Source organism: Lolium perenne, chromosome 3, assembly GCF_019359855.2.
Source record: "Lolium perenne isolate Kyuss_39 chromosome 3, Kyuss_2.0, whole genome shotgun sequence".
In the NCBI taxonomy this organism is placed as follows: domain Eukaryota; kingdom Viridiplantae; phylum Streptophyta; class Magnoliopsida; order Poales; family Poaceae; genus Lolium; species Lolium perenne.
In genome coordinates this window covers 301186602-301258690 of record NC_067246.2, presented here as the reverse complement: position 1 = coordinate 301258690, position 72089 = coordinate 301186602, and the positions used below count along the sequence as shown (strand labels likewise).

General features: G+C 48.7%; 1 protein-coding gene across 1 annotated transcript; it reads right to left on the bottom strand.

Moving 5' to 3' along the window:
• Nucleotides 1–21674: 21674 nt before the first annotated feature.
• LOC139838227 (uncharacterized) lies at nucleotides 21675–54428 on the bottom strand. Its single transcript, XM_071827610.1, has 5 exons — nucleotides 54408–54428; nucleotides 33765–33849; nucleotides 33633–33686; nucleotides 33233–33544; nucleotides 21675–21682 (listed from the first exon to the last, which is right to left on the bottom strand). Exons 1-5 carry the CDS (start codon nucleotides 54426–54428, stop codon nucleotides 21675–21677), a joined length of 480 nt encoding a protein of 159 aa, XP_071683711.1.
• Between the last annotated feature and the right edge of the window lie 17661 nt (nucleotides 54429–72089).

The following is a 72089-nucleotide window of genomic DNA, read 5'->3' as shown; positions in this document are numbered from 1 at the left end:
CTCGCCTCCGTCCTCCCGCCATTTTTTCACTATATATATGTAGGCTTGGCCTCCATTTACATATCACATCTAGACTCATATCTGCAAACCTCATCACTCTGTCCCATGGCTTCCATCGTATCTCTAACCCTCCGGGAGGCGGAGGCGCTTTGCGCGTCGAACTACCCCTGCCCGCCGGGCTACCGCGTCCCGACCGGCTGGTTGCTGAGCATCGGAGGCATACTGGTCCCTCCTGTCCCTCTAGGTGTGGCGCGCGAGATGGCCATCACGAACCACTACTACTTCGAGCTCACACCAGAGAAGCGGAGGAATCCCCAGTGGCATCTCGACAACAGCCCGACTTGGGAAAGCTTCTTCATCAATCGGCGTGAGAGGGCGCTTGCCAGGCACGAGGAGGGCGGCCCGCCTCCTTCGAACTTCAACGTGGCCGGCCGTCGGCTATGGTGGCGTGGCCGGACTCTGCAGGGCGTCATGGCCTACCGTGGCCCCCGCCTGCGCTACCCTCAGTCCCAGCCCACGCGTGCTCTCCCGCCGAGGTTCGACTACCGCGACCCCGATGCCAGCGACGATGATGACGGCGACTACGACGACTACAGTGGCAACTACTATAGGGCTAGGCATGAGTATGACTGATCAATGACTCGAACAATCGAATCTGGCCATGTATCTTAATTTTCAGTTGAGCTCTGTACTTTAATTCCAGTTCAATCGTAATAATTTTTTTATTCCGCCCATTGTTTCCCGCCCTTTTCCTCCCGTGCGCCGTCGTGGCGGGAAACTTTTCTCATCATTAGCGTTTGCCACAATGACGGCGGCGGGGCGAGGCACGTGGAAGAGGCGGCGACACGTGGCACGGGGAAGGGACACGTGGCACGGGGAAGGGACACGTGTGGCACGGCGGCGGCGGTGGCTAGTACATGGTGCTGGAGGTGGTGGCCAGTACACGGCGGTGGCGGTGGTGGCCAGTACATGGCGGTGGCGGTGGTGGCGGTGGCCAGTACATGGCAGTGGCGGCGGTGGCCAGTACGTGACGGTGGAGGTGGTGGCCAGTACACGGCGGTGGCGGCGGTGGCCAGTACATGGCACGGGGAAGGGACACATGGCATGGGGAAGGGACACGTGTGGCACGGCGGCGGCGGTGGCTAGTACATGGCGCTGGAGGCGGTGGCCAATACACGGCGGTTGCCAGTACATGGCGGTGGCGGCGGCGGTGGTGGCCATTACATGGCGGTGGTAGCGGTGGCCAGTACGTGACGGTGGAGGTGGTGGCTAGTACACGGCGGTTGCGGCGGTGGCCAGTACATGGCGGTGGCGGTGGCGGCGGTGGCCAGTACATGGTGGTGGCCAGTACGTGGCGGTGGCGGCGGCGGCGGTGGACACGTGTGGCACGGCGGTGGCCAGTACGTGGCCTTTTTTTGATTTGAAATAAGGCGGAAACGAAATTTTTTTAAAAAATTGGCCTTTGGTCCCGGTTTGTAATACAAACCGGGACCAAAGGCCAATTTTGCGCGCACAGCGAAAACCGCAGCAAAATAGGCCTTTAGTCCCGGTTTGTATTACAAACCGGGACCAAAGGGTCCGTGCCTATAACTGTTAACACTTCGTCTCCGCGGAGATCAATCCCGCGGAGACGAAGCGCACAGCGCCGCCAGGCTGCAGAAATCGTGCCGTCGCCGTGCGCCTCTGCCATCGCCGTCGCCACCGCCTCTGCCGCTGTCGGGCGCCACCGCCACCGCCTTCGCCTCCGCCACCGCGCCCGCCCACCGCGCCCTCCCACCGCGCTGCGCTTGCGCCCGCTTACCGCCATGGCGGGCCGCGCCGTCCGTCCGCCACCGCGCCCGCCACCGCACCTCCCTCATCGCGCGCGCCTCCTCGCCGTCCGCCGCGCCCCCGCCACCTGCCGGCTGCCGGCTGCCGCCACGCCCACCTCCGCCGGTAAGCGCCGCCGCCCCATCCCTTCTCCTCCTTTTTTTATTTTTTTATTCATTTGTTAGATTAGTTTGTTAGGTTAATTAGTTAGAAACAATAGTTAGAAAAAAAGTTACATAAATAGTTAGATAAATAGTTAGAAAAATTAGTTAAAACAATAGTTAGAAAATTAGTTAGTAAAATTAGAAACAATAGTTACATAAATAGTTAGATAAAAAGTTAGAAAAATTAGTTAGAAACAATAGTTAGAAAAATTAGTTAGTAAAAGTAGTGCCGGTAACCACTCGCTCGCGATGGTGCCCCCAAAATATGGTAGTGCCGACGCCCCTGCTGGCGCCCCCAAAATAGAGTATGTAGTGCCGGCGCCCCCCAAACGGTAGTACCGGCGCCGACTAACATAAAAGTAGTGAAGTTATTTTATTAGCATAATATTATGATCGATTTTTTATTTATGTTGGTACATATATATATGATTTGGTTTCGTAGCTACGATGCCGCGACAGCCGCCGCGCCGTGGTGTGACTATTCTAGAGGAGATGCAGCAGATGGGGGAGGTCCGGGACTGGGCTCCGCCGGGGTGGCACTGGGAGGTCTTAGCTTCCGGGGCGCGCACCTTGGTGCGGAATCCGGGTCCCGTCGTCGACCCGGATATTCCCTGGTGGAGGTCTTATGGGCCACGATCATTTCAGAGGGAGCCGGCCCCGCCGGAGGAGGTAGCTCAGCGCATTGCAGCGGAGGACGAGCACGTTCGCCGTTACATGTATGCATTAGACACCATGTATAGGATCGGATGGTCAGTTATGCAGGGATCCATGTTAGCTATGCTCCCGTGACTGTTCCGTGGCTTTGGGGGTTCACCCGGCGCGGCTCAGGACGCGGTCGGCGCATTATAGGACCCGGTCGGCGCGGTTGAGAGGTTGTAGTAGTGATTGATGTATTAGGGTTAAATAAACATGAACCCGATCTATGTAGCATGTAACTGCACTATCTGCTTTCAGCACTATATTATCGATCCTTAGTTAAGAACTACATATATATGTAACTCTATTTTCAGTTTTCTGCATTATCCTTAATTTGATCATATGATGGTTCCTATATATAACTTGCAAGTCGTTTTAGAAAGTATGGTGGGACACAGAGATGAAGCTTCAGAAAAATTCATGGCTGACCTCATAGCCAACGGTACTCTGGATGATCGCGATGACGACGTTATTCCAGATGATGGCGGTGACGATGTCACCGCAACTTTTTTGAATGACTCCGGTGAGGGAGCGGAGAATATTGAGCGAAGAGAAGATGGCTACGATGAGGAAGAAGATCCTAATGGCTCCGGTGAGCCAGAAGATCATCATAATGGCTCCGAAACCGTAGTTATCACCCAGGTATATAAATTAAGCCGCCGCTGATCGACTAGATGCATTAACTAATTAAATTGTACTGACTATGAATTATTTCCTTTTTAGCCCTCCGGATCGAGCACTTCTTCTGTAAAGTCGAAGAAGCGAGGCCCGGCCAAAAGGTTGGACGACGGTGTTAGGCACGACATCACCCATATCGCTAAGGATGGTAAACCGATTGCTCCCGAGAAAAATGCAAAGTCATTTATAGCTCAATGCGGAGTGCTTGTTAGGGACCACATCCCGATCACCGTTCGAAAATGGAACAAGCCGAAGGGACTAGTGCTGTCTGCAGAGGAAGAAGCTCAAGGTCTTTATATCGATGATGTAGCCAAAGAAAGCATTCTGACCAAGCTCATGGCACATTTCAACATAGTACCTCCAGAGGGGGATGCCGATGAAAAGGCAAAGATGGAGCAGGCCCTCCGCGACTTTGCCAAGAAGAAGATGGCCGAACTATTCAAGAACCACAAGAAAAGATTGTGCAGCTTTATCAAGAAAGACAAGACTACGGACAGTGAGCGCTAACAGAAGCAAAGCCATGGGCAGCGTTATACTCACGTAGGGTTAGGTTCAGCTCGCGCTGTGCCCGGATGATGTCCGCGCCGCCGGAGAGAAGCTTCTTGCGTGTTGTCTCCAACTCCGCTTGTGCCGCAGCAGGGTCGATGTTCTGCGCGATGGGCGTCGCCAGCACGTTCATCGCCGCTTGGAGAGGAGTCTCTGGTGGCGCTGCAGATGTACCCGCAACCACTTGGTCGCGCTCGGTCGGCAACTTGGCCGCGCGCGTGGACCTCGTCTGCCCCGCGCCTTCTGCCGCGACCTCCTTGCCGGCGTCAGCCGTGCCAACCACTAGCACCTCGACGCTGCCGGCGGCGTGGCCGCTGTGAACTGCAGATCTTGGCGGGTCCGGCGCCACCAGCACCGGCGAGAGGCACTGGCGCGCAGGGACGGTGCCGTAGTAGACGCGGAGGCTCCCGAACTCGATGACGCTGCCGTTCTTGGGGAACTTACCTCCATTGGCGAAGCAGCCCGTGTTGTCGTTGATGAAGTCCATGCCAAGGACGCGGTCGACGAGCGCGATGACGACACGCTCGCCGGCGATGGTGTGGAGGCCCGCCCGAATATGAATTCCAGCAAGCGCCGCTTCTTGCCCCACGGTGGGCGCCAACAGTCGTCGTGGTGAACAGACAGATGCCATAGGATGGTTTAAGTTGGGGCCGAATGGGCGCTAGAGGATTCGGGGGAGGGTTTTGGTTATATGGGATGGATTTCCGGATGGATCTCCATATGAACTAGGCCTTGGCCAGAGGTAGAAGAAGAAGAACACAAGAACTATTTCTCGTTCAGATCTTTCTATTCCTTGATCGAAAGAGATTACAGGTTTCTGGATACAAGCTAGCATATGGCCGCGATGGGGTGTGCCCCCTCTCCTTATATAGGGGAGAGGGTGGCTTATAGGAGAAGAAACCCTAGGAAACCCTAATGGCATCTTTGACTAGACAAACTACTTTACAAAGCCTCTTTGGCCACTGGTGACGCCGGTATCTCTTTAATCAGGAGGAGTGACGTCCTCCGGATGCTTTTGGCGTCATCTTCCTCTTTAGCGTCAGTGCTTCGTTTAAAGCTACTTTGCTTAGCTCATCCTTGTCCTCTAGCTCTTGAGAGAATCTTTGACCAGTCTTGCCGACGTGCTACAGTGTACCCTGTACCGGTAATTCGGTACCTTCTTAGCTCATTCCGGTATACCCCTCTGGGGATACCGGTATAGATTTACTTAGCCAAAAGCTTAGCTTCACAGCCCGGAATAAACTTTAAACCGGTATCTTGATAGCTCAAACCATCCGGTTTGGCATGCCTTTGGCATACCGGGGGTCATCCCCCAACATTAGTCCCCGAAGCTGGTATAGTCCGGTGGATCCTATCCGACGGACCATGCCAGGTTCACATCACTCAAGGTACCGGTTTAACCCTTCCGGCACCTGGTTCGAACCCTCCAGCATCTCTGCCGGATTTTCTTTTTCTTTCCGGATCCTTCCGGTATCTATGACATTAAAATCTTCCTCGGTGAAGTCGAGAATTTCTTGGGTACAGTGCCTGTCAGAGACATGCGCACTGTTTCTGACGCGTCAGTGCAAGGGGTCACTTCCCTTCGACTTCTGCGCCTGCATTTAATGTGCCGCAGCGGATCCCCACCACCGTTCCGGATCCGTGTGGCCTCCCTGTGGCTTTTTGATTTCTTGCATGTACTTCCGTGCCACGTGGCGACCCGCGAGACGAACCGTCGCGGCCCAGCGGTTGCCGGCCCACTACCTCTTCTCCCTATTTAAGGGCAAAGCGGTTCCTTCTCCACTTCTTCTTCGCATTCACAACCTCTCACGCGCTCCGAGCCCCTTGCTCGTTGCGCTCCGCCGTCGCCGTTCGCCGCCAGAGCACTGCGTCCGACGAACTTCCGTAGCAACTCCGTCGAGCTCCGCCGCGCAGTGAGTCCCTGCAGCGCCTCCGCTGTTGCTGCGTCGGGCGTCCCTCGGCAACCTCCGTTCCTCTTCTCCGTTGTTCGTCTTCACCGCCCGTAACTTTGTCGCATCTCCGGCGACCGTCGTCCTCAAAGTCTTCCGCTGCCTCAGGTTTGCTTCAATGCCTCTGAACCTTCTTCTTTTCGCCTTCCTGTTCTTGGGCCGGTAGGGGATTTACTTTCCCTTTTCTTTTTGTTTTTCTCTTACTCGTAAATCTTCTCGCGAGGCTAGATCTTGTGAAAACAGTTTGCGGGTAGATTTGGGCGCTCTTAGACTTGCATGTCCAGCGCAGAATATCTGTCCGAACCAGCCGGTAGCAGCCCTCACAGCGAGACCCCCTCCGTATCTTTTGGGGAACAGATCTCAATCGGCCAGATGGAATCTTCTTCAAATGCTCCAGAAGCCGCTACCGGAAGGGGCAAGGAGGCCAGCAGCTCCGGCCAAGGTTCCGGAGTGGACTTAGCTTCAATCACCCGCGGAGCCTGGAAGGGCTCGGATGTGACGCAACCAGAAATCGACTGGCTCTACCGCTCCCGAAGGATACCGGCACAGGTATCTTGCCGGATTCCACGCGACGAGGTGGAACCCGTGCCTGAACCCGGTGAGTCCGTAGTTTTCCTTGCTCACTTCGAGCGTGGCTTCGGCCTTCCGGCCCCCGACTTATTCTGCCAATTCCTCGATTTTTACCAACTCCAACCTCATCACCTTCCTGGCAATGCCATTTTCTATCTTTCTTGCTATGTCACTTTCATGGAGGCCTACATTGGTCTCCTCCCAACAAAAGAGGCTTTCGCTCGCTTCTTCTGCCTTCGGATCAATTAGGTCCAAGGCAAAAACATTCCTAAGCCCAAACCTCCCGTTCAATGCGAGTCTTGCATCATCGGCTGCCGCCAAGGGAGCCCTTTCTTTAAATTCTGCGGTCTCGAGTCATGCCGGGCATGGCAAGAGACCTTCTTTTATGTGAGGAACAAGGGCTCCACAGATTTTATCAATCTGCCGGCCTACAATCCGGGGACACCCACGAAGGCCAACTGGAGCTACAATCCGGGGATTAACCACATCGAAACCAACCGGATTGTTCGCTTCATGGAGCAGCTCATGAAGGTCACGAACATCTGCTCCGATGACATCATCCGCGCGTTCATCTCACGCCGGGTGCTCCCCCTCCAGCGTCGGGCTCACAAGATAAGCCAGATGTGCGGCCCCCGCGATCCCACCAAGATCACCGGCCTCACACTAAGCAAAGAGGATGTGGTCCTCAAGGCTAGGCAAATTTGCCAAACCGACATGCCGATGGACTGGGAGTGGGGCTTCCTTCCCCTCAGCTCCACCAATCCTCCTACTCCTGAAGTAAGAGCTTACGCAATCCAGATTGTTTCTCTGGTAGCTTTTTGATATGTAGCTAACTGTCTTTTTATTCTTTTTCAGGCCCGCGAGCGCTTTCCTCGTATTGCCGCGGAGGAACGAGGCCCTTGCCGCAAGCGGGACTTGGACGAGGTGGACCCGGATCCCTACGTGCACTGGACCCAACTCAAGATGGGCGGGACCCACGCTTCGCGCCCCGGTAACTTTTCACCCAACGACTCCGGTTCTGACGATGAGGTCACTGTTCTCGAGGTATTTTGTTCTTTCGCTTCCTCATACATTGTCTTTCTGTAGATGCTCCCTCAGCCAGCGCCAACCCACAGGTTGTGGAGCACGCTGCTCCGCTATAGGCTGAGGTTGGCCAGGAGTTCCTGGAGAAACTCACCTCCCAGGGCAAGAAGAACAAGGCTCCGGTGCCTGAAGCCGGCTCGAGCGTCGCTCCCCCTGCCAAGCGCACCCGACAGGAAATCGGTGGGAAGCTGGTCACCACGAAGCGTTACCGGAAGCGAGAGATGCCGGTTGCTTCCGGGTAAGCTTCCGTTTTCTCTTTCGTTTTGTTATATGAACTTTTTCCAACTGCTTTTTCCAACTCTTTCTTTTTCTCCGTTCAGGGTTGCGCTCAAGCTAACCAAGAGCGCCACCGGCATGAGGCCGGAAAGCTCCGAGGAGGCTGCCCAAGCCTCATATCCTCCTCAGGCAAGCTCGGCACCATCTGGTGCCGGCAAAACTCCTACCTCCCCTCTGGGGGGCAACACAAGTGCGGGGCGCGCGACCCCTGAACCTGCAGATCACCGCGCGGAGGAGGAAAACGTCTCCCCTCCGGAAGCCCAAGACATCGGCGCCAGCAACACCGGCGCCGACACAGAAGATGCCGGGAGGGTGGAACCTCTGGTTCCCCCCGTCCCCAAGAAGAAAAAGAAGAAGACAACTGCTTCCTCCCCCTCCAAGTCCGTGCCGGATCCTTCCGCGCCGGCAAGCTCCGCTCTGGCAAAGGACGCGCCTGCGCCACCCAAGACCACGCCAACGCCTCCTCCGGCAAGCTCAGCCGGAGAGCCCGCCACCATCAAGCCAACTCCACCAGAGGGCACCAAGCTCACCGCCCGGCAACTTGCTGCGGTGGTCACGACGGCAAGCTCCCCTTCCTCCGGCTCGCAGTCACTCGTACTGCACACCGGCCGCACCGCCGTTGCTGCTGGTGAGACAGCCTCAGCTCAGCTAGGCCGGATCACGGAGCTTGGCCGCGGGGGAGCTGATCTGGGCCATCTGCTTGATTACGCTAAGAAGTGGAATCAAGCGGATTTGTCCCCAGCAACGCTTGGCCTTGGCAAGGACAAGCTGCCGGTCGTGGACCCCGCGGGCCCTCGGAGCATCGGGCAGCACTTTGGCCGGCTTAGGCGCGTGGTCAAAGAGTTTGACACCGCGTGGCACGATGCCAACAACAACGTGGTGGTAAGTTGCACAAAACTTCAAAGCTCTTTTAAATTTATGCCGGTTTTCAATCTTCCAACCTTATGTATATATTCTCCCTGTCCCCGAGTTTCAGGGTGAGAACGCAGTTCTTAGCGCGAAACTTCCTTAGAAACACAAAAAACCGGCATAGCCAGTCCCCAAGTTTCGGGTTGAGAACATAGCTCTTAGCACGAAACTCCTTTATATGCCGGCATCTTCTTACCGCAAATCTTTACTTGAACAGAGCACGCTGGACGCCCGGAAGCGCCTCTTCGAGGAGCTTCTATGGGAGCACCGGGACCTTGCTGAGGCTCACAGCAAGTGCCAAGGTTAGTATCTGCGCCTTCGGCTTCTTTTTACCGGTTTTACTTTCCATTACTTATAAATCTTTGCACTCTAGCGCTTCCGGAAGCCACCTTCGAGGACCTCCATGGCCAGATCTCCACGCTTAAAGGTATGGATTTCTTTCCGGTTAACTTGCCTCTCTTTTCCTACCGGTTATCTTTCTGTTAACATTTGTTTTCTGGACTTCAGCTGAAAAGGAGCGGCTTGTCCTGGAGCACCGCAAAGCTCTGGACGCCCAGGAGACTATCTCCACTAAGCTGAAGGAGCAGATCGTGCAGGCTGAGCTCCGGCGTGACCGGGAGCTAAAGGAGGCCAAGGCCGCCGCCGAGGCCAAGTTGGATGAGTCCTTGAAGGAGTACACCAACAGCAGCGCGGTGCTGCGGGCGGAGCTGGAGGAGCATACCGGGGCGCGGAAAGCAGCGCAAGATCGGATCGCCACGCTCAGCACGGACCAGGCTGAGTATGACCGGTTGGTCATGCAAACCGATGCGCTGGCCCTCAGTAAGTCATTTTTCTTTCTGTCTTTTGCTTATAAGCTTATACCTTCCGGCAACATGTCCTTATTTTTTCTTCTCTCTTTTCTTATAGGGCTCTTCCCGGACTCACCGCCGCACGCGCACAAGAAGGTGATGGAGCGCAGAGTTGAGCAAGCCATGAGCAACCCGGAAGCACCCTGGGATGCTTATGATCACTTGGTCGCGCTTTCGGCCCGGATCCAGCATATGCGAGCTGTGGACCGGCATCTTGTCGATCTGCCCGATGTGGCAATACAGATCTTCAAGGTGCTGTGGCCTGGGGAGGAGGTGCCGGCCAACCTGAGTCTCACCTCCGAACGCCTGAAGGATGCCGGCCGGAGGATCCGCGAGTGGCAGTGCTCATCGGCCCGTGCCAGAGCAGACGCTGCGCTTTGCATCGCCTGCTCTTGGTACGAAGAGCTAGATCTGGAAGCCCTTCATAGCCATCGCAGGGATGCTCCCACCGACAAGGACCCAGTCCTCACCGCTAAGCGGAAGGACCGCACGTACCGGATAGCGGAGTACGCCCCGATCCGCACCTTCATCCCTCCTCCTCCCGATGTTAGGGACGCACTTACTGATGACGAAGAGGAAGAGGATGAGGAAGATGAGGATGCCGGAGAAGGCGATGCCCCTCCGGAAGCTGGCGATGCCCCTCCGGAAGCTCCTGAAGCCGGTGATGCTCCTCCAGAAGCTCCTGAAGCTGGTGCCCAGACCCCTGTTGCTTAGATGTTCTCATTCTGCCTCCGTTGTATCTGTTGGCTTATAAAACAATGTTTGTTAAATTCTACCCCGGTATGCCGGGGTCTTTGATGTAAGATAACACTTAGCATTTTTCTTGGTTGTGCTACAAATTATCATGCCGGTATGTTATACCGGTAACTTATCAAGTTATGTTGGTTTGCTATCTTAGCATTTTGCCTTTGTTGTTTGCTTTTATCTTGCACTGTGAAGATTCCGGAATTGTTTCCGCATCCAATCTGATGCACATTTGGTTCTTTTGTTTTGGCTCTGCCTACCTCTCTGGGAGTTTTGGCGTATGAGTCTCAAAGTTTTTTTTGCCAAGCGAACACTTTCTCGAACTTAGAAATAACTCGAATTTTTTCACAAAAAACCAGTATAACCGGGGTTAGTTAAAAAAAATTCGGATTGTTTGTTCCCACTCCCTCTTTTCGTGTTTCACGTGCTTGGTTCCTTCTGATTTATCTTGCTTGCCATGAAGCCGGGTTCCGGACAGCAGCAAAGTCGAAGACTCCAGAAGGTTTAGCACGTTACTAAACCGGAAAGAAAAAACGTTCGACAAGCAACCGGTAAACTGAAAAAATAAACATATTACATGCAATTTTGGTAGAGGCAGTCCCCGAGATTCATTCGAGGTGCCGGCGTCTTTTATTCATAGCAAATAAGGTACAAAAAAGGAACTTTTTACACCACAACTTCAGGATTAGAAAGGACGCAACAAAGCTATGTTCCACGGACGCTTGGTCTCATCTCCAGACCTGTCTGCCTTTCCTTCCTTCCATTCATGTGCATCGATTAAGTAGTAGGCATCATTGTGCAGAGCCTTGCTCACAATGAATGGTCCTTCCCATGGAGGTGAAAGTTTGTGGCGTCCCTCAGTGCGCTGCACTAGGCGTAACACCAGATCTCCTTCCCAGAACACCCTCGGGTTAACCTTCCGGCTATGGTAGCGCCCGAGGTTTTGCTGGTAAATGGCTGTTCTTGCCAAAGCCAGCTCTCTTGCTTCTTCTAGCAAGTCCACATCGTTTTCTCGGGCCTCTTTTACCTCTTCTTCGGTATAGAGCTGAACCCTTGGTGAATCATGGATGATATCAGTTGGGATCATGGCCTCTGCCCCATAAACCATGAAGAATGGAGTGTATCCGGTAGACCGGTTCGGAGTCGTTCTTATGCTCCACAACACTGATGGCAACTCATCGAGCCAACATCCCGGTGTCTTTTCGAGTGGTTCAATGAGCCTTGGTTTTATGCCGGAAAGCACCAGCGCATTTGTTCTTTCCACTTGGCCATTGCCTTGCGGGTGTGCCACTGAGCACAAATCCAACCGGATGTTGTTATCCTCACAGAATCGCTTGAATTCACCTTGGGCAAAGTTTGAGCCATTGTCAGTAATGATGCTATGCGGGTATCCATACCGCAAGATAACATCCTTCAGGAATTTCACCGCCGTATGCCCATCACACTTTGCGATAGGTTTTACCTCCAGCCACTTGGTGAACTTATCCACCATTACCAAGATGTGGGTCATGCTTCCCCTTGCAGTTTTGAATGGGCCAACCATGTCAAGGCACCAAACAGCGAATGGCCAAGTTAACGGTATAGTTTTTAAACCGGATGCTGGGGTATGGTTTTGCTTGGCGTACCTCTGGCACCCGTTGCATTTTCGTACCAAATCCTTAGCATTCTCCAGTGCAGTGGGCCAGTAAAACCCATGCCGGAATACTTTTGCCACCAGCGCCCTGGATGAGGCATGGTGCCCGCATTCTCCTTGGTGAATCTCCACAAGCATTTCTTTTCCCTCTTCCGGTTCCACACATCTTTGAAGGACCCCGGTAACACTTCTTTTGTACACTTCACCATTGATGATAGTGTATGCTTTGGACCTCCACTGGATCCTTCTCGATTCATTTTTGTCAACCGGCAAGGTGTCGTTGATCAGGAATTTCTTAATAGGTTTAACCCAAGATGGTGCTTCTCGAACCAGAAATACCGGTACGTCTATCTCCATATTATCCACTAGCATCGCTTCTTCCGGTATGGACACCGCAGTCCCCGAGTTTACCGGACCAGTCCCCGGGTTTCCTTCATCAATATCCATTGGCACAACATGCGATTCCGGTACGAAAATTGATTCCGATTCCGGACTTGGTTTGATCGATGGTATCCTTAAGTGAGTCAAGGCTATTCCGGGAGGAATTTCCTGCCTAGATGAGCCCAGCTTGGATAAAGCATCCGCGGCTTCATTTTCCGCTCGTGGTACATGGTGAAACTCACACCCTTCGAAGAAACCGGCAATCTTTTGCACGTGAAACCGGTATGAGGCCATGTTGGCATCTTTTGCTTCCCAATCTCCGGAACATTGTTGCACCACAAGATCTGAATCATCGTAACAAATTATCCGGTGTGCACCGATTTCTTTTGCAACCTTAAGTCCATGGATCAGAGCCTCATATTCAGTGACATTGTTTGATGCCCTGAAATGCACTTGCAAAACATACCGGAGATGATCTCCCTTAGGTGAGGTGAGTACTACACCAGCACCCAGACCTTCTTTGAGTTTGGATCCATCAAAGTGCATCTTCCAATACTCTATTTTCTGTTCCGGCGGCTTGTATTGCATTTCCGCCCAATCGACCAGGAAATCAGCCAAAGCTTGTGATTTTATGGCATCTCTTCTTTCGTATACCGGCACGTAAGGTGACAGCTGAATTTCCCATTTTGCAATCCTTCCGCTAGCATCTTTGTTCCACATGATGTCAGAAATGGGTGCCTCACTCACCACTTTCATGGGGTGCTCCTCAAAGTAATGCTTAAGCTTTGTGGCGGCCATGAACACGCCATAAGTCATTTTCTGGAAGTGAGGGTAGTTCTGTTTTGAGAGGGAAAGCACCTCGCTCAGGTAGTATACCGGCCTCTGCACGGTTTTTTCCTTCCTCTTCTCTTTACACTACAACCACAACACTTACGACCCGGTTGGTTGCTGCTATGTACAACAACATGGGCTCCCTTTCCAAAGGCGAAGCCGATACCGGTGCGGTGGCTAGCATTGTTTTTAGCTCTTTAAATGCTGCGTTTGCCTGAGGGGTCCAGACGAAGGTATCGGATTTTTTCATTAAAGCATAGAGTGGTAGAGCTTTTTCTCCCAGCCTACTTATGAACCGGCTCAGCGATGTCAAGCTTCCGGTAAACTTTTGCACATCTTTGAGATCTTATGGTATAGTCATTCTTTCAATTGCCCGGATTTTTACCGGATTAACCTCAATGCCCCGGCTTGATACAAGAAAGCCAAGCAGTTTTCCGGTAGGGATACCGAAGGTGCATTTTGCCGGATTGAGTTTCATCCGGAACCTTCTTAGGTTGTCAAATGTTTGTCTAAGATCATCGATCAAAGTTTCTTTTACCTTCGTTTTTATCACAACATCGTCCATATAGACTTGCACATTTTTCCGATCTGATCAAACAAGCATTTTTGCATACAGCGCTGGTACGTTGCACCAGCGTTGCGCAAACCGAAAGGCATAGTAACATAGCAATAAGCCCCGTGCGGGGTAATGAACGCAGTTTTTATTTGATCTTCCTTTTTCAGGGGAATCTGGTGGAAACCGGAATAAGCATCCAGGAAAGACAACAGCTCACAGCCAGCAGTGGAATCAATCACTTGATCGATCCGGGGTAAAGGGAAAGGATCTTTCGGGCAAGCTTTGTTCAGGTTGGTGTAGTCGATGCACATGCGCCACACCTTTGGAGCTTTGGGTTCCTCTTCTTTTTTTTCTCGACCAGCACCGGATTGGCTAGCCACTCAGTATGCAGTACTTCCACGATGAAACCGGCAACCAACAACTTTGTCACTTCTTCTCCAATGATTTTTCTCCTATCTTCAGCGAACCGGCGTAAGGGCTGTCGCACCGGATTAGCATCCTTCCCAAGGAAAAAAAATAGCGGGCTATTTGATTTAGCAGACACCTCATCCAGAAGCTATTGATGCTATAGCGGCGCTATAGCGGAAGCTAAACCATTTAGCGGTTTTCTCAATAAAAGCAATATATGTCATAGAAACAAACAAAATTTGCAGCATACATATCATGAAAAATAATATTTTTATTTGTCTTCATGATTATTGCATTGCTTATAATGTGCTACGGACCTAAACTAGATATGCCAATTCTATCTACAACCTTATTTCTAAAAAAATTACATCAGATGGAATGAAATGGAATTGAATAGGTAGGGAAGTATGTAACATGAAGGAAAGACGTAACAGTTCTAGTGTTTGAACAGACAATCAAGCTTCTATATACAAATTATTTTTGGCGATTATAGTGTCTGATAGCTGAAACAATTCACCGTGGAACAAAGAGTAAACGAAAAAGGTGCAGAAACAATCCAACCTGAGTTTCAGACGTGGTCGGTCGTCTCGATTCAGCCCGTGACTCCCAAGCCAAGGCGTCGTGTCCTAGGCGCAACAGCCCGATGAAAACATGCATTTAGCTTCAAATTCTAGTGGCATGGGACAATTATGTTTGCGGCGCTATAGCTCCTGTAGCGGGTACACTATTTAGCAGTAATTAGCGGCGTTTTAGCGGACGTAGCGTCTATAGCGTAAGAAATAGGCTTAGCATCGCGAAAGGATGTCTGAGAAGCTATAGCGGTGCTATAGCGAAGCTATAGCTAGCTATTTTTTCCTTGTCCTTCCGGACATTCAGAGAGTGCTCAGTCAGCTCCCTCGGAACACCTACCAAGTCATCAGTAGACCAGGCAAAGCTATTCCGATTCTCACGGAGGAAGCTAACGAGCGCGCTTTCCTATGCCTCATTCAGTCCGGCACCAATACGAACGGTACGCTCTGGGTAAGCTGGGTCCAGCACGATGTCTTTTGTCTCTTTTGTTGGCTTGAACGCCGTTGTGCCCAAGTTGCCACTCATTGCTGCTAAGCTCAACTGTGAGGACTGAGCCAGCGCAACTGCAGTTTGCATCCTTCTTTTTTTCTCTGCGATCACCAGCGATTCTGCCAGGTTCGATCCGGCGGAAGCGGTTTCCAGTGAGACTTTGTAGTTTCCCACCACAGTTAATGGTCCACGAGGTGCCGGCATCTTCATCTTGAGATACGCCGTATGAGTTGTGGCCATGAACGCTGCCAATGCCGGTCTCCCCAACAGTGCGTGGTAAGGACTGTCTAGGTCCACCACTTCGAACACAATGTTTTCGACCCGGCAATTGTCACGTCCTCCGAATGAGACATCCACCCGGACTTTTCCCATGGGCGAGCAGGACAGGCCCGGAACGATTCCGTGGAATGTTGTGTGAGTTGGCTGTAGCATGTTTTCTGTTATCCCCAGCGTATGCATCGTGTGCTGGTACATGATGTTTATGCTGCTTCCATTGTCTATCAGCACTTTGCTGAACTTGACTCGAGTCGTTGGCCCATGCATGATTGGGTCTACAACAAGAGCATAGCCACCCGGATTTGGCATTATCTTTGGGTGATCCTTGAATGACCAGGTAATTTCCTGATCTGACCACAGCATGTATTTTGGAACTGCCGGCATCACCGCGTTCACTTCCATGGAACGATGATGCAAGCTTTGCCTGTCAGTTGGCTCTGTAACGAACACAACGCAACACAAGTGCGGGTCCTTGTAAACGTTCCTGCCTAAAGGTGCCGGCGGTGGTGGTTGGTCATTGCCATCTTCCACCTGATGAACTTGCTGGTGCTGCTGCCGGTTTGGCTGAGCCTGTACCGGTAGAGCGTTGGCTCCGGTAAGCGGTGGTGGCGGTGGTAGTTGTTGCCGCAGCACGTCTTGCGATGGTGGTAGTATTGTAGTACAGCCTTGCGCTTGTGCATCTCTTACCGCACCTTTCAACATCAAGTACTTGGTCCAGGAACAATCTTTTGTCAGATGGTTTGCCGGCTTTGCCGGATTCGGAGTGTGCCACCGGCATGGTTGTTCCATTGCCGATTCCATGGTGTATCTTGCATGTTCTTGCCAATTCTTTTTCTCTCTCCACGGTTTCTTTTCAACCCATTGTTTTTTAGGACCCGCCCATGGCTGCGATCCGGTTTTTTGCCTCTGGCTTCCGCCGGGGCCGGAGTTATCCTGCACCGCGGCTACTTGCTGCGGACCATACCTTCGATCCAGAAAATCGTCCCTTCTTTTGTTGTGCCGGTTATCCCGGTACTGATCTTGGCGTGGTTGACTTGTTTGCGCCGGATCAGCTTGTACCGCCGGTTGCATTGGGTCTCCCAATGCGTAGCTATCTGCCACACGTATCATCTCCGCCAGAGTTACCGGCATGTTCCGCTGCAGCTTTTGCCACAACGACGAACCTCTCCGGCACCCATTGCAAAACCAAGCAATGGCTTGTGCCTCTATCACCCCTTCACAGGAGTTCCTTGTAGAATTCCACCGGGTTAGGTAATCCCGGTCTGTTTCATTTTGACGCTGCACGCACAAAGCTAGCTGTTGTGGCCTGTTTGGCCTCCGGTAGGTGCTGCTGAAATTACTCACAAACGCTTCCTCAAAGTCCAACCAGCCATTTGTGCTTCCTGCCGGCAAGTTGTTTAGCCAGATACGTGCCGGTCCTACCAGGAAAGATGGTACAATTCTCACGGCCCAGCGTCGGTTTCCTCCGCCAGTTACGGTTCCTCCGCCGCCAGCGACGTACACCGCGGTCACGTAATCCGCGAGCCAGTCTTCCGGCTTAGTGGTGCCATCATATGTTTTTGTGTCACGGGGCAACTGGAAGTTGCGAACCGGCGGTTCCTCTCTCATGATCCGTGGACCAAAGCATTTTGGGCCAGGAGGACCTTCTGCCTCGATCATCTCAGATAAATACACTCTGTCTAGCCGGTGCCTCGCATCCCGGTCTGTTAAGCATCTTTCTCCTACGCGCTCCCCCAAAGGGTTCCGGTAAGCTGTGATTCTTTCAGTTGTTGAATCAGCTTCATCGTAACGTTCCGGTGTCGCGGCCCTTGCCTGCCGGTACCTAGGTGGAGGAATTTCCTCTTCATCGTACGCCGCCCTTGCAGCTCGATAATTTTGCCCGGTTTCATATCTACCGGCATGATTGTTTCCGGCATAGCCTCTTCTGGCGTAGCCTCGATCTGCCTCTTAGCTTTTTCTACCGGCATCGTGTTGCCCGGCTTGTTGTTTTCCGGCAAGTACCGGATCATACACAGTCAATTGCTGCACATTCATTTCTTTTTCTTTTCTTCTGTCCGGATGGGGGGACGATGCCTGCCCATGGGACTTGCTTCCGGCATTCTTTGTTGAACGCACGGATTTTGATGTCGCAGCTTTGTTTGCTCTATCAAGCTCAGCATTTTGTTCCTGAATCATGTCAAGCAACTCCCTAACACGATCTTGCTGTTTTGCTAAAGCATCTCCAGTAAGCGACTCACATAGCTCTACAGCAGCCCTAACAGCTTTTATGGTCTTATCCGGGCTACTGTACTTAGGTTTCTCTACGATACTCAAAGATGCAGAGGTACTTTTGCCGGCAAGAACTTCCTTACGCAGATCCTGATCTAGATTGCAAGCTCTAAGCCGGTTTTCCGGCACCCTAGTAGCCTGAGCGCTAACAGAAGCAAAGCCATGGGCAGCGTTATACTCACGTAGGGTTAGGTTCAGCTCGCGCTGTGCCCGGATGATGTCCGCGCCGCCGGAGAGCAGCTTCTTGCGCGTTGCCTCCAGCTCCTCTTGTGCCGCAGCAGGGTCGATGTTCTGCGCGATGTGCGTCGCCAGCACGTTCATCGCCGCTTGGAGAGGAGTCTCTGGTGGCGCTGCAGATGTACCCGCAACCACTTGGTCGCGCTCGGTCGGCTGCTTGGCCGCGCGCGTGGACCTCGTCTGCCCCGCGCCTTCCGCCGCGACCTCCTTGCCGGCGTCAGCCGCGCCAACCACCAGCACCTCGACGCTGCCGGCGGCGTGGCCGCTGTGAACTGCAGATCTTGGCGGGTCCGGCGCCACCAGCACCGGCGAGAGGCACTGGCGCGCAGGGACGGTGCCGTAGTAGACGCGGAGGCTCCCGAACTCGATGACGCTGCCGTTCTTGGGGAACTTACCTCCATTGGCGAAGCAGCCTATGTTGTCGTTGATGAAGTCCATGCCGAGGACGCGGTCGACGAGCGCGGTGACGACACGCTCGCCGGCGATGGTGAGGAGGCCCGCCCGAATATGAACTCCAGCAAGCGCCGCTTCTTGCCCCACGGTGGGCGCCAACTGTCGTCGTGGTGAACAGACAGATGCCATAGGATGGCTTAAGTTGGGGCCGAATGGGCGCTAGAGGATTCGGGGGAGGGTTTTGGTTATATGGGATGGATTTCCGTATGGATCTCCAGATGAACTAGGCCTTGGCCAGAGGTAGAAGAAGAAGAACACAAGAACTATTTCTCGTTCAGATCTTTCTATTCCTTGATCGAAAGAGATTACAGGTTTCTGGATACAAGCTAGCATATACCCGCGATGGGGTGTGCCCCCCTCTCCTTATATAGGGGAGAGGGTGGCTTACAGGAGAAGAAACCCTAGGAAACCCTAATGGCATCTTTGACTAGACAAACTACTTTACAAAGCCTCTTTGGCCACCGGTGACGCCGGTATCTCTTTAATCAGGAGGAGTGACGTCCTCCGGATGCTTTTGGCGTCATCTTCCTCTTTAGCGTCAGGGCTTCGTTTAAAGCTACTTTGCTTAGCTCATCCTTGTCCTCTAGCTCTTGAGAGAATCTTTGACCAGTCTTGCCGACGTGCTACAGTGTACCCTGTACCGGTAATTTGGTACCTTCTTAGCTCATTCCGGTATACCCCTCTGGTGATACCGGTATAGATTTACTTAGCCAAAAGCTTAGCTTCACAGCCTGAAATAAACTTTAAACCGGTATCTTGATAGCTCAAACCATCCAGTTTGGCATGCCTTTGGCATACCGGGGGTCATCCCCCCAACACAAAGCTGTCATCAGTTGCTACTGCCTGTAAGTGATTTATTTATGTAATTAAGTCTGTAGCTCAGCTCATTCATTTGCACTAACAATTATCCTCACTATATTCTTTGTGTACGCTATATATTAATTATGCAGAATGAAGAAGCTCGAATGCAAAAGAGGCAAGCTCTACAAGCTGGGGTTCATTGACGCAGACACAGTTCATGAAGTTACGGTTCGAGACTTCCCCAAGGACACAGAGGACAACATGCTAATGTTTTTAGTGAAGCAAGCAGACAAAGAGGATATATTCTTTCCCTACAACTTCAAGTGAGTGTTATAACATACATTATGCTTGTGCAACTTCCACTTTATTCTCTTAATCATTGAGCTATGCTTGTGCATCTTCCACTTTATTCTCCTAATCATTGATCTTCACAAAGGAGACGTAAAAGTCATGGGCTCGAAACGTAAAGAACATGCGGAATGAGCGAACATGGCTGCCCTGCTCCAGAGGTAATTTCAATCAATTTCGTATCGGCATCTTCATCTGTTCTAATTCGATGATATCGTCAACTAATCAATAACTCATTTACTCATTTTTTCTTTGCCGGGCAGGGCTTGGAAACGGTTCATCAATACTGTTCCGGGTGAATGGAAACCGGAGCTTACATTTAACGATTACCCTGTAAGTAGTACTATATATATAGCTATGTCCGTGAAACTCTAGCTATGATATTTTCTTTCAATACGATGCTTGATTATTAGTTTGATCGAACTATTTTTTCGTAAAGTGTATGAGGCAGGAACCCGGGAATAACTTATGCGGATACTACGTCTGCGACTTCATTCGTCAGATGGCCGGTCACAGGGATGTGGATGATGCTATACACCACACTCGTGTACGTGAACAATATTTCACAATTGATCTTATTACCATCAATTGTATTGAGTTCCATTCATATATATTGATCTCCTTTTTTAATATAGATGATACGCCTGCGGCACACTCTCATAACGGAGGATCGCATACGAGCAATTCAAGAGGAAATCGCGGGATTCTCTCTTAACGAGGCCATTGCCCCAACTGGCGAGCACTATCAGAAGGTCGTAGCTATGTATTGAACAACTTCGTAAAGGTAAATAGATTTAGTAAAGAGATCCGACTTTATATTGTAAATATGCATGCATTACGTGTACTTTTGACGATGTCTATATATATTCACGACGATATTTTGTGGTTTCTTCAATGATATATGCATTGCTGAAACTCTGCCGCGGCAGAGAAACGCTGCTCCACCTTAAACCTGTTCCGCGGCAGAGAAACGACAATTTTCTGCCGCGGCAGAGACCCTCCAGTCCCGGTTCGTACCACGAACCGGGACCAAAGGTCCTCCACCACGAGCCCCCTGGCCGCACCACGTGGCGGGGCCTTTGATCCCGGTGCAACTTTAAACCGGGACCCTTTAGTCCCACCTCGTTGATCCCAGTTTAGAAACTAGGATTGAAGGGCCAAATAAACCGGACCTATAGCCCCGTTTTCCACTAGTGGGCGTTGGGTGCGCAACTTGGATGCCATGCAGAAAGCCGTTGCCTGCGTCCTCGTCAACAGCCCTGCAGCAGTATTTGCCATAATCCCCACGACGACTTTGTGGGGACTATGTTTCAACTATCTCCACGTCGTCAGCTGCCTCTGGTGGATATTGGCAGTGATGCTCGTCGTCTTCCTCTGGTGGTGCATCTCCATCGACAGGGCTATTTCAGCGAACTCACCGCCTCACCCCCAAGGCAAAACTGATGATGTGTTGGACAGATGGGCATGTGACTGTAGCGAGGTATAGCTAGTGTTATTTTTTATAGATGTTGCTCTCCCCGATTCAATTCAGGACTGTTTATTGTGCATATTAGATACCCATAAATTTTTTTTTATCATTGGCAGTGTCTAACCCAAGACAGATTTTGATTTTTCCTTACCTAATAATTTCAGTCCACACATTGCTTTATCTGTCCATTTTCAGAAGAACTATAACTCTGATATTAAGAACTGAAGACTAAAGTCACGATCTTACACTCATCGTGACTGGAGAAAAGATTACTGAAGTCACTAAACAAGATGACCGAGAAAATGACTGAACTATATTATATTTGTTGACAGGAACATCTTCACTTTATTCAAAACACAAATACATCGTTTGTCAAGAAAGAGGCATCAGGAACTCCCGTTGACACATGTAGCCAAAAATTGCTTAGAGCATCTTCAATAGGGAAACCACAAGTGTAGCTCGAGCTACATATAGCTCGTTTTTTGAAAAAAAATTGAAAACAACATTTTAAAGTTCAAAAAATTCTGAAATTAAATCTACATGTAGATAATACTGTGATCTACAAACGTGGAAAATTTCGACTGGAAAATACCTTATATTCGGAGTTGTACAAAAATGACAAATCCTGATATCAATATTAGTGAAGTGTCAGATTTCAAAATCTCAAAATCTGTCATATTTTGTCATTTTTCTGCAACCCAGAATATGAGGGGTATCTCGATTTAAAATTTTACAGATTGGTAGATCCCATCATTGTCTACACCTAGATTTTTTGTCAGAATTTTTTTGAAATTTTAAAATCCTATTTTCAAATTTTGCAAAAAAAGGAGCTACATGTAGCTCCGGCTACAAAAATTCACTCTCAATAGAGGATGTATAATAGCGCACTTAAAATAGTAGGTTTTGTTCGAAATAGTCGGGCTATAGCTCGGCTATAGCCTTTCGTGAGGCCTGAGGCTATAGCTAGAGACTTCAAAGGATAAAATCGAATTAGCCGCTAATATCCCGGCTAAGACTATTTAGTTTCAATTTTGCCCCATAGCGACTAACTTCGATTCAAAAGTTTTGGATCGAAAATTTCAGTGGGGCGGCCCATTTACTTGGCAAAGTACCCACCAAGCTGTTGGAGATATGCCCAAGAGGCAATAATAAAGTGGTTATTATATATATCTTTGTGTTTATGATAAATGTTTATATACCATGCTATAATTGTATTAACCGAAACATTGATACATGTGTGTTATGTAAACAACAAGGAGTCCCTAGTAAGCCTCTTGTATAACTAGCTTGTTGATTAATAGATGATCATAGTTTCGTGATCATGAACATTGGATGTTATTAATAACAAGGTTATGTCATTATGTGAATGATTTAATGGACACACCCAATTAGCGTAGCATAAGATCACGTCATTAAGTTCATTTGCTATAAAGCTTTCGATACATAGTTACCTAGTCCTTTCGACCATGAGATCATGTAAATCACTTATGCCGGAAGGGTACTTTGATTACATCAAACGCCACTGCGTAAATGGGTGGTTATAAAGGTGGGATTATGTATCCGGAAAGTATGAGTTGAGGCATAGTGGGATTTGTCCATCCCGATGACGGATAGATATACTCTGGGCCCTCTCGGTGGAATGTCGTCTAATTAGTTTGCAAACATATGAATGGTTCATAAGAGACTACATACCACGGTACGAGTAAAGAGTACTTGTCAGGAGACGAGGTTGAACGAGGTATAGAGATACTGATACGCGTAAAGCACACGCCCGTTGGGAACCCCAAGTGGAAGGTGTGATGCGTGTAGCAGCAAGTTTCCCTCAGTAAGAAACCAAGGTTTATCGAACCAGTAGGATTCAAGGATCACGCGAAGGTCGTTGGTGACGGAGTGTAGTGCGGCGCAACACCAGGGATTCCGGCGCCAACGTGGAACCTGCACAACACAATCAAAGTACTTTACCCCAACGTAATAATGAGGTTGTCAATCTCACCGGCTTGCTGTAAACAAAGGATTAGATGTATAGTGTGGATGATGATGTTTGTTTGCGAAGAACAGTAAAGAACAATTGCAGTAGATTGTATTTCAGATGTAAAGAATGGACCGGGGTCCACAGTTCACTAGTGGTGTCTCTGCCATAAGATAAATAGCATGTTGGGTGAACAAATTACAGTTGGGCAATTGACAAATAAAGAAGACATAACAATGCACATACATATATCATGATGAGTACTATGAGATTTAATCAGGGCATTACGACAAAGTACATAGACCGCTATCCAGCATGCATCTATGCCTAAAAAGTCCACTTTCAGGTTATCATCCGAACCCTTTCCGGTATTAAGTTGCAAGCAACAGACAATTGCATTAAGTATGGTGCGTAATGTAATCAACACAAATATCCTTAGACAAAGCATCGATGTTTTATCCCTAATGGCAACAACACATCCACAACCTTAGAACTTTCTGTCACTGTCCCAGATTCAATGGAGGCATGAACCCACTATCGAGCATAAATACTCCCTCTTGTAGTTACAAGTATCAACTTGGCCAGTGGCTCTACTAGCAACGGAGAGCATGCAAGAACATAAACAACATATATGATAGATTGATAATCAACTTGACATAGTATTCAATATTCATCGGATCCCAACAAACACAACATGTAGTATTACAAATAGATGATCTTGATCATGATAGGCAGCTCACAAGATCTAACATGATAGCACAGCGAGGAGAAGACAACCATCTAGTTACTGCTATGGACCCATAGTCCAGGGGTGAACTACTCACACATCGATCCGGAGGCGATCATGGCGATGAAGAGCCCTCCGGGAGATGATTCCCCTCTCCGGCAGGGTGCCGGAGGCGATCTCCTGAATCCCCCGAGATGGGATTGGCGGCGGCTGCGTCTCTGGAAGGTTTTCTGTATCGTGGCTCTCGGTTCAGAGGGTTTCGCGATGAAGGCTTTAAGTAGGCGGAAGGGCGGAGTCGGAGGAGTCACGGGGGCCTGACCCACAAGTATAGGGGATCGCAACAGTCTTCGAGGGAAGTAAAACCCAATTTATTGATTCGACACAAGGGGAGACAAACAACACTTGGAAGCCTTAGCAGCGGAGTTGTCAATTCAGCTGCACCTGGAAACAGACTTGCTCGCAAGAGTTTATCAGTAGTAACAGTTTTATAGCAGTAGCAGTAGTGAAATAACAGCAACAGAGTAACAGAGACAGCAGTAGTGATTTTAGTAAACAGCAGGATTAAAATACTGTAGGCACGGGGACGGATGTTGGGGGGATAACCCCCGGTATGCCAAAGGCATGCCAAACCGGAGGGTTTGAGCCATCAAGATACCGGTTTAATGTTCTTACCGGAAGCCTAGTAGGAATCCGGGAGAGCAAGGCTAAGCCGGTATCCCCAAAGGGGTATGCCGGAACCCGGTAAAGAAGATACCGGAAAGGAGAGCCTGTCGGCAGGTCTGGTCAAAGATTCTCTTCAGAGCAAGAAGACAAGGATGAGCCAAGCAAAGTAACTTTATTCAGAGCCCTGGCGCCAAAGAGAGAGGTGACGTCCAAAGAAGCCGGAGGACATCAGCAGCCCTGATAAAAGAAGGCCCCGGTGTCATCTATGATTAAAGTAGCTTTGTACAGTAGCCTGTTAAAGTAGCTTTGTACAGTAGCTCTGTAAAGTAGTTTGTCCAGTCAAAGATGCCATTAGGGTTTCTTGCAGTATAAGCCACCCTCTCCCCTATATAAGGAGAGGGGGCAGCCCTTCTCAAAAAAGAGCAAGTATGTACGCGTGTATGTAGGAAGGCAGAGCCTGTAACTTGTGTGAATCTATGAACATGGTGATCTAGAGGGAGTTCTTCCTTGTGTCTTTCTTCTTCAACTTCTGGCCTTGGCCAAGTTCTTGAGGAAACCATCCGGAATCTCTTCCCACCTGATCGCAAACCCTCCCCCGAATCCTCTTGCGTCCATTCGGCCCCAATCTAAGCCATTCTATGGCATCTGCTCGTTCACCACGACGACAGTTGGCGCCCACCGTGGGGCCTGAAGTGGCGCTTGATGGAGTTCACATTCGGGCGGGCGTCCTCGAGGTCTCCGGCGAGCGTACGGTGTCCGCGTTGGTGCAGAGCATCTACGCCATGGACTTCATCAACGACAACGCGGGCTGCTTCGCCAACGGCGGCGTCTTCCCCGAGAACGGCCGCATCATCGAGTTCGGCAGCCATCGCGTCTACTTCGGCACCGTCCCCGTGCGCCAGCGCCTCTCGCCGGTGCTGGTGGCACCGGACCCGCCAAGATGGCTCTGTGCTGGCCGCGCCGCCGGCAGCGTCGAGGTAATGATGACCGGTGTGGCTGGTGCAGGAAAGGAGGTTGCGGCTGAAGGTGCCGGTCGCGCGGTTTCGACCCGTGCGGCTAAGCCACCGCTGGAGCGTGGCGCAGGCGCAGCGGGAGCATCATCCGCGCCACCGGAGACACCGCTCCAGGCGGCGATGAACGTCCTCGCCACCCCCATCGCGCAGAACATCGACCCAGCAGCGGCTCAGGCGGAGCTGGAGGCGCAGCGCGTAAGATGCTAGAGAGCGGCAAGGACATCGTCAGGGCGCAGCGCGAGCTGAACCTAACCGTACGTGAGTATAACGCTGCCCATGGCTTTGCTTCTGTTAGCGCACATGCTGCTAGGATGCCGGAAAACCGGCTAAAAGCTCGCAACCTAGATCAAGATTTGCGCAAAGAGATTCTCACCGGCAAGAGCGCCTCTGCATCTGTTAGCATCGTGGAAAAGCCTAAGTATAGCAGCCCGGATAAAACTATAAAAGCTGCTAAGGCCGCTGTAGAGCTGTGCGAGTCGCTTTCCGGAGAGGCTTTGGTAAAGCAGCAAGAGCGTGTTAGAGAGCTGCTGAAACCATTGAGCAGCAAAATGCTGAGCGGTGGCTAAGCTGAACAAGGCAGCGGCCTCAAAATCCGCGTTCAACAAAGAATGCCGGTAGCAAATCCCATGGGCAGGCTTCGTCCCCCATCCGGATAGAAGGAGAGAAAGAAGTGAATGCGCAGCAGATGATCGTGTACGATCCGGTTCTTGCCGGAAAGCAACAAGCCGGGCAACACGATGCCGGTAGAAAAAGCCAAGGGGCAGAGCGAGGCTATGCCAGAGGCTATGCCGGAAACAATCATGCCGGTAGATATGAGACCGGGCAAAACTATCGAGCTGCAAGGGCAGCGTACGAGGAGGAGGGAGTAGATCCCCCAAGGTATCGGCAGGCAAGGGCCGCGGTACCGGAATGTCACGATGAAGCCGATTCAACGAGACCGGCAGCATACCGGAACCCATTGGGAGAACGCCTGGGAGAGAGATACTTACCGGAACGGGATGCGAGGCACCGTCTGGATAGAGTATACTTGTCAGAAATGATCGAGGAGGAAGGTCCTCCAGGTCCAAAGTGTTTTGGCCCAAGGATCATGAAAGAAAAACCACCAGTTCGCAACTTTATGCTGCCCCGTGACACAAAGACGTATGACGGCACCACGAAGCCGGAAGATTGGCTCGCGGATTACGTGACCGCGGTATACGTTGCAGGCGGTGGAGGAACCGTAGCAGGAGGAGGAAACCGGCGTTGGGCCGTGAGGATCATACCATCGTTTTTGGTTGGACCGGCAAGAATCTGGCTAAACAACTTGCCGGCAGGAAGCATAAATGGCTGGCTGGATTTTGAGGAGGCCTTTGTGAGCAATTTCAGCAGCACCTATCAGAGGCCAAACAGGCCGCAGCAACTTGCTCTGTGTGTGCAGCGTCCAAACGAAACAGACCGGGATTATCTGGCCCGGTGGAACACCACAAGGAACTCCTGTGAAGGGGTAATCGAGGCACAAGCCATTGCTTGGTTTAGCAGTGGATGCAGAAGAGGTTCACCGTTGTGGCAAAAGTTGCCAAGCAACATGCCGACAACGTTGGCAGAGATGATACGTGTGGCGGATAGCTATGCGTTGGGAGACCCAACGCAACCGGCAGTGCAACCGGAGCCGGAACAGCCGCGCCACGAACAACACCGGGACAACCGGAATAACAAAAGAAGAGAAGAGTTTCCGGATCGAAGGTACGGTCCGCAGCAAGTTGCTGCTGTGCAGGAAAACTTTGAGGCCAGCGACAGCCAGAGGCAAAAAACCGGATCGCAGCCATGGGCGGGTCCTAAGAAACAATGGGTGGAAAAGAAACCTTGGGTCCAGAAGAAGAACTGGCAAGAACCCGCAAAATACACCATGGAAGCTGCCATGGATCAACCTTGCCGGTGGCACACGCCGAATCCGGCACATCCGTCAAACCATCTGACAAAGGATTGTACCTGGACCAAGTACTTGATGCAAAAAGGAACAGTGAAAGATGCGCGGCCACCGCAAGACATGCCGCGGCAGCAACAACAGCTACCGCCACCACCACCACTTACCGGGGCAAACGCCTTACCGGTGCAGCCAAACCGGCAGCAGTATCAGCAAGTTAACCGGGTGGAGCAAAATGATAACCAGCCACCTCCACCGGCACCTTTAGGCCGGAATGTTTACGAAGATCCGCATCTGTGCTGTGTTGTCTTTGTCACTGAGCCAACAGACCGGCAAAGTGTACACCGGCGCTCCATGGAGGTCAATGCTGTGATGCCGGCAGTTCCCAAGTACATGATGTGGTCCAATCAGGAAATTACCTGGTCATCCAAGGATCACCCAAAGATCATGCCGAATCCGGGTGGATATGCTCTTGTTGTGGACCCGATCATGAAAGGGCCGCAAACTCGAGTGAAGTTCAGCAAGGTGCTGATAGACAATGGCAGTAGCATCAACATCATGTACAAGCACACCATGCAAACGCTGGGCATAACAGAAAACATGCTTCAGCCAACGCGCACAACGTTCCATGGGATCGTCCCTGGCTTGTCCTGTGCCCCGATAGGAAAAGTTCGTGGACGTGGCATTTGGAGGACGTGACAATTGCCGGGTGGAAAATCTGGAGTTTGAGGTGGTGGATCTGGACAGTCCCTACCATGCATTGCTGGGGAGACCGGCGTTGGCTGCTTTCATGGCCACCACTCATACGGCTTACCTCAAGATGAAGATGCCGGCACCTCGTGGGCCATTGACTGTGGTGGGAAACTATAAGATCTCACTGGAAACTGCATCTGCCGGATCAAACCTAGCAGAATCGCTGGTGATCGCGGAGGAAAAGAAAAGAATGCAGACAGCTGTTGCGCTGGCTCAATCCTCACAAATGAGTTTGGCGGCAATGAGTGAAAACATGGGCACACCGGCATTCAAGCCAACCAATGAAACAAAGAACATTGTGCTGGATCCGGCTTACCCAGAGCGCACCGTTCGTATCGGCGCCGGCCTTGATCAAGCATAGGAAAGCGCGCTCGTCAGCTTCCTCCGTGAGAATCGGAATATCTTTGCCTGGTCAACTGATGATTTGGTAGGTGTTCCGAGGGAGCTGGCTGAGCACTCTCTAAACGTCCGGAAAGATGCCAAGCCGGTGCGGCAACCACTGCGTCGGTTCGCTGAAGACGAGAAGAAAGATCATAGGAGAAGAAGTAACCAAGCTGCTTGTTGCCGGATTCATTGTGGAGGTCACGCACACAGAGTGGCTGGCCAATCCGGTAATGGTTGAAAAGAAGAAAGATGAGAACCTGGAGGCAAAAGCTCCGAAGGTGTGGCGCATGTGCATCGACTACACCAACCTGAACAAGGCTTGCCCAAGAGATCCTTTTCCTTTGCCACGAATCGATCAAGTGATTGATTCAACTGCTGGGTGTGAGTTGTTGTCCTTCCTGGATGCCTATTCCGGTTTCCACCAAATTCCCTTAAAAAAGGAAGATCAAATAAAAACTGCGTTCATTACCCCGCACGGGGCTTATTGCTATGTCACTATGCCTTTTGGGTTGCGCAACGCTGGTGCGACGTACCAGCGCTGTATGCAAAAATGCTTGTTTGATCAAATTGGAAAAAATGTGCAAGTCTATGTGGATGACATCGTGATAAAAACTAAGGTAAAAAACACTTTAATCGATGACATCCGGCAAACATTCGATAACCTAAGGCGGTTCCGGATGAAACTCAATCCGGCAAAATGTACCTTTGGTGTCCCCGCCGGCAAGCTGCTCGGTTTCCTGGTTTCAAGCCGGGGCATAGAGGTTAATCCGGTAAAGATCCGGGCGATAGAAAGAATGGCTATCCCTCGAGAGTTAAAAGATGTGCAAAAGTTTACCGGAAGCTTGGCATCGCTGAGCCGGTTTGTAAGCAGGTTGGGAGAAAAAGCTCGCCACTCTATGCTCTCATGAAGAAATCGACACGTTCGTCTGGACCCTCGAGTGCACGCAGCGTTTAAGGAGCTAAAAACGATGCTAGCCACAAGACCCGTATCGGCTTCACCTCTAGAAAGGGAGCCTATGCTGTTATACATAGCAGCAACAAACCGGGTTGTGAGTGTAGTGGTTGTGGTTGAAAGAGAAGAGGAAGAAAAAACCGTCCGTAGGCCGGTATACTACTTGAGCGAGGTGCTCCCTCTCAAAACAAAACTACCCTCACTTCCAGAAAATGACTTATGGCGTGTACATGGCCGCCGCAAAACTCAAGCACTACTTTGAGGAGCACCCCATGAAGGTGGTGAGTGAAGCACCAATTTCCGACATCATGTGCAACAAAGATGCCAGCGGCCGGATTGCAAAATGGGCGATCCAGATATCACCGTACGTGCCGGTATATGAAAGAAGAGATGCCATAAAATCACAGGCTTTGGCTGATTTCCTTGTTGATTGGGCGGAGATGCAATACAAACCGCCGATCGGAGGATAGAATCTTTGGAAGATGCACTTTGATGGATCTAAGCTCAAGGAAGGTCTAGGTGCCGGTGTGGTGCTTACTTCACCAAAAGGAGACCACCTCCGGTATGTTTTGCAAGTACATTTCAGGGCATCGAACAATGTCGCTGAATATGAAGCTTTGATCCATGGGCTTAAGGTCGCAAAAGAAATCGGTGCACACCGGATCATTTGCTATGGCGATTCAGACCTTGTGGTACAGCAGTTGCTCGGGAGATTGGGATGCAAAAGACGCCAACATGGCCTCGTACCGGTTTCACGTGCAAAAGATTGCCGGATTCTTCGAAGGATGTGAGTTTCACCATGTGCCGCGAGCAGAAAATGAAGCCGCGGATGCTCTGTCCAAGTTGGGCTCATCTAGGCAAGAAATTCCTCCCGGAATAGCTTTGGCTCACCTAAGAGTGCCATCGATCAAGCCGAGCCCGGAATCAGAATCAATTTTTGTACCAGAGTCACACGTAGTACCCATGGATATCGATGAAGGGAACCCGGGGACTGCTCCGGCAAGCTCGGGGACTGCTCCGGTAGGCTCGGGGACTGCTGTACCCATACCGGAAGAAACGATGCTGGTAGATAGCATGGAGATAGATGCACCGGTGTTTTTGGTTCGAGAAATACCATCATGGGTTAAACCTATTAAGGAATTCTTGATCAGCGGCACCTTGCCTACTGACGAAAATGAATCAAGGAGGATACAAAGAAGGTCCAAAGCTTACACATTCATCAATGGTGAGGTGTACAAGAGAAGCGTTACCGGTGTCCTTCAAAGATGTGTGGAACCGGAGGAAGGAAAAGAAATGCTTGAGGAAATTCACCAAGGAGAATGTGGGCATCATGCTTCATCAAGGGCTTTGGTAGCAAAAGTATTCCGGCATGGGTTCTATTGGCCCACTGCTTTGGAGGACGCTGAGGATTTGGTAAGAAAATGCAACGGCTGCCAGAGGTACGCCAAGCAAAACCATACCCCAGCATCCGGTTTAAAGACAATACCGCTAACATGGCCATTCGCTGTTTGGTGCCTTGACATGGTTGGACCATTCAAAACTGCAAGAAGCAGCATGACTCACATCTTGGTCATGGTGGATAAGTTCACCAAGTGGCTGGAAGTAAAACCTATCGCAAAGTGTGATGGGCATACAGCTGTGAAATTCTTGAAAGATGTCATTTTGCGGTATGGATACCCGCACATCATCACTGATAACGGAACCAACTTTGCTCAAGGTGAGTTCAAAAGGTTCTGTGAAGAAAAGAACATCCGGTTGGATTTATGCTCAGTGGCACATCCACAGGGCAATGGCCAAGTAGAAAGAATGAATGCCTTGGTGCTTTCCGGTATCAAGCCTAGACTCATTGATGCGGTGGAAAAGTCACCGGGATGTTGGCTCGATGAGCTACCATCGCATCTTGTGGAGTATAAGAACAACTCCAAACCGGTCTACCGGATACACTCCCTTCTTCATGGTTTATGGAGCAGAAGCGGTGATACCAACCGATATCATCCATGATTCACCAAGGGTACAGCTCTATACTGAGCAAGAGGTCAAAGAGGCCAGAGAAAACGATGTGGACTTGCTAGAAGAAGCAAGAGAGCTGGCTTTGGCAAGAACAGCCATTTACCAGAAAACCTAAGACGCTATCATAACCGGAAGGTTAACCCAAGAGTTTTCCGGGAAGGAGATCTTGTACTTCGCACAGTGCAGCGCACTGAAGGCCGGCATAAGCTTTTGCCACCGTGGGAAGGTCCCTTCATTGTAAGCAAGGTGCTTCACAATGATGCATACTACTTGATAGATGCACAGGAATGGAAGAAAGGAAAGGCGGACAGGTCCGGCGAGGAGAGCAAGCGTCCATGGAACGTAGCTCATTGCGTCCTTTCTACTCTTGAAGTGGTGGTGTAAGAAGTTCCTTTTTGTACCTTATATGCTATGAATAAAAGATGCCGGAACCTTGAGTGAATCTCGGGACTACCCCAACTTAAGTTGCATGTAACTTGTCTATTTTTTCAGTTTACCGGTTGCTTATTGAATGTTTTTTCTTTCCGGTTTAGTAGTGTGCTAAATCCTACCGGAGTCTTCGACTCTGCTGCTGTCCGCAAACCGGCTTCATGGCAAGCAAGATAAACCGGTAGGGGATAAGCACATGAACTGCGAAAAGGGAGAGCAGGAAAGAACAATCTGAAAAATTTAATTAACCCCGGTTAAACCGGTTTTTTGCAAAATTTCAAAGTTATTTCTAAGTTCAAGAAGATGCTTGTTTGGTGAAAGAACCTTGTGCTCATACGCCAAAGAACGCCCAGAGAAGGCAGGCAGAGCCAAGGCAAAAGAACCAAGTATGCATCAAATTGGATGCGGAAGCAATTGAGAAATCTTTGCAGTGCAGGATAAAAGCGGAACCAAAAGCAAAATATGTTAAGGCAAACTCATAAGTACTTAGCTACCGGTATAACTTACCGGCAGGAAATGTTGTAGCACAACCACAGGCAAACTTAAGTTTTACATCATAAGCCCCGGCATTCCGGGGCAGAATTTAACAGATATTGTCTTAAAGCAACAGGACCAACAGATATAATGAGCAAACACTTCAAAGGAAATCATCATGCAGCAGGGGCTTCCGGAGGAGCATCGCCAGCACCAGCATCGCCCAGGACCTCTTCTTCGGCTTCACCCTCCTCCTCGTCGAGATAATCCGTGACGCCAGGAGGGGGAGGGATGAAGGTGCGCATGTCGGCATACTCCGCGATGCGGTACGCGCGATCCTGCCGCTTGGCGGAGAGGATCGGGTCCAGATCCGTTTCTGCGCCTTCGCGCACGCCGGTAAGGGCGTCTAGATTGAGCTCCGGGTACCAGGAGCAGGCGACGCGGAGGGCGGAGTCCGCTCCAGCACGGGCAGCAGAGCACTGCCACTCGCGGATCCTCTTGCCGGCACCTTTCAGACGGTCGCTGATGAGGGAGAAGGTGTCCGGCACCGCCTCGCCAGGCCACAAAGTCCTGTATAGCTGGGTAGCTACATCAGGGATGTCCGAAAGATTGCGGTCTATGCAGCGCATATGGGACACCCGCGCGTTAAGCGCGACCAGATGGTCCTTGGGCGTCCATGGCACGGTAAGATCCGCTTGGCCTTTGTCCTTGCGCTGCGCGTCGACCTTCTTGACGGCATACCTCTGCGAGTCCGGAAAGAGGCCTGTGCAAAGAAAGAAAAAGCTTAAGGAAAAGAGTCCGGAAGAAAAAGAGTCCGGAAGAAAAGAGACCGGAAGGAGAAGAGTCCGGAAGAAAAAGAGACCGGAAGGAAAAGAGTCCGGAATGAAAGATAACGGAAAGAGAATGGGGTAGAAAGAAAAAAGGCTCGTATGCAGTAGTCAAAATGTAAAAGAAAACAACTTACGGAGGGCAAGTGTATCGGTCTGCAGGATCAGCTGATCGCACTCTTTACGCTCTTCCTCCAGCCGCGCGGCCTTCTCCTCGGCGCCCTTCCGGGCCTTGGCCATCTCCTCCAGCTCTGCCCGCAACACCACAGTGGCATTGGAAGCATCCTCCAGAGCCTCGTCCAACTTGGCCGCTGCGCTCACTTCAGCGGCTTTGAGGGCCTTGGCGTGATCGAGCCCCAGCTGAATCAGCTGAGACTTGAGATCCTGGTAGCTGGTCTTGAGGGCGTTCAGCTCATCCTGGTGCTGCCGGTTGAGCTCGTCCTTTTCCCCTGTAACCGGAAAAAATGAGTGTTAGCAAGGTTACACTAGTAAAACTGAAAAGAAACCAAGTTCAAAGGAGAAAGGAAAAAATAGTACGTTGGGCCGTGGCGAGCTGCTCCTTGAGAGCATCGATGGAAGCTTCCGGGATCACTGTTGAACAGAAATTGTAAATATCACAAGGAAAAGAGGTTTCCGGTAGCAAAGATGCCGGTGAAACGAAAAACTTACCTTGGCACTTGTCATGTGCCTCAGCGAGCTCCCGGTGCTCCCATAAAAGCTCCTCGAAGAGGGCCTTCCGAGTGTCAGCGGTGACCTGTTCAAGAAAAAGAAGAAATAAGGTAAAATTTTGCGCTAAGAACAAAGTTCTTAACCCGGAACTCGGGGACTGGCAGTGCCGGTTTTGCGTTTCTAAGTTAAGTTTTGCGCTAAGAACAAAGTTCTTAACCCGAAACTCGGGGACTGGCAGTGCCGGTTTTGCGCATTTCTAAGGTAAATTATGTGTTAAGAAGAAGATGTTTAACCCGAAACTCGGGGACTGGCAGTGCCGGTTTTGCGCTAGAAACTTAAGTTAAGTTTTGCGCTAAGAGCTGCGCTCTCACCACAAAACTCGGGGACTGGGAAGATAGACAAGAGAGAAACCGGCATGAAACTAAGGAAAAGATAAAGCAGAACCGGAAACGAAGAAACCGGCAAAGGTTGAAAGTTAATAGAACATACCGTCAGATTGTTCGTGGAATCGTACCACGCGCTGTCAAGCTCTTTTACGGCAGCCCGGAGCCGCATGAAGTGCTCCTCAGAACACCGATCCCCGACAGGATCAGGTGCCGGCAGCCGATCCTTGCCCATGCCGCGGGTCGCCGGAGTGATGTCCGCGGCGTTCCACTTTTGGGCATACGGCAGGAGGTGCCCCAGGTCCCGGCCTTGGCGCTGAAACTCCGTAATGCGGCCGAGGAGGCCGGTGGCCTTCATGCTGGCGCTTTTGGCAGCCTTGGAGACGTGCAGCACCAAGGGCTGCTGGCCGCCCGAAGGGGCGCTGGAGGCCGTCGCCTTCCCCTTGATGAGCTTGGAGGGCTTGGGCGGCGGCGCGGTAGAAGAGGCCCCGGAAGTCTTAGCCGGCGGCGCGCCAGGAGCGGCCTTGGAGGGCTGGGCGCGAGGAGCCTCAGGCGGAGGCATGAGGATGGTGCGTGGAGAAGGGGAGCGCTAGGAGCGTCACCCGTCTTGGAGCCTTCCGGCGCGGAAGATTCCGGCGCGGAAGTTGTCTTTTCGAGGACGGGAGGAGCAAAAGGCTCCGCCCGCCCGGCAGCTTCTTCTTCTCCGGCGCCGGTGTTGCTGGCGCCGGTGTCTTGGTGTTCCGGGAGGAAGGAAAGATCCTCCTCCGTGCGGTGATCTGACAGTGAAGGGGCCGCACGCCCCGAATTAGTTGTGCCCCCCGAAAGGGAGGCAGAGGTGTTGCCGGCACCAGATGGTGCCGGGCATGAACGAGCAGGAGGGGTTGAGGTCCTTCCGGATCCCTCGTAGCCCGATGGCCTCGGGCCAAGTTTGAGAGCGGGGCTGAGAAAAAGAGAAAAGACAAGTGGTTGAGAAAAAGCAACCGGAAAAGGAACTTAGCAAAAAAGGAGGCAAGCCGGAAAAGGAAATTACCCGGAAGCGGTTGGCATCGCTTTGCGCCCGTAGCGGCGCACGCCCACTTCTTTCTCCCCCAAGGGCTCCGTCCGGAAGCGCTTGGAGGGAGGAGCATGGCTGGAGCCGGCAGTAGATGCCGGCTGCTTGTTCTTCTGGCCCTGGGCCATGAGTTTGTCCACAAACTCAGGACCGGCATCGGCGCGCAGGGGCGGCACGCGCTCGTGGATCTGTGAGTTGGATATGGCTAAGAAGCGATTCGCGAGAAAGCGATAATGGCAAAGTATAAGAAGCCGGAAAAGAAAATACCTCGAGCACAACCAGCTCCTCGGGGTTTCCGGTGGGCTCCGGCGGGTCCCGGCCAAGGCGTGCAGCCGGGGTCTTCCCCATCTTCAGGTCCTTCCAATAGATGTAGGGATCCGGGTCGAAGGAGTCAAAGGCACGCTTCCGGAGAGGTCCTCGCGGCTCTGCCTGGATAGAGGGGAAGCGGTCCCTGGCCTGAAACAAGGTAAAAAAGAAGGTTAGCAAAAGCAGAAACTTACCGGCAAAGACAACCCCAAGTGCGTAATCTCTTACTTCTTGGGTCGGACGGTTAGAGGAACCGAGGGAAGGAGGCCCCATTCCCAAGTAAAAGGCATAGCAGTTTGACAAATCTGCTTAGCCTTGAGAACAACATCTTTCTTGCCGAGAGCACGGCCGGTGATCTTGGTAGGATCGCACAGGCCATACATCTCGCTCATCCTATGTGCGCGGCGCTTAAGAGGAAGCACCCGGCGCGATATGAAAGTCCGGATGACATCGTCGGAACAGATGTTGGTCTCCTTCTTCAAAGAGGCCAAGAAGCGCACCACCCGATTGGTTTCGGCATGTTCTGTCCTCGGGTTGTAGCTCCAGTTGGCTCTGCTGGGGGGCCCCTCTTGGTATGGAGGAAGGTTGATGCGATCGGCGCGGCCGGTGTTCTTCACGTAGAAGAAAGTTCCTTGCCAGGTGCGGCAAGACTCGAGGCCGGTAAACTTAAGAAAAGTGCTCCCTTGGCGGGAGCCGACGATGCAGGAGCCGCACTGCACGGGCGGCTTGGGCTTAGGAATCTCCTTGCCCTGGACGGAGTTGATCCGCAAGTTGAAGAAGCGGGCAAACGTCTCACAAGTGGGACGAATGCCGATGTAAGCCTCCATGAAGGTGGCATAACAAGAGAGATAGAAAATGGCGTTGCCAGGAAGGTGGTGAGGTTGGAGTTCGTAGAAATCTAGGAACTCCCGGAAAAAAGTAGAGGCAGGAAGGCCGAAGCCACGCTCAAAGTGAGCAAGAAAAACAACAAACTCGTCGTCTTCCGGATCCGGTTCGATCTCGTCATCCGGAATCCGACAGGAAACTCCTTCCGGAATCCTTCGAGACCGGTACAGCCAATCAATCTCGAACTCAGTAACGTTGGAGCCCATCCAGGCTCCGCGAGTGGGTGGGGAAGGCTCCTCGCCGGAAGATTGGCTGGAGCTGCTAGAGGCTTGGCCGCAGCTGCTGGCCTCTTGGCTACCGGAAGCTTGGCTAAAGCTACCGGATTCTAGGTTGCCGCCGGACTCTTGGGGGTTACCGGATTCCTGCTGGCTGCCGGAATCGGTTTCCATTGGATCTGAGGCCGTAGATTCACCGGGAGAAGGTCTACGGCGCTTAAGAGAAAGGGAAGAAGAAGATGCGGAGGAGGATTCCTCGTCGGACATCGCGAGGGTAGGTGGAGAAACAGAAATCCCAGACTCGAACCCCGCGTGAAGATCTACGAGTAAGAGGAAAACCAAAGAAAAAGGAGCAAATGAGAACACCAAAGGCTCAAGATCTGGAAAGCAAGCGAACGGCGAGTAAAGAGAAATTAATACCAACCTTGAGCGGCGCGGTCGCTGGGGAGAGAGTTTGCTGGCGAAGAAGCGGGTCTACAGCCGCCGGCGAGCACCGTCGACGGCGAGGCGGAGAAGCTCGCGAAGAAGCACAAATGCGGCAGACGCGAAGAAGTTGCTGCCGAAGATCTCCGCACAGCGAAGTCCGGCGGCGGCACGGCGTGAGTTCGCCGGGCACCGAAGCTCGAACGGGCGACGGCGGACGGAGAGCGGCGGAGGCGCAAAGGCGTGGAGCTCTGTGCGCGAAGGAGAAGAATGCGAAGAAGATGAAGAGGAACGGGCAGTTGCGTTTATATAAGAGAGAGAAAGTGGGCGTGGAACCGCTGGGCCGCGGCGGTTCGCCTCGCGGCCCACGGCGGTTCGCATCATGGGCCGCCACGTGTCAAGGAGATACACGCAAAAACAGGAGGCCACACGGAGATACCCAAAGGATCCAGAGCGGCTAGTGGGATCCGCTGCGGTGCATTTAATGCGTGCGCGGGAGTCGAAACGATGTGACAGCGGACACTGGCGCGTCAGTTACAGTGCGCATGTCACTGGCAGGCGCGGGACCCGATATATTCTCGACTTCGCCGAGGAGGGAGTAAAGACACAAGGTGCCGGAGAAAAGAGGTGCCGGAACAAGCCTTGCGAAGAGAAGAAAAGGAACAAGGGTAAAGGTGCCGGAACTTAGCTCAAAAGATGAGTGGCTAAACCGGTATCTTAAAAAGATGAAAACCTGGCATGGTCTGTAGGAAAGAATCCTCCAGACTATACCAGCTTCGGGGACTAATGTTGGGGGGATAACCCCCGGTATGCCAAAGGCATGCCAAACCGGAGGGTTTGAGCCATCAAGATACCGGTTTAATGTTCTTACCGGAAGCCTAGTAGGAATCCGGGAGAGCAAGGCTAAGCCGGTATCCCCAAAGGGGTATGCCGGAACCCGGTAAAGAAGATACCGGAAAGGAGAGCCTGTCGGCAGGTCTGGTCAAAGATTCTCTTCAGAGCAAGAAGACAAGGATGAGCCAAGCAAAGTAACTTTATTCAGAGCCCTGGCGCCAAAGAGAGAGGTGACGTCCAAAGAAGCCGGAGGACATCAGCAGCCCTGATAAAAGAAGGCCCCGGTGTCATCTATGATTAAAGTAGCTTTGTACAGTAGCCTGTTAAAGTAGCTTTGTACAGTAGCTCTGTAAAGTAGTTTGTCCAGTCAAAGATGCCATTAGGGTTTCTTGCAGTATAAGCCACCCTCTCCCCTATATAAGGAGAGGGGGCAGCCCTTCTCAAAAAAGAGCAAGTATGTACGCGTGTATGTAGGAAGGCAGAGCCTGTAACTTGTGTGAATCTATGAACATGGTGATCTAGAGGGAGTTCTTCCTTGTGTCTTTCTTCTTCAACTTCTGGCCTTGGCCAAGTTCTTGAGGAAACCATCCGGAATCTCTTCCCACCTGATCGCAAACCCTCCCCCGAATCCTCTTGCGTCCATTCGGCCCCAATCTAAGCCATTCTATGGCATCTGCTCGTTCACCACGACGACAACGGATGACGGGTGTTGCATGGATGAGAGAAACTCATGTAACAATCATAGCAGGGCATTTGCAGATAATAATAAAACGGTGTCCAAGTACAAAGCAATCAATAGGCATGTGTTCCATATATAGTCGTGCGTGCTCGCAATGAGAAACTTGCACAACATCTTTTGTCCTACCAGCCGGTGGCAGCCGGGCCTCAAGGGAAACTACTGGATATTAAGATACTCCTTTTAATAGAGTACCGGAGCAAAGCATTAACACTCTGTGAACACATGTGATCCTCACATCGCTACCATTCCCTCCGGTTGTCCCGATTTCTGTCACTTCGGGGCCATCGGTTCCGGACAGCGACATGTGTATACAACTTGCAGGTAAGATCAATAAACAATGAATATCATGATGAAACAATAACATGTTCAGATCTGAGATCATGGCACTCGGGCCCTAGTGACAAGCATTAAGCATAACAAGTTGCAACAATATCATCAAAGTACCAATTACGGACACTAGGCACTATGCCCTAACAATCTTATGCTATTACATGACCAATCTCATCCAATCCCTACCATCCCCTTCGGCCTACAGCGGGGGAATTACTCACACATGGATGGGGGAAACATGGCTGGTTGATGTAGAGGCGTTGGCGGTGATGGCGGCGATGATCTCCTCCAATTCCCCGTCCCGGCGGAGTGCCAGAACGGAGACTTCTGGCTCCCGCGACGGAGTTTCGCGATGTGGCGGCGTTCTGGAGGGTTTCTGGCGACTTCGACTTCTCCCCGTGCGTTTTTAGGTCGAGGCCGATAAATAGTCCGAAGGAGGGCGTCGGAGGCCGGCCGAGGGGGCCACACCACATGGCCGCGCGGGCCCCCCCTGGGCCGCGCCGCCCTATGGTGTGGGGCCCTCGGGCCTCCACCTGGTTTGTCCTTCTGGCTCCGTCAGTTCTCTGGGAAAATAGGGCCTTCTGCATAAATTCCGAGGATTTTCCCGAAAGTTGGATTTCTGCACAAAAACGAGACACCAGAACAGTTCTGCTGAAAACAGCGTTAGTCCGTGTTAGTTGCATCCAAAATACACAAATTAGAGGCAAAACAATAGCAAAAGTGTTCGGGAAAGTAGATACGTTTTGGACGTATCAACTCCCCCCAAGCTTAGCTTATTGCTTGTCCTCAACAATTCAGTTAACAACTGAGCGATAAAAAGAACTTTCACGAACACATTTGCTCATATGATGTATATATTCTCATGCTATGGCTAATACTTAAGCAATTCATAATGAGATACATGCAAATAAGATCATCTAACAGCTATGTCAATCATGGAGAGGTACCAACAATTAATAATAAGCATCATGAATCATGTATGTAAGCAGGATTGCAATGTTCATAAGAGAGTATGATAAAGTGGTATCTCGCTTGCCTGTATTTGATTGACAAAACATAAATGCCCGGGCACTTCTGGAGTAAATAGAAAGACTAGAAGTAGTGATTGTCAAAGATAAAAACATCAAAGTTATACCACAATCAATCATATTTTGAGACAAGCATATTATACTAAGAATGACAGTTGTGCTCTCAAGATAGTGCTCAAAGAAATAATGGAGACACAACATAAAAGTAAAAGATTGACCCTTCGCAGAGAGAAGCAGGGATTAACATGCGCTAGAACTTTTCATTTTTGAAATCAGGAGTAAAATTATTTTGAGAGGTGTTTGTTGTTGTCAACGAATGGTAATGGGTACACCAACTACCTCGCCAACCGGACTTCCAAGAGCGGCTCCCATGAATTATTGTATATTTATTTGGCACTCCTTCCAACCTTTCTTACACAAACCATGGCTAACCGAATCCTCGGGTGCCTGCCAACAATCTCATACCATGAAGGAGTGCCTTTTTATTTTATTTTTATTATGATGATGACACTCCCCCCAACCTTTGCTTACACAAGCCATGGCTAACCGAATCCTTCGGGTGCCGTCCAACAATCACAAACCATGGAGGAGTGTCTATTTAAGTTAATTAATTCGGGACTGAGAATCCCATTGCCATCTCTTTTTGCAAAATTATTGGATAAGCGGATGTGCCACTAGTCCATATGAGAGTCCGTCAAAAGTAAATGAAAAGGTTGAAAGCTAAACACCACATACTTCCTCATGAGCTATGAAACATAAACACAAATTGAGAAGCATTTTGAAGGTTTTAAAGGTAGCGCATGAGAATTTACTTGGAATGGTTTGAAATGCCATGCATAGGTATTTATGGTGGACACTCTGGAACAACTTGGTTTTCATGTGTTTGGAAGCACGAGCAGCGTTCCCGCTCAGTACAAGTGAAGGCTAGCAATAGACTAGGGAGCGACAAATCAAGAGAGCAGTAACTGTCATAATCATGCTTGCGGCAAAATAAATTAACGGAGGCATAAAAGTGATACAAGAACTCTGAAGCAATATAGATCATCGAGGCTTAATTGACTTTTTGTTCAGTCATATGCATGCGTGAGCATGTGCCAAGTCGATATAAATGAATTATTCAGAGGAGGATACCACAATGCCATACTTACTTATGAATAAAACAATGCAAGCAAACATCCATGACATGCTACTCATATTAATAGATTGGAGCTAAACATGAGAGATCATAAACTACTAGACTTTATCAAATAACATATACCTCACATGAACCAACTAAGCATGCTCACATGGATGAGTATATGTACAAAAATGAAAACAAATAGAGTTCATACCAGCCTCTCACCACAATCAGATTGTCGTAGATCGTCATTATTGCCTTTTCACTTGTGTAGCTTGGATAATATGAAATGAAAACCACGCTCCAGCCACCGAAGACCATTGAACTCATAAAGAACTTTACAAAATCAAAGAAGAACAGCAAATATTTTTGGTGTTTTCGAATTTAAGAACAAGAACAAGAGGAAACAAACAAACAAAGCAAAATCTTTTTGGGTTTTCTTGTAGCAAACTAGCAATAGCAAATAAAGCGAAACAAATGCAAGAAACCAAAGCAAACAAATTATGAAGAGAAACAACAGAAATATTTTTGGTCTTTTCGTGTTTTGGAAAGGAAACAAAGCAAAAAAAAGAAATAGCAAACTAAAAGAAACACATAAAAGCAGGATGACAGAAATCTGCCAAAACCTGACAGCAGTACAGAAATCAATTTTTACAAAAATCTTACGTTGCTCAGCTCGAAAAGTGTTCAACTAATGAAAGTTAGATAACAACCTGGGGAACCTGCAAAAAAATTGGCAGCTCAAAATAACGCTCTGGCTGTGCGCACGAATTTTTCTAGTAACAGTCCAGAATCTGTTTTCAGGCAGCACTTCCCCAAATATCATCTTCCTCTCATTAGAAAACTACTCAAACGAACAAAACAAATATGTACAAGTATCCAGCAACCATAATATGCAAAGAATGAGTGATGCCGGTATACCTCCCCCCCAAGCTTTGGCTTTTGGCCTAAGTGGAGTTCAACCCCAACGAGGGTCGCTGTTCCTCGCCGGTGGGTAATTCATGGAGTAGTCATAGTAAAGTTCCTGTGCAGAAGAAAAGCGTGGAGGCTCCACATGTCCACCATGTTGATACGAGGAACTTGCTGCATCGGATGATGAGTCGAGGTGCTCCTCGACCTCCGTGTCGTCTCTTGCATGTTGACCTCCTCTCTCTATGTGTGCATCCAGTGCACCTTCTGTGACCGACCAATCTCCCCTGGAATCAAGGTTAGACAGAACAGGCGCATGCAATCTTACTAGTTTCTCAGTTTTCTTAGTTATTCTCCAGACTTTCTTATAAAATGTCATCTTGTAAAACAGGTTACCCAAGTTGGAGGAATCAGAAACAAATTCATGTTTAATCATAGAGGCTATGTCAAGTTTTTCTATGGGGAATGGAATATCAAAATGATGAGGTTCTACATTATGAAAAGCTAGTAAACGAGAGGCGATGAGACCTCCACAAATTCCACCTTTCTCACGGTTAGTAGCAAGTCTATAAGCTATCAATGCCCCCAAATTATAAGTCCTACTACTTTGCAGTGCCGCAGCTAGAAAAGCTAAATCCGGGATAGAAAGTTTACCACCAATCTTTTTAGCAAGAACGCATTTAGTAATAAAATAGGCAAAGTAGCGGATAGCCGGGAGCTGGATGCTAGTGATTTTACCACTATCCTCTGAGAAACCCCTTCCATAGCAAATCATCTTGAAGAGGTTTAAGTGTTCTTGCGGCGATCCCCTTATCTTCTCGCATGATCCCCATTGCGGTACTCTAATTGCTGCACAAAAATCACTGAATGGCAAGTTGACAGCTTTATTGTAAATTTTATACTGGACCGTGGGGTTAGATCGCGACCAATTGAACTTAAAGTCCTGCACAAAAGACATAGTTAATTTTGCATATTGTCTTGGCTCTCCTTCAACAAAGTCACTCAGCCCTGCACGAGAAATTAGGCTTTGAACATCTTCAAATATTCCCGCGCTTCTCATGAAATCCAAGACGGGTAGTAAGAGGGGTATACTCCCTCTTCACGATTGACTCTCATAACTTGTTGGACTTCCAATTCTTGTTGGTTCAATTGATATCTATTCCACTCCATTTTCTGAAATTTCAACAAACAATATAAAAATTTGATTTGGTGACATATAATTGAGGGAAACTACCATAGGAACTTGCTAGAGTACTAATCATGCATCAAAACTAGTTTCTACCACTTAGAACAAGCATGCAAGCTCACTAAACATGTTACCTACAGCAGCAAAATATTCAAGATATACTCAACCAAACAAAATTCTACTTGGATGGGTGGAGGAGTCACATACCAAGGAGCAAATGTGCCAAATTTCAGCAAGAAATCTGGGCTGAACAAAGAGATCGAGAAATCTGGAGCTCTTGAGCAAAAACGTGAGTGAGAGGAACCTGGTACGAGTTTTTTCGGGAGAGAGAAGGTGCTGGGAGAAAGAGATGGCAAAGTGGGGCAAGGAGGGGCCCACACCACAAGGTGGCGCCCCCCCCCCCCTCCTTGGCTGCGCCGGCCTGTGGTGTGGCACCAGAGGGTGCCCCACAGGTCATCCTCTGGTGCTCCCAGGTGCCTCGTCGAAAAATAGGACCAACGGTATAATTTCTGTGAATTTTTGAAAACTTTGAAAAATGCACATTTCTGGGTATTTAATTTATTATTACTGGCCAGGAAAATTTTTGAAATCTCCAATTAACTAAGGAACTTTGCAAATTAAAAGTGCTACAGCAACTAGAGCAAGTGGAGGAAGAAAGAGATGTTGTTTACCTCTTCTATGCATATGAAAGGTATTCGTTAACAAGGTTGATCAAGTCTTGCCACCAAATAAATTTTACATAGCATAAGAAGAAATAAACCTCAAATCAATCATGTTACCTTGAATTGTATTGATATGGATCCAATCACGAGAGTTTGATATTCTTCTTTAGGCTCATATATAGGACAATCAATAGTTCCCACTTTGATAGTTCTCACATTAGAAATAGTATTAACTCCACACGCTTTCTCAATCCTCTTGGGAAAATAAACGGTATGCTCCCTATCATCAACATTGAAAGTAACCTTTCCTTTATTGCAATCAATAACAGCCCCTGCGGTGTTAAGAAAAGGTCTCCCAAGAATAATAGACATATTATCATCTTCAGGCATTTCCAGCACAACAAAATCAGTTAATATCAAGCAGTTAGTAGTAACTTGAACAGGAACATCCTCACATATACCAACAGGAATAGCAGTAGATTTATCAGCCATTTGCAAAGATATATCAGTAGGTATCAACTTATCTAAGTAAAGTCTCTTATAAAGAGAAAAAGGCATAACACTAACACCGGCTCCAAAGTCACATACAGCAGTCTTAACATAATTATTCTTAATAGAACAAGGAATAGTAGGTATACCTGGGTCGCCCAACTTCTTTGGAACTTTGCCATTGAAAGAGTAATTAGCAAGCATAGTGGAAATTTCCTCATTGGGGATTTTCCTTTTGTTAGTAACAATATCTTTCATATACTTCGAATAAGGTGGCAATTTAATAGCATCAGTCAAAGGGATTTGCAAGAATAAAGGTTTCATCCAATCACAAAATTTATTATAGTGTTCTTCTTCCTTTGATTTCAGTTTCTTAGCAGGAAAAGGCATTTGCTTTTGAACCCAAGGTTCTCTTTCATTACCATGTTTCTCAGCAATAAAATCTTCTTTAGTGTACTTTTTATTTTTAGCATGCTTTTCGGGTTCATCTTCTACCTCTTCTTTATCAGAAGCATCATTCTTATCATTATCTTTATCATGTTCATTACCACTTTCAGTTTCAGCATCAGAAATAGAAATACTATTAGGATCATTAGCAGGTTCAGAGGATTCTACAACATTTTTATGTTTCTTCTTCTTTTTCTTCTTAGAAGGAGCACTAGGTTCAATGCGTTGAGAATCTTGTTCAATTCTTTTGGGATGCCCTTCAGGATATAGAGGATCCTGGGTAGAGACACCACCTCTAGTTGTTACTTCATAAGCATGTTTCTCTTTAGAATTATTCCCCAACAAGTCATTTTGCACTTTAGTGAGTTGATCAATTTGAGTTTGAATCATATGAAAATGTTTAACAAGCATCTTAACATCATTGGAGGTTCTTTCTACAATATCATGCAATTCACTAATAGCTCGAGAATTTTCCATTAAATGATTCTCTACTCTCATATTAAAATTTTCTTGCTTAACAATATAATTATCAAACTCATCTAAGCATTGTGCAGGAGGTTTCGAATACGGAATATCTTCCCTAGTAAAGCGTTGAAGGGAGTTTACCTCAATCATGGATGAAGGGGGAATTATCTCACATATATCTTCTATGGGAGGAAGATTCTTCACATCTTCAGGTTTAATACCTTTCTCCTTGAGAGACTTCTTGGCTTCCCTCATATCTTCATCATTCAATTTAATCATACCCCTCTTCTTCAATATTGGCGTTGGAGTTGGTTCAGGCGTAGTCCAATCATCATGATTCCGGCCTATTTTAGCCAATAATTCTTCAGCGTCGTCTGAAGTTCTTTTCCTGAAAACACAACCAGCACAACTATCCAGGTATGCCCTAGACTCAATGGTTAGTCCACTATAAAATATATCAAGTAAATCATGCTTTTCCAAATCATGGTCAGGCCGAGCTCTAATAAGAGAGCAAAATCTCGCCCAAGCCTCAGGCAATTTCTCTCCATCTTTCTGGTTAAAATTATAAATTCTCTGCAAAGCAATATGTTGAGCACTAGCAGGAAAGTATTTACGGAAGAAAACATCAAGCAGTTCTTTTGGACTTTTAATAGAATTAGGTGGCAAACTATTATACCAAGTTTTAGCGTCATCCTTTAATGAAAATGGAAAGATTTTAGCAACAAAGTAAGTACGCATCTTGACATCATCAGAAAACAAGCTACTTAGAGTAGATAACTCAGTCATGTGTTCAACAGCACTTTCTTTTTCAGTACCACAAAAGGGTGTTTTCTCAACAATAGCTATATGAGATAGATCAAGAGAAAAATCATAATCTTTATCCTTAATGTTTATGGGAGATGTGGCAAACTTAGGATCAGGAGACAGTTTATATCTAACAGCATGTTCTGCAAGCAACTTTTTAATTTTTCTTGCATCAGTAGTAGCATTGCATTTTTCAATAAAATCATCATTAAGCTCCACATAATCTTCATCAGGATCATCACTAAAATAATCAAGTTCAGGTGAATTAACAGGTGTAGTAGCATTAGGAGTTTCAGTATTTTCAATTTGTCTAGACCTAGCAATTGTAGCATCTAGAAAGGATCCCAAAGAACCACTATCATCAAGCACAGCAGAAATATTATCAATATTATGAGAGTTTTCAGATTCAGCAGACGTACCAACTTGTGGAGCATGTGGCGGTGAAACAAGTTTATCAATCACAGATGGTGAATCAAGTGTAGCGGAGGTATTCAGAATTGTACCTTTTCTTGTAGTGGATGGTAATATGGCGACCTTAGTATCGCGAGGTTTACCCATGATGGAGAATTTGCAGCGAACAATATTAATCCAAGTGAACTTCCAAATAAAGCTATGCTCCCCGGCAACGGCGCCAGAAAATAGTCTTGATGACCCACAAGTATAGGGGATCGCAACAGTCTTCGAGGGAAGTAAAACCCAATTTATTGATTCGACACAAGGGGAGACAAAGAACACTTGGAAGCCTTAACAGCGGAGTTGTCAATTCAGCTGCACCTGGAAACAGACTTGCTCGCAAGGGTTTATCGATAGTAACGAGTTTTATAGCAGTAGCGATGGTGAAATAACGACAACGAGTAACGAGAGACAGCAGTAGTGATTTTAGTAAACAGCAGGATTAAAATACTGTAGGCACGGGGACGGATGACGGGCGTTGCATGGATGAGAGAAACTCATGTAACAATCATAGCAGGGCATTTGCAGATAATAATAAAACGGTGTCCAAGTACAAAGCAATCAATAGGCATGTGTTCCATATATAGTCGTGCGTGCTCGCAATGAGAAACTTGCACAACATCTTTTGTCCTACCAGCCGGTGGCAGCCGGGCCTCAAGGGAAACTACTGGATATTAAGATACTCCTTTTAATAGAGTACCGGAGCAAAGCATTAACACTCTGTGAACACATGTGATCCTCACATCGCTACCATTCCCTCCGGTTGTCCCGATTTCTGTCACTTCGGGGCCATCGGTTCCGGACAGCGACATGTGTATACAACTTGCAGGTAAGATCAATAAACAATGAATATCATGATGAAACAATAACATGTTCAGATCTGAGATCATGGCACTCGGGCCCTAGTGACAAGCATTAAGCATAACAAGTTGCAACAATATCATCAAAATACCAATTACGGACACTAGGCACTATGCCCTAACAATCTTATGCTATTACATGACCAATCTCATCCAATCCCTACCATCCCCTTCGGCCTACAGTGGGGGAATTACTCACACATGGATGGGGGAAACATGGCTGGTTGATGTAGAGGCGTTGGCGGTGATGGCGGCGATGATCTCCTCCAATTCCCCGTCCCAGCGGAGTGCCAGAACGCAGACTTCTGGCTCCCGCGACGGAGTTTCGCGATGTGGCGGCGTTCTGGAGGGTTTCTGGCGACTTCGACTTCTCCCCGTGCGTTTTTAGGTCGAGGCCGATAAATAGTCCGAAGGAGGGCGTCGGAGGCCGGCCGAGGGGGCCACACCACATGGCCGCGCGGGCCCCCCCTGGGCCGCGCCGCCCTATGGTGTGGGGCCCTCGGGCCTCCACCTGGTTTGTCCTTCTGGCTCCGTCAGTTCTCTGGGAAAATAGGGCCTTCTGCACAAATTCAGAGGATTTTCCCGAAAGTTGGATTTCTGCACAAAAACGAGACACCAGAACAGTTCTGCTGAAAACAGCGTTAGTCCGTGTTAGTTGCATCCAAAATACACAAATTAGAGGCAAAACAATAGCAAAAGTGTTCGGGAAAGTAGATACGTTTTGGACGTATCAGGGCCCCACACGCTAGGGCCACGCGGGCCCCCCTTAGGCCGCGTCGCCCTAGTGTGGCGGCGCCCCGTGGCCCCACTTCGTTTCTCCCTCGGTCTTCTGGAAGCTTCGTGGAAAAATAAGCCCCTGGGCGTTGATTTCGTCCAATTCCGAGAATATTTCCTTTGTAGGATTTCTGAAACCAAAAATAGCAGAAAACATCAACTGGCTCTTCGGCATCTCGTCAATAGGTTAGTGCCAGAAAATGCATAATAATGACATATAATGTGTATAAAACATGTGAGTATCATCATAAAAGTAGCATGGAACATAAGAAATTATGGATACGTTTGAGACGTATCAAGCATCCCCAAGCTTAGTTCCTACTCGCCCTCGAGTAGGTAAACGATAACAAGGATAATTTCTGAAGTGACATGCTATCATAATCTTGATCAATACTATTGTAAAGCACATGAGATGAATGCAGCGATTCGAAGCAATGATGAACACAATGAGTAAACAACTGAATCATATAGCAAAGACTTTTCATGAATAATACTTTCAAGACAAGCATCAATAAGACTTGCATAACAGTTAACTCATAAGCAATAAATTCTTAGTAGAAAGCTTTGAAACAACACAAAGGAAGATATAAGTTTCAGCGGTTGCTTTCAACTTCAACATGTATATCTCATGGATAATTGTCAACACAAAGTAATATAACAAGTGCAATAGGTAAGCATGTAAGAATCAATGCACACAGTTTACACAAGTGTTTGCTTCTAAGATAGAAAGAATAGGTAAACTGACTCAACAATAAAGTAGAAGAATGGCCCTTCGCAGAGGGAAGCATGGATTACTATTTTTGTGCTAGAGCTTTTCATTTTGAAAACATAGAAACAATTTTGTCAACGGTAGTAATAAATCATATGTGTTATGTATAAGACATCTTATAAGTTGCAAGCCTCATGCATAGAATACTAATAGTGCCCGCACCTTGTCCTAATTAGCTTGGATTAACATGGATTATCATTGCATAACATATGTTTCAACCAAGTGTCACAAAGGGGTACCTCTATGCCGCCTGTACAAGGGTCTAAGGAGAAAGTTCGCATTGGATTTCTCGCTTTTAATCATTATCAACTTAGACACCCATACCGGGACAACATAGACAACAGATAATGGACTCCTCTTTTAATGTTTAAGCATTTAACAACAGATAATATTCTCATAAGAGATTGAAGATTTGTGCCCAAACTGAAACTTCCACCATGATTCATGGCTTTAGTTAGCGGCACAATGTTCTTCTCTAACAATATGCATACTCAAACCATTTGTTCATGAAAATCGCCCTTACTTCAGACAATACGAACATGCATAGCAACTCACATGATATTCAACAAAGGTAAAAGTTGATGGCGTCCCCAGAAACATGGTTACCGCTCAACAAGCAACTTATTAAGAAATAAGATACATAAGTACATATTCTTCACCACAATAGTTTTTAAGGCTATTTTCCCATGAGCTATGTATTGTAAAGGCAAAGAATAGAAGTTTAAAGGTAGCACTCAAGTAATGTACTTTGGAATGGCAGAGAAATACCATGTGGTAGGTAGGTATGGTGGACACAAATGGCATAGTTTTTGGCTCAAGGATTTGGATGCACGAGAAGAATCCCTCTCAATACAAGGCTAGGCTAGCAAGGTTGTTTGAAGCAAACTCAAGTATAAAACGGTGCAGCAAGACTCACATATGAACATATTGTAAGTATTATAAGACTTTACATCGTCTCCTTGTTGTTCAAACACCTTAACCAGAAAATATCTAGACTTAGAGAGACCAATCATGCAAACCAAATTTTAACAAGCTCTATGTAGTTCTTCATTAATAGGTGCAAAGTACATGATGCAAGAGCTTAAACATGATCTATATGAGCACAACAATTGCCAAGTATCAAATTATTCAAGACATTATACCAATTACCACATGCGGCATTTTCCGTTTCCAACCATATATCAATGAACGAAGTAGTTCAACCTTCGCAATGAACATTAAAAATAAAGCTAAGAACATATGTGTTCATACGAAACAGCGGAGCGTGTCTCTCTCCCACATAAAGAATGCTAGGATCCGATTTTATTCAAACAAAAACAAAAATAAAAGCAAACAGACGCTCCAAGTAAAGCACATAAGATGTGACTGAATAAAAATATAGTTTCACTAGAGGTGACTTGATAAGTTGTCGATGAAGAAGGGGATGCCTTGGGCATCCCCAAGCTTAGATGCTTGAGTCTTCTTAAAATATGCAGGGATGAACCACGGGGGCATCCCCAAGTTTAGACTTTTCACTCTTCTTGATCATATTGTATCATCCTCCTCTCTTGACCCTTGAAAACTTCCTCCACACCATACTCGAAACAAACTCATTAGAGGGTTAGTGCATAATTGAAAATCCATATATTCAGAGGTGACATAATAATTCTTAACACTTCTGGACATTGCACAAAGCTACTGAAAGTTAATGGAATAAAGAAATCCATCAAACATAGCAAAACAGGCAATGCGAAATAAAAGGCAGAATCTGTCAAAACAGAACAGTCCGTAAAGACGAATTTTTCAGGGGCACTTAACTTGCTCATATGAAAATGCTCAAATTGAATGAAAGTTGCGTACATATCGGAGGATCACGCACGTAAATTGGCAGATTTTTCTGAGTTACCTACAGAGAAACCTGCCCAAATTCGTGACAGCAAGAAATCTGTTTCTACGCAGTAATCCAAATCTAGTATTGATTTTACTATCAAAGACTTTACTTGGCACAACAATGCAATAAAATAAAGATAAGGAGAGGTTTATACATTAGTAACAACTTCCAAGACTCAAATATAAAACAAAAGTGATGTAGTAAAATAATGGGTTGTCTCCCATAAGCGCTTTTCTTTAACGCCTTTCAGCTTGGCGCAGAAAGTTTGAATCAAGTATTATCAAGAGATGAAGCATCGACAGAGGAGTTTGGAATTTTCTCAACTATGCATTGTATCTTATCTATGTAAGTTTCAGAGGCTCCTTTTTCATTACTCTTAGGCTTGCTATTCTCATCAAACAAATTTTCAGGAACAAGCCAACCGTAGTTATTTTCTAGGGCTTCATGCATTCCTAGGAGCTTGCAGGGTATTGATGTCTTAATCTCCCCTCCATCATTAACATTATTAGTGTACTTTATTCTATCAATGTCCATGTTTTCAAGGGTACTAGCAAAGTTGGTGTAAGAGCCAAGCATCTTATATTTAATAAAGACTTTTCTAGCCTCTCTTGCTACACCACCAAATTCTTTAAGAAGGGTTTCTAAGACAAAATCTTTCTTTTCTCCTTCCTCCATATCAGAGAGTGTAAGAAACATATGCTGAATTATAGGATTGAGATTAACAAATTTAGTTTCCAACATGTGTACTAAAGAAGCAGCAGCAATTTCATAAGTAGGAGCAAGTTCTACCAAGTGTCTATCTTCAAAATCTTCACCTGTACTAACATGAGTAAAAAAATCTTCTATATTATCTCTTCCAATTATAGACCCTCGTCCTACCGGTATGTCTTTTAGAGTGTACTTAGGAGGAAACATGATGAAATAAACAAAAGGTAAATAAAGTAAATGCAAGTAACTAATTTTTTTGTGTTTTTGATATAGAGAACGCAAACAAGATAGTAAATAAAGTAAAGCTAGCAACTAATTTTTTTGTGTTTTGTTTTAGTGCAGCAAACAAAGTAGTAAATAAAGTAAAGTAAAGCAAGACAAAAACAAAGTAAAGAGATTGGAAGTGGAGACTCCCCTTGCAGCGTGTCTTGATCTCCCCGGCAACGGCGCTAGAAATTTAGCTTGATACGCGTAAAGCACGCGCCCGTTGGGAACCCCAAGTGAAAGGTGTGATGCGTGTAGCAGCAAGTTTCCCTCAGTAAGAAACCAAGGTTTATCGAACCAGTAGGAGTCAAGGATCACGTGAAGGTCATTGGTGACGGAGTGTAGTGCGGCGCAACACCAGGGATTCCGGCGCCAACGTGGAACCTGCACAACACAATCAAAGTACTTTGTCCCAACGTAACAGTGAGGTTGTCAATCTCACCGGCTTGCTGCAAACAAAGGATTAGATGTATAGTGTGGATGATTGCATTAAGTATGGTGCGTAATGTAATCAACACAAATATCCTTAGACAAAGCATCGATGTTTTATCCCTAGTGGCAACATCACATCCACAACCTTAGAACTTTCTGTCACTGTCCCAGATTCAATGGAGGCATGAACCCACTATCGAGCATAAATACTCCCTCTTGGAGTTACAAGTATCAACTTGGCCAGAGCCTCTACTAGCAACGGAGAGCATGCAAGAACATAAACAACATATATGATAGATTGATAATCAACTTGACATAGTATTCAATATTCATCGGATCCCAACAAACACAACATGTAGTATTACAAATAGATGATCTTGATCATGATAGGCAGCTCACAAGATCTAACATGATAGCACAGCGAGGAGAAGACAACCATCTAGCTACTGCTATGGACCCATAGTCCAGGGGTGAACTACTCACACATCGATCCGGAGGCGATCATGGCGATGAAGAGCCCTCCGGGAGATGATTCCCCTCTCCGGCAGAGTGCCGGAGGCGATCTCCTGAATCCCCCGAGATGGGATTGGCGGCGGCTGCGTCTCTGGAAGGTTTTCCGTATCGTGGCTCTCGGTACAGAGGGTTTCGCGACGAAGGCTTTAAGTAGGCGGAAGGGCGGAGTCGGAGGAGTCACGGGGGCCCCACACGCTAGGGCCGCGCGGGCCCCCTTAGGCCGCGCCGCCCTAGTGCGGTGGCGCCCCGTGGCCCCACTTCGTTTCTCCCTCGGTCTTCTGAAAGCTTCGTGGAAAAATAAGCCCCTGGGCGTTGATTTCGTCCAATTCCGAGAATATTTCCTTTGTAGGATTTCTGAAACCAAAAACAGCAGAAAACAGCAACTGGCTCTTCGGCATCTCGTCAATAGGTTAGTGCCGGAAAATGCATAATAATGACATATAATGTGTATAAAACATGTGAGTATCATCATAAAAGTAGCATGGAACATAAGAAATTATGGATACGTTTGAGACGTATCAGATACCGATGATCAAACCTCGGACAAGTAAAATATCGTGTGACAAGGGGAATCGGTATCGTATGTAAATGGTTCATTCGATCACTAATTCATCGTTGAATATGTGGGAGCCATTACGGATCTCCAGATCCCGCTATTGGTTTTTGGTCGGAGAGAAGTCTCAACCATGTCTGCATAGTTCGCGAACCGTAGGGTGACACACTTAAGGTTTGATGTCGTTTGAATAGATATGGAATATGGAATGGAGTTCGAAGATTTGTTCGGAGTCTCGGATGGGATCCAGGACATCACGAGGAGTTCCGGAATGGTCCGGAGAATAAGATTCATATATAGGAAGTCATTTTACAAGTTTGAAAATGATCCGGTGCATTTATGGAAGGTTCTAGAAGGTTCTAGAAAAGTCCGAAAGAAAAGCACTATGGAAGGTGGAGTCCCGGAGGGACTCCTCAAGCTTGGCCGGCCAACCCTAAGGGGAGGAGTCCCAGGTGGGCTCCACCTGAGGTGGCCGGCCACCCCACCTCAAGGAAAGGTGGGAGCCCCACCTTGAGTAGGACTCCCCCCTTGAGTAGGTTTCCCACTTTTGGGAGGTTTTGTTGTTGGGGTCTTATTCAAAGACTTAGACTACAACTCTTGGGGATTTCTACCTATATAATGAGGAGCCAAGGGGAGGGGACCGGCCACACCAAGCCTCCAAGGCCGCAGCCCCCAAGTGGCCGACGCCCCAAACCCTAGCCTCTCCCCAAACCCTAGCGCCCCTCCTCCACATACAACTCCCGCAGCGCGTAGGCGAAACCCTGCCGGAGTTCTCCACCACCACCGCCACCACGCCGTCGTGCTGCCGGGATTCCGAGGAGGATCTACTACTTCCGCTGCCCGCTGGGAGGAGGACGTCGTCTTCATCAATACCGTACGTGTGACCGAGTACGGAGGTGCTGCCCGATTGTGGCACCGTCAAGATCTTCTACGATGTTTTGCAAGCGGCAAGTGATCGACTACATCCACCCCGAGATCTAATCTCGTTAAGCTTTGCGAACTTCGAGGGTTAGTCTCTTCATCTCCTCATTGCTACCGTCTACTAGATTAGATCTTGGCTTGTGTTTTCGTTCTTGCGGTAGGAAATTTTTTGTTTTCAATGCTACGAATCCCATCACAAGCTAACCCTAGCGATAAAAATCCCCTGTCCCTTATCTCAAACTAGGCAGGATACGAGACTACCATAGGTGACCATGGCGGCGCGTCGTCGCCGATGAATCCAGACGTCCTCGCTGTCGGAGGTGCTCAATCTAGTCACCACGCCGCTGAACAGAGGTGTCGAGGTTCTCAATATCTCCCTAAGCTCTCCTCGCCGCGGTAATGACATTCTCTCCGATGCTTCAGCTGACTTACATTGATAGAATGCATATCTTGCTGGTTATCTGAAACTGTTACTGCTTGTTGTATGCGTGAACTTGTTGTATCTGTGAAGACCTTGATCTTGTTATGTACTTTACGGACATAACTATGTCCTGAACTACGTAATGATGTTGAAACTATATATTTAACTATGTGTGAACTATTTCTTGATTATGTGTATCTCTCATGCGAAGATGTTATTGTGTTATGAATTTATCAATTTTCTATATATAGGGATGCGCTATTTAACCCCCAGAGAGTAGTATATATATATATGCTCAATTTTTTCCTTATTTAACAAATCAATTATATTGCTTTAGCCTGCTATAGCCCAGCTATAACCTTTCATAGCTTCAAAAATTGTCACGGCTATCTGCTATAGCACACTATTTTAACTAGACAAAAAAAGGTGCCCTATAACTTTACATCACCAAAAAGTAGCTTTCACCAGCTTAATTTTAGGTTTACAAGATGATATATAATAGGACACCGTCCCTACACTAGATGGTGTAAAATCGCGTTTTCAGTCATGTAGTCGTGTGTATTTACGGATTCAAATTTACGTAATGTGATAGAGTTGCTCTTAGAGCATCTCCAACAGGCGCGGTAAAAATCGGCCGCGCTATACCTAGATTCTAGCGCGCTGTAAACAGATAGCGCGCGCTGCGGTGAAAGTTGTCTCGCCGGAAGCGGCATTTTGCGGTGCGTGCTCGGGCGAAAAAATGCTCCTCCACCGGGCGCGCCATTATGCACAGCGCGGTGCGAACGGCTACTTCGACCATTTTCGTTTCAAAATAAATAAAACAAATCAAACAAAATACGAAAATTTAATTGAAAATATGAAATATATTTAAAAGTTCGACGATATGGCGCGACATTTTATTTTAAACTACTCTAATCCTACTCCGAATCCCAGTCGAAGTCCGACGAGTGGCTGCTCGGAGTTGTCTCAGACACCAGCGTCGAAGTCCACTCGAAGGAGGAGGAGGAGGAGAGGATGATGGTGGATGGCCCTGCGCCGTTTTTCTTCTCCTCCTCCCTCTTCGCCGCCTTCTCGGCCCTGTCAGCCTTCCTCGCAGCGGACTCTGCCCGGCGCTTCTCGCGGCTCGCCTTTTTCTTCGTCGCCACCGCCACCGCCGCCTTCGTCTCCTCCTTCTGCGCGTAGAACGCCTCCGTCGCGGCGACGTCCTCGGGAAACTGGCGCGCCCACTCAAGGCAGAGGCGCTCGTCGCGCTCGGCGATGAGGAGCCACTGCTCGAGCTCCCGTTGGTGCCGCTGCTGCTCGCGCGTAATGACCGGCGATGGCGGCGTGAGCTGCTCCGCCTGCTCCCGCGTCCAGACGTCGTGGAAGTTCATCTGCTGGCGGGAGCGACCGAGGCGCCAGGCGACGACATCGTAGGCCTGCACCGCCTCGTGCGCCGTGTCAAACGTCCCGAGACGGATGCGCTACTCGCCGGAGAGGATCTCCGCGTCGAAGCGGCCGCTTGGCCGCGCGCGAACGCGTGGTAGCCGGAGGCGGAGCGGCGGCGTGGAGGCATCTTGCCGGAGCCGAAGACGGACCGTCGACGTGGGAGGCAGAGCGGTAGAGAGAGAGAGAGAGAGGCACAGGCGGAGCGCCATGCGGAAAGTTCAGGCGGTTGGCGTGCGCGCGCGTCGCGTTTATAGAGCGCGCGGCAGCCGACGCGGCAAGTTTCCTGCGCGGGATAGCGCAAAAGCACGGACATGGTAAAAAAATTAGCGCGCGCCATTTTCGCGCGGTGGCTGGGGGTTCGCGCGGGCGCCCGCCAAATTGGCGGTTTTTTGCGCGGGCGCGTTTTGCCGCTCTTACTGTACAAACTACCTACCGCTGGGAGGGGTACTCGTCGCTGCGATAAGAGACGCAGCGAGCGGCTAATAGGAATCCCCGCCAATGTGTGCGTGAGAGACAGAAACGCGAGATGGGCCTGGACTTCGACAGTAGTGAGGCTTTAATGTTTAATTCTGCATCATGCTTGATTGATCGATCGGCGGCCCTCGCGGCCTCACCGCTATACATATATCGTGGATCGTACATGACTCTCGTACCTTGCCCTAGATCTATCGTCCCCAGCCACCGCATCATGCCCTTCCAATTTCATCTGTCGTGGTCTGCGCCGCCTCCGGTCAAGCAAGCAGCTCACGCATGGATCATCCAGGACGCATACATGGCAGTGATGTCTGTTTCCTTCATAATTCTGTTGGAACGCATAAGCCACGATGAGTTAGAGAGTCCATGGAGCCTGAGTTCCATGGCAGGCTTCTTAGGCTTCGGCTACATGGGGTTGATGGCTTTGCACATCCGCTGGCGTTGGGTGCGCAACTTGGGCGCCATGCCGAAAGCCGTCGCCTGCGTCCTCGTCAACAGCCCTGCAGCAGTCTTTTCCATACTCGCTACGACAACTTTGTGGGGACTATGTTTCAACGATCTCCACTTCGTCAGCTGCCTCTGGTGGATATTGGCAGTGATGCTCGTCGTCTTCCTCTGGTGGTGCATCTCCATCGACAGGGCTATTTCAGCGAACTCACCGCCTCACCCCAAAGGCAAAACTGACGATGTGTTGGACATATGGGCATTTGACTGTAGCGAGGTATAGCTAGTGCTTTTGTTTGATTTCTTATAGATGTTAGTCTCCGCAATTCAATTCAGGACCGTTTAATGTGCATATTAGATGCCCCTGCAAAAAATGTTTGTTAAATGATGATGAAATCAGTCATTGTTCTTTGACGTAATGTGTTTATTAATCATGTCTATTAATCTGTATCTTGTCAGTGTAGTCAATTGTTGCTACCTGATTGGGTAAAAAAGAAAATCCCATATTTAAATCTGTATTTTTTCTGGGCTATCTACAAACAATTTCGAACATATACACTGAACAACCATTTGTTCCTTTGAGGCAAGAGTAAAATTCATCCACTTGAACTAAGTTTAGCGGCTAATAGGAATCCCCGCCAATGTGTGCGTGAGAGACAGAAACGCGAGATGGGCCTGGACTTCGACAGTAGTGAGGCTTTAATGTTTAATTCTGCATCATGCTTGATTGATCGATCGGCGGCCCTCGCGGCCTCACCGCTATACATATATCGTGGATCGTACATGACTCTCGTACCTTGCCCTAGATCTATCGTCCCCAGCCACCGCATCATGCCCTTCCAGTTTCATCTGTCGTGGTCTGCGCCGCCTCCGGTCAAGCAAGCAGCTCACGCATGGATCATCCAGGACGCGTACATGGCACTGGTATCTGTTTTCTCCATAATTCTGTTGGAACGACTAAGCCACAAGGAGTTAGAGAATCCATGGAACCACAGTTCCATGGCAGGTTTCTTAGGCTTCGGATACATGGGGTTGATGGCCTTGCACATCCGCTGGCGTTGGGTGCGCAACTTGGGCGCCATGCCGAAAGCCGTTGCCTGCGTCCTCGTCAATAGCCCTGCAGCAGTATTTGCCATACTCCCCACGACGACTTTGTGGGGACTATGTTTCAACTATCTCCACGTCGTCAGCTGCCTCTGGTGGATATTGGCAGTGATGCTCGTCGTCTTCCTCTGGTGGTGCATCTCCATCGACAGGGCTATTTCAGCGAACTCACCGCCTCACCCCCAAGGCAAAACTGATGATGTGTTGGACATATGGGCATTTGACTGTAGCGAGGTATAGCTACTTAGCTAGTGCTTTTGTTTGATTTCTTATAGATGTTAGTCTCCGCAATTCAATTCAGGACCGTTTAATGTGCATTTAGATGCCCCTGAAAAAATTGTTTATTAAATGATGATGAAATCAGTCATTGTTCTTTGACGTAATGTGTTTATTAATCATGTCTATTAATCTGTCTTTGATCGGGCGACGATGGTGTTAGAGCATTGTTCCCTTCTTGAAGGTGTCGTTTTTGGAGAGTCTGTATTTTAGGTGTTGCCTTGGTGGTGGATGTATTGTTGTTGTTAGGCCCGAGATACTGTAGCAGGACATTTGTTTCTTAGTTTTGTTTTCTACCTTTTAGCTGTATGCATCCGTAGTGTCATTAGGGTGGTGCGTTGTTGCAGAGGCTGGGTGTAATTGGTATCTTTTGATATTAATATATTCCCTTTATCAAAAAAAAAAGTCTATTAATCTGTATCTAGTCAATTGTTGCTACCTGATTGAGTAAAAAGAAAATCCTTTAAGTTTAAATCTGTATTTTTTCTGGGCTATCTACACACAATTTCGAACATATACACGGAAGTGACGGAACAACCATTTGTTCCTTTGAGGCAAGAGTAAAATTCATCCACGTACACAAGTTTCCCCTAAGGTGCACTTTAGTCAAGAAGTCGCACTTTGCCAAACGCAAAATCTTTTTCTTGGCTGGGCGCTTTCTAGTCTTGCTCTTGCCGCGTGCTCACTCCCCGTTGGATCAAAATTGAGCTGACAACGCACGCTTAAGACTGCTCATAGTGGGAGTAACATAGCTAGTAACATCACACATCTCAAGGCATTTTGGTGACATGGCATACGAATAAATGAAGAAAGAGAGTGAGGTGGTAACTAGCTATGTTATCATAACATCACACACCCCAAGGCAAAATGAGTTTACAACATAATAAATGACGCAATACATGATACCACATATAAGTTACTACCCACTATGAAGGTAGTAACCTAGACTAGTAACATGGCATATGTTACTAGTCTAAGTTACTCCCCACTAGAAGCAGCCTGAGACCCACCAGCAAGGCCCATATGTGCCAACCACTAGATTACCTTCTCCCCAGTGGCTAGGACACCCCAACTCCTCGCTCTCTCTGGGCATCTCCAGCGCGGTCCGATGTATTTTGGACGGAAATATGTCTGTTTTGATCCGTCCGACGAAAGAAATAGAAAAAATTAATTTACATACATATAAAAATTGAGGAAAAACACTAAGATAGGCCAAAACCCTAGCCCAATGCTTGTTATCACCGTTGTCGTCCTTGGTGAGATCCAAGAACTCCGGTGGGAGCAGCAGGAGGAGGCCCTGGTGGTGGTGTGGAGCGCTGCTACACGCGATGTACACCGAATCGCCAATGATGCTCGTGTAACCACCAACAGCACGCAGGTAGGAGAGCTCTCTTCTGATCATGGTGCGGTTGGGTTGGATGACTACAGCTGCGTGCGAAGCCTTCGCAGTTTTAGTTGTCCGATGTACTTGATCGAGTTACTACTTGCGTAGATGGGCAGTATAAACGAACCGGAGGTGACGAAAGTCACAGTTTTAGTCTGATGTACTCGACCGAGTTACTACTTGCAATCTAAGCTTTTCTTTGATACTAGACTGTTAAATACGCAGGCAGGTTGCAAATTTGTAACCCGGTCTTCAGAAACATAGTAAGGCATCATATTGCAAACAAATTCATAACTGAACTGGATGGATACAAACGGATACAAAGAGAACGATGTGACTTTTGCTAATTTCATGCACCATCCGACTAGAGCAGAAGCACAACCCAAACTAGTGCAGAGATATGTATGAACACATTTGTAAAATTATCCGACAATCAGATTATTGTTAATCCACAAGAACAATTTTAAAATGTTCTACTAGATGAACTGATGATTAAAACAGTGAACACGTTTCTAGGTCTGTACAAATAAATTCATAAAACTTCTCGACCAACCGAGACATAGATATTCCTAACTTATTATTACTGAACTTGCATCATGTGTATTTTCTCTTGCTTTCAATTTTTGTGGCTGTTGCTACTCTACTTGCCCACCAGCACACATGAGCCCTCGCAATGATGAGCATTTTGACGATTAAGAAATACAAGCTTTCAGCTTTGTCAACGATATGTTGGGTACATGAAATATAGTAGTGGAGCAGAATGGTAAAGGGTGTAGAGTGTTGTACGTAACTTGAGAAGACAAGGGACGAGGAATTAGGTGGAAGAGGGGTATAGTTTGCCACTAACTATTTCATAATAATCAAACATGTTCCTACAATATCACCCTTCAAATTAAACTATTTCACTTTTCTCCATATTCATGTATTTTTTTATGCCATAGCAACACACGGGAATACGATGGCACCACTGTATTCCTTTTGTTCAATTGATAGCAAGTATTTCTATTAATTTTCATGTCTTGCTATGTATGCTAGAAAAACATCTGGGTTGAAGAAGCTGCAAGTAAGGGTGGGCAGATAAAAATCGATCTTCAAGAAATCAGACAACCCTTCTCATTTTCACAAAATCGGGGAACCCAACCAGTTGTGGCACATGTGCCATATTATTGTCCACATAAAGTGATACACTTAATGTAGGGGCGTTTGTTGGTAGAGGCTATGGAAACAATCAAGATCGTTGGCATAATGTTGGCCTATGAGTCTAGGGCAAGCGGATGAGTGAAGTGCGAGAAAGAGGGAAGACATGTGTTTATCTTCTAATGTGGATGTGGATGTGGAAGGGCGGGGGGGGGGGGGGGGGGATAAAAAAACATTTTTTGCATTACATGTCGTATCGAAAAAAAGTACACAAGGAAAAAAGGGAATGTATTGTCAGATACAAGTGGAAACCACCTAATTCCGCACCCTTACGAAATAACATGTTCCACAATCCATACAACCCACATCTATTTAGCATGATGGTTTATGTACCTATGTTAGTTATTTTGCGCTTGTACGACAACGAGGGAGACATAAAAAAATTTATGTTGGCCTAGATTTATGAGACAGCAAATGATGCCCTCATGAAATGACGGCAATGCACTGAAAGAACAGTTACTAGCTAGGGTCAACGTTAAGTGTAATGGTTCTCTACAGAACTGAGCTTTAATGAAACACATCTAATTTTGGTTGTGGTCACAAAAGTGAATGATTTTCTCCTGTATGAAGGTTTTTGCTATTCATTGGCAGTGCACGGATATTTAACTAGTCTCTATAAATATTCTGGATTGCGAATGAAAAATACGCAGTGGGTCTCAGGTATTCCTGACCCCGAATTACTGTGGGATCCAAAATTCGTGTTTTCATGTCTCTAAAATTTGAATGGAAAATTTGAACTAAATTTTGTATGTAAATGATGTACGTATGTGTGTATGTCATTTTTCATGCACAAATTAGTAAGTATGTAGCTCGGGCAAAATGAGAAGTTCTGAATGATCAGTCCGAAAGAACTTTATGTAACTTAATGATTGGTACACTATGTAACTTAATATTAGAGCAAGTAATATCAGGTTCAGCGGTACCTACGTTCTGAAAATTCCCTTCAGTTATGAATGGCCTAACACGGGCGCAATGACAGGTCTGAGGAGGCAGTTAATTGGAGCGGGGCGCTGCGAGGCCCTGCCCAGCATAAGGGCATCTCCAGCGGCGCGACGCATTTCGGACGTCGAAATGGACGCGTCGTGTCCGTTTGTGTCGGCCGAAATGGTCGAAATCGTCCGGGCGTCCGTTTGCGTCGGGGGGTGGCTCCAGCGGTGTGACGCATAATTTTTTTTTTCATTCATGCAACCATAATTTACGTTAAAAAAAAACATAAAAACGCCATAAAGGCGTGCTAAAAGTTGCTGCTGCCTACTGGTCGTCGTCGCTGACGAGGTTAATGAACTCCGGCGTCGGCCATGGAAGCTCGTACGCTGGCGGTGGAGGAGGTACCGCCGCATGGGCAGGAGGCTGTGGCCAGGGATCCCACGCCGGAGCAGCAGGCGGAGCGCGGTCGTTGGAACGCGTCGGCGTAGCCGGAGGAGTCGCCGGCCTCCCCTGCGCGAGCGCTGACTCCCGCAGCTGGATTGCGAGCCCCTCCCACAAAGAGAGCTCGTTGAGCTCGTCCTGCGCGCTGTTGGCCAGTGCCATGGCAATGGCCTCATCCTCGGAAAGGTCCGGCGGCTGGGTCTCCGGATCCCACGCCGGCCCGCCGTCGTCGTGGTCGTAGTCGACCATGTCGACGTCCTCGTCCGCGTCCTCCTCGTTGTCCGCGTCCTCCTCGTCGTTCTCTTCTTCTTCTGCGGTGATCTCTCGGTCGAAGAAGTCCATGTCGCCGAGGTAGTGTAATGTCCCAGGTTTAGAGACGATCGAGGGGTAGATTTTAGAAAGGGATGTGCATTGCATGATAAATTCTGGGGAAATTTCGCGCTTTTAAACAAAAACTGCATCGAAGGGGGACAAGTTTCTCTCTCGACACCTTACAGGGTTAGGGTTTCGAGAGTGCGACAAACTTGTTTCTCATCTAACTAGTTTAGGGTTTTGAGAAGAGAGAGGAGAGTTTGCATCAAACTTAAGTTGCATGATTGAATTCTAAATTAAGTGGCGTGGTTGAATTCAAACCAAAGTTGAATTTGAATTTCAAATTCAAACATTAAATAATTACCCTAAATATTTGAATTGTGAGGAAATTCATTAAGTAAATAATATATAACACACATTATGAATAATTTAAACATTAAGACAAGCTCATTAGAGAAAACCTTGAGCTTTATTGATTAACCACAAGATACATTGTCTTTACAATATTCATAATGGAAATAAATGAATATTACATCACATTACAAGAATTGGAGAAATTGAAAAATAAAAGAAGATTACAATCAATGACCTATCCTAAATTACAAGTCTAGTTTCATAAGATGCTTGAGCCTGATGATCTTCATCTTCACTTGATCTTGGATTTGATGAACTCCATATCCATTTTGATCAATTGTTGAGCCCTGCACATAATCAAAACAAAAAGAAGTTATGCCAAGTGGCATAGCCACTTGGCAGGTTAGAAGAATAATGAAAATGAGAGGGTATGGATCAGCTCTGCCGAGCTGATCATCTCTCAGCCAAGTGCAAAGTATCAGGTGCACACACACACACACACAGGCAGCTCACACTGCATGTGTGCATGCTGTACAACACACAAGCCAGAGAGGAGTCACCAAGGGTGGCCAGGCCAAGCTGTCGACCAGGGAGAGCAAGGGAGCACCATATATAAACTTTTCAGAGCCAAACCCTAGCTATTTGCTTCATCCATCGACAAGCAACAGGGTAAGTCACCAAGAACACCAAGAACAGCTAGAACAGGAAGAACAGCCAGTGCTGTTCAATCTGTCCAAACTCACCACTGAACCAAACCAAGAATCACAAGCCACAAGGAGGAGCAGGGCAAGTCAAGCAAACCACCAGAAGCAAAACCTCTACACCAACACACTATTTCTAGGAGCTGGAGTGAGGTATACCAAGCATCATGGACAAACCAGATGGTTTTGTTCATATATAAGCATATGCATCAAGCACACATGATCAACAGGGTGTGATACCCAAGATTGTGTCATCATCTGGCTACAAAGCCATTTGGTGCAAGCAAATATGGGTAAAGACTCTAGGAAATCATCCTATGGGAACATCAGTCATGCAAAACAGTGCATAACTGAAGAAATCCAGCAAAAGATGAAGTCATAGACTAGCCTAGCCCACACACCTAGCACCTACAGCTAATTAACCATCAGATTTAGACAGAATACTGTCTGTTTGATTTCAACATCAAGAGTCACTGGCAATCCAATAAATGGATCACCCAGAAAACATTTGGTAAGCAACAGCAAGCCAACAAATAGGGGAGCTACCCTAGGGCAGCACAAGACTACTGCCAGGGTCACCTCAAACCCTAGATCAACCACCTCAACAAGCCAAATACATATATCATCACCCTGATTGGGTTCAAAGAAGGGCTAGGGTTCCCAATCACTGTGGGCATCCATCTAGCCTAATCCAACCAACTGTGATGATCATCACTGTATAGTTCACATCAATTATCCACTGAATCAATTAAAGCAACATAGATAATTGAGGTTAACAGGTAAATCATAAAACAGACTCATGCTAATGATCCAATGGATCACTGCTAGTGTCAGCTGATGCTTGAGCAAGCACTTGCACTGATCTGTGCCACACACATACATAGAGTCAAGTAACAGCAAGGCACAGGCAACAATTAAACCATACACTGACCAACTGTTGATGATCATTTGATCACCAGAGCCCACTAGAGCATGTTAAATCATGCTAGAATCAATCCTAGCACCAACATCTTACCAATATGAATTAATCAGCCACAGGACATGAACAAATATATCACAGATAATTACATCAGTCATATACAGGAGCAAACCATCCAAGGATGGTGGCATCTTGTAACAGGCATGCTCAAGGGAGCATGTCTAGAAATTATAGCACACAGAAAAGCACTCTGGGGTACTGGCTCTTATAAATTTACAAGAATTACACATTGCCAACAAGCCAGAACACCATAAATGAATACACTTGAGTAATTGGTGAAGATAGCATCAAGAACAGAGACACTGACACTTGCCAAAGGCAAGGATCATGCATCATGATCAAGCCAGGGAGAAGTAATTGCACACACAGGAGAGGCAGGAGCAAGATAGCAGCAGCAGTAACAAATAAATAAAGCAAAGCATCACAGTATGCTCCTGAACAAGAGCTCATGAGTTGCAACAGCAAGCTATAGAGCACAATAGCATAGCACATCAGCCAGAATCCATGGTAAATGCACAGCAGCAGCATACGCATAGCAGCAGCTAACACAGCACCAGAGCTGGCTTGGCGCAAGGCACACAGAGGCGCAGAAGCAACAGCAGCACGGCAGTGCCAGCATCTCCATGAGGAGAGGCAGGCTAGTAACTAGAGCATGGCATAGAGGAGGAGGAAGAAAGTGAGAAGATGGAGGCGTACTAACCTGGAGCAGTGCCACGGCGTCACCATGGCGGTACGGCGGCACAGCCTGGCCATGGCAGCGCCAAGCCATGGCCAAGCCAGGCGGTCGCCGAAGTACGGAGGCTCCAGCGCAGGCACGACGAGGCCTACGGCCAAGCCGCGGCACCAGGAACGTCGGCGGCGACGAGATCGCCGTGGATCTCCACGTCAGGCAACCAGAGCGAAGGGGGTCGAGGCCGAGGGCAGCTGGTCGTCCGCGTCAGATCGACGCGGATAGGATTGACCGCCGTCGTGGGGCGCGTCGGCTGCGCACCATGGCGGGGGCCAGGTCCGGCGAATCTCGCCGGAATCGAGCGGCGACGGCGGCGGAGACGCGGGTCGCCAGAGCGGCTAGGGTTAGGGTTCGGTCGCGCGTGAGAGGGAGAGAGAGGAGTGGGGCTGGTCGAGCCGGACCAGGCCGGTCGGTTCGACCTAACCCACTGGGTTGCACCGACAGGTGGGCCCAGGGGCATTTTTGCCATTTCACAATTCAATTAAAATGCATAAACTTTGGAAAGACACAATAAATACTTAATAGCTCTAAAAAAATAATTAAAAATATGAAAATAGATCAGCATAAAATTCTCTATCATAATAAAATACAAAGGGGAATTTTTGAAGACAATTAAGAATAATTCTTCATTTGATGATTTAAATAATCATTTAAATCACACATATAATTTTCAATAATAAAAACAAGTCCATTAATGCATTTGGACTTTAAAAACACCTTGACAACATTTCAAGGTTGTATATTACTTTAAATCAAGTATCCCCAAATTATTCTTAGTAATAACCTCCTACATGAAATAATAACGACATCGGAAGGGGGGAACAAACCCTAAAACTGGAACCATGCATAATTGCTTCTTTAACCATTGCCCTTATCGGACAATGATGCTATTTTTCAGAACCAGAAGACAAGGGTCAGTCCACACCATCCAACTGCAAAACTTTGCAGTGTTCACGCAAGTTCATCACTTGCTCATGTCATTTGAGTATTTTTATCAAATTACTTGCAAAGTATTATGGTTATCACTATTGCACAAAAATCAAAACCACTACTTTCATAACTATGAAAATGACTATGTGGTGGGCAATGGAACCATGGATTGTGTTGATATGGTGGAGGTTCCATTGCACGGGTTTATATCCATCTAGGATTAAACAACAAATGTCGCCAGTGATTCTTGTGCCGTAATACTCGTGTTAACCATAAGATCCGGAGTGGGACGGAGTAGTCAAAAGTGTTTCCACCTCTCGTTCATCAACGGATGCGCTTTACCGTAGTACACTTGTAATCCAAGGGGGCAAGCTGGTGAGGCTGGGGAGTCCTAAGTCCCCACGGCATAGTCCGTAGTACACTTGTCGCCCGAAGGAGCAAGCTGGTGAGGCTGGGGAGTCCTAAGTCCCCACGGTATTGCGGTCTATGATGGGTTGCAGCTACCGGCGAAGGAGTTTGGTTCGATCCCAGACTGTCGTCGTGGTCGGGGTCCACCCTGAAATATATGGGAATAATGGGACCGGCGAGGACCCAGGGTCGGGGCATGCAACAAAGGGTGGGTGTTCGAGGTAGCGGAGGAACATGATTGGCTAGACCTTATACCGGGCCTCACACCAAAGGAAGTGTGGATGGGAAAGCTGCCCGGTTGGCACCAAGGTTAAGATCTCTTATGGGTAAAGCAACACACCTCTGCAGAGTGTAAAGAACTGTGACCTGTCACTCCCTGTTCCGGGATTGAGGAACTGCGAACGCGGCCGGAAAGGAGCTCCATGAAGTTCTAGTAAACCGGTGAAGGCTGACGGACATAGCTCTTTGAAATAAAAGCAATCTCTTGAAGAAATGTTTATCAAAAACTTGCATTGGTATTAGACTCTCTGGTCTAATATCGTAGCTAGTGCATTAAACACCTCTTATCTATAATGAACTTGTTGAGTACGCTCGTACTCATACCACTCTTAAATCCCATGCTTAGATTGCCTGAATCGTCTGGAGGAGGACTACGACAACAATGAAGGAGCCGAGATCATCGGCTACGAGGAACCAGACCTCTCAGGAGGTGTAGAAGGCGTAGACTATCTCATAGTCTACGGAACCGGGGAGGCTTCCGGTGGAGATCAAGCCTAGAAGAACCTCGAAGTAGTTGTAGCCGAGCAGCCCGAACTCTTAGTATTTAGCTGCTCGAGGAAATAAATGTTTAGCTTAATGAGACTCTTATATTGTAAGTTAAGTTGGGTTCGCCTCGAACCCAGGAGTATTCCTCTTAGGACCCAAGAGGAGCTCCAAGATGACATGTGTATGATAGTTGTAATAATAAGTGAATGAGTTATGGACCCTGCTATGTTCTGTTGTACTACTCTGAGGGATGTAATATTTGCGGAATGGTACTTCGTGAATGTTATATCAACGACTGGCATACTACAACATGCAGTGGTATGCAAGGTCACCACAGGTAGCCAGCGCGGCGGCGCGCGTCGAACTCCCACGTCCCGAATGAAATCCAGTTGTAGGAGTTCAGCACGTACGCCTCATCCTCCCGCAGATCCGGCGGCAAGATCGCTCGGCGGCGGCGCACCTCGTCCCGCCGCTCTCGGCCCTCGCGCGGCACGGGAGGGACCGGCACGCGCCGCGAGTTCAGGTACCAGCCCCCTCCCGGCAAGTTCGCGTCCGGCCATGGCACAGGCCGGTTTTCCTCCCATAGCTGCCGCGCGAGCTCAACGCGGACGTACCGGCCGACCCTTGCCTTCTTGCTGGAACGCGAGCCACTTGCCTCGTGGTCGTTCTTCGTCTTGCGGAACGGCCAGCATTTCTTTCCCATGGCGTCGGTGGGGTGGATACTGTGGGATTTGACAATGGTTTGGTCGTCGAAATGGATGTCGGCAGCGTCCATTTAAAAGGCTCCGACGCCATATCGCCTTCAATGGCCTGCCAGTGCAACGTCTACTAGCTGCGCATGCTCGCGGAAGCCGAGGCACGCCATTAACGCGGCCCTGCGAAGGCTGCAGCGCGCCGCCCGGAAGTAATGCCCGAAGACGAAGCAATTGTGCCGCTGCCAGGCGGGCACGTGCGAGGGCCGAGCGGACACTTTGCACGTCTGCGCAGCGTCCGCCGAGACGCAAACCTGGCGCATATTTGGGCCAGGTTTGCGTCTCTGCGGACGGCCCGGTCACTTTGCGTCGCGCCGCTGGAGGTGGTGCACGACGCATTTTCGGTCATGGCGGACACAAACGGTCGCTCAGCGTCCGTTTGCGTCGCGCCGCTGGAGATGCCCTGGCGCGACGCAAAAGGACGCTGAGCGACCGTTTGTGTCCGCCCAGACCGAAAATGCGTCGTGCACCCTCTCCAGCGGCGCGACGCAAAGTGACCGGGCCGTCCCCACAGACGCAAAACAGGCCCAAATATGCGCCAGGTTTGCGTCTCTGCGGACGCTGCGCAGACGCGGACGCGGAAAGTGTCCGCTCGGTCCTCACGCGGGCCCGCCTGGCAGCGGCACAACTGCTTCGTCTTCCGCGGCATTACTTGCGGGCGGCGCGCCGCAGCCTTTGCAGGGCCGCGTTAATGGCGTGCCTCGGCTTCCGCGAGCGTGCGCAGCTAGCAGACGCAGCGTCGATGCGTCTTCTCCGCCAGTACTGGCAGCGAGGCGTCGCTTCGGCAGTCTGCGGCTGCCTCACGTGCCGCGCGTAGTAATGGTGATGCCCCGCGTGGCGCGGCCGTCGCCCTGCCTCCGACCTATATAAACAGGGGCGCCAGCATCTCATCTCCTCCGCACTAAACTCTAGCCGCCGCTGCCGTAGCGCCACTCAGTAGATCCACCATGAGCAGCGCCGGGCGCGGCCAGGCTACCGCGCCTCCACCTCCACCTTCACCTCCCACTCCACCTCCCCCGGCCTCCAGCTCCGACGACGGGTTCGACTCCGACGACAGCACCGACCTCCTCCACCCGGTCAGGGACGCCGCGGACCTGGCTGAAGCGGAGAAGGAAGCAGAGGAGGAGCGGGCGGCCCATGCGGCTGTCGACGCCGAGCTGGAACAGCGCAGGCTGGCGGCCGCCGCTGCAGCCGAGGACTCTGACTCGGAGATTTCATGGTCATCCGATGACCCTGATGCGCCGACGCCGGAGGAGAAGGCGGCGGAGCAGCGGGCCCTCGTCGCGTCTTTCGAGACGCTCAAGGACGAGGCCGCCAACGCGAGGCTGGAGCAGGCACTGCAAGAGGACGCGGCGGCGCACCGAGGCATAGCGGCCGCGCGGGAGGCGGCGGAGAAGCAGACCACGGAGCGACGCAACAACGGTGCCGGCCCGTCAGGAACCAAGTAGTCTAGGTCTTGTATAGTTTTTATGTACTTTCTATGTTTGGTTTTCATATGAATCAATCGCTCCTGCTACAAAACCAAAGGAATTGTATGAGATCAAACTATGTTGCAATTCAAAATTGGGTCGCCCCGGTGGGAGCACACCCAGACGCAAATGGACGCGCGGTCAAAATATGTCCGCTGGGCGACGCAAACGGACGCTGCCGATCACTTTTGGGCGTCCGAAATGCGTCGCGCCGCTGGAGATGCCCTAAGCGCAAGGGAATCATCTGGCTAAGCAGTCAGGATGGCTGGGCAACTCTACCCCGCCCGGCCACCCGTGCCCTCACTTGCTGTCGCCGCAGTCGGAGGAGAGGCGATCAGAGCGGGTCGGAGCGTCAGGTGTGTGTTGGGCGGCGCACTTACATGAGAATGGCATGGCTTCCCTTCTGTCGGCTGGAAAGTGGCCGCGTGGAGTTGCTAAACTTGGGCATGCACAGTACTAGCTAGGACGGCCTGTCGCGTGGAGGCGCTGCAGCTCTGGGTCCGCTGGCCCGTGGACGACGACCGTTTGAGCCGTGAGGTTCGCCGTGACGGCGAGGGTTGCTGCCATCCTGGCCGGCAACGCATAGCTCAGCGCCGTCAGGTGTGGATGGGCCACCACGTGCACCGTAGAGGCCAGGCGTTCGACGGCCGTACGTCTATGCTGAACGCTGCGAGCCACCGCGTTGCTTGGAGCGGCCGTTCCCCTGACCGCCGGAGCCGGCGCCGGCCCCTCGCTACATCGCCTGGAGGTGATCCCAGCCGGGAATGCGCCAAGCTAAGGCCTGCGAGGTGGAACATATATACTCCGAGCCATCTTCAGTTTGCTCGGTTTGCTGGTCGAGCTATACAGTGCAGACTGCAGACGTACCGCTCTGTACGTACGATTTTACGCTAAGTTTGCCCCTGGTCCTCGCACGGGCGCTCCACCGTCTACGGCGTCAAGACTCGTTTCGCCACATTGTTCTCGATTACCGATAGCAGCAGCAGCTCCAGATATCTGTACGTCTCACTTTACCTTTGTGTGCTTGCTGTTCACGTCGGATCACACCATCGTTTCGTTCATTCTCGCCGCCGCACCGCCCATTGCATGCCACAAAAACTGCTCGCCTTTTAAAGAACAATTTGAATTTCTCACTGTCTGACGGTTTAAATCTAATACTACGTACTATTATCCCTTTTTAGATGAATACTAAAATCCCTTATAGCATCTCTAGACAGTCCTTCAGAATCCGTTAGATGAGTAAAATTTTGGTTTACATGGCAAAACCGCATCTAGTCGACTCCTCCAAATTTTAGAGGAGACAAATTTTACTCCTCGATCTAACTGAAACGCCACACCCAACTCTCTTATTTTTACTTATCTCACGATGCTTGTTTCTTTAAATTTCCCTTCCTTTTATCCCGTTCGCCGCTGTAACCCCGAACACACTCGCCTCTCTAGCCACCTTCGCCGGTCGCGCGAGAGCAGGGGTGGAGGTGTTGGCGGTGGAGCAAGGAGGATTTCTTCTCCCATACACCGGGCGCGGATGCGTGACCGTGTGCCTGCCCACTCCTCCCACACCATTGAGGTGGGGACAATGCTAGACGAGAGTAAGAATCCATTGCAACGCTTCCTCTCCTAGTCGACCTCACCTTCTTCACAACTGAGATCCACATCTGTCGGGGGGGGGGGGGGGGGGGGGGGGGGGGGGTTATTTTCCTACCTACGGGTCGAGCTCGGCAGTATGGCGGCTTCCCTTGTTGTAGGGAACATACTGTTGGAGGCCGTTGTAGGGGTGACGGGCTTGACTAGGTGTATAGCTGTGCATGGGAAGCCTGGCCCGACACCAAAATCCTAGGCCAAGCCTAGCCCAACCATGCCTCCGAGCTAGGTTTGGGCCTAATTTTTTGGTCTGACCCGGACCCACACTTTATTTGAATTAGTGAAGATCCATGACGGGCTTTCCCAGGTCGTGCCTGGGCCTAGATTTTCTACGTCGGTCTTTGTTCAGTCAGCCCGGCCCAAGGAATGCCCATGTATAGCTAGACGCGACAGTGACTCGCTCCGCATCAACACCCCCGCGCTCGACGAGGGGGTCAATCAGCTCGACCACATCGCCGTCGTCGTTCTCATCTCCACCTCCGTGTTGGACATGTCCGAGTAGTAAAAAAAGAAAGAAGAAGAAGAAGAAGATGTGGAGAGACCTTCATACGGGGTTACTTAATTTGTTTGAGGAGTGAAATTTGTGGGGTCTCTTTTTTTTAACAAGAAAGGTCCCGAAGGACCGAGAGCTGCATTAAGTCAACACGGTTACAGACAAATTTACAGAAAGGGCATCAAGGAAACATGAAATAACAGACTAGCCCTTTGATATTGTATACAGGACCCTAAAGGAAAAGCTTAAAAAGGAATCATGTCCCTGGTCGTCGCCGGCGAACAGGCTTCGCCATCGACTGCCTT

Excerpts from the sequence above, each read along its gene's own strand:
- LOC139838227 (XM_071827610.1), bottom strand. The coding sequence starts at position 54,428 with ATGGTCACCTATGGTAGTCTC. Across the intron at positions 33,687-33,764 it reads GGCACATGACAAGTGCCAAG|TGATCCCGGAAGCTTCCATC; the intron begins GTAAGTTTTTCG and ends TCTGTTCAACAG. Across the intron at positions 33,545-33,632 it reads GCAGCTCGCCACGGCCCAAC|GGGAAAAGGACGAGCTCAAC; the intron begins GTACTATTTTTT and ends TTCCGGTTACAG.